Genomic DNA, 72,089 nt, shown 5'->3' with positions numbered 1-72,089 from the left:
CCCCAAAACATTTCATATTTGAAGTGTCATTTCTCTGTGAGCTCCCAGAGAACCTAAATGTTTGGAGAATAAAGCTTGTACCTTCCTCTTGATCATCTGGGCCATGTCATCCCCCACTAGGTCTTTCCTTCATCACCTGCATTTAAAGCTCCTTAAAAGCAGGAATATTTCCAATTTTTATATCTCCAGGACAGTAGCAGACACATAAGCCATCAATGTGGGTTCGTTGACTTATTGTCCAAAATCAAGTTTCATGTCTGCCAAGACTACATTTGATTAGAATCCAGTCTGCTGTTTTGACAGCCTTCCCCCAGTACCTAACATCACGATCTTCTTTTAAATGCCAACAGAGAGAAATCCATCCTGGTCTTTGCCTTTGCAAATTCCATCGTGTAGAAATCTACTGATGACTTACCAGGTGCCAGGCACTTTACTAAAAATTGTATATGTGCGCTCTCATGTCAACCTTCCCCATTTTTGAAAATGGGAACAAGAGGCTAAGAGCTGTTTCTTAACTTACCTAAGATCATGCCAACAGTATTTAGAGTGAACTTTATCACCCAAATGGAATTTGATGAGATGCCGTGTGGGCAATAGAGAGAAAAGACACACACCCTGTGTATGTCCCAGAGTATCAGGAAAGAATCATGAAAACATTGGCTTTGAACTAGGGCTCAGTGTCCCCAGAAAATGCCCAATGTCCCTTGTCTTACAGGTTTTACACATGCTCTTTCCTCTTCCTGGTGTATTCCTCTGTTCAAGCCTACTTTATCCTTCTAAACTCTAAATCCTTGACTAATTCTTAATAGTGAATCCCTCCCCTGCCAAAAGAGCCTCTGTCTTTTTTTAATGTCTGCATATGTCCCATTGAATTTTAATCGATTTTAATGTCTTCCCATCCTCCAATCCAGACTGTGACCTCCTTGAGAAAGGGGGCATGATCCTTCTACTCTATGCCTTAAAATCTAGCATAATCTTTCACATAAAATAGATGCTCAATAAGTGACACATTTGATAAGATAAATACTATTTATTGAGGGCTTAGCAGAGACCAAGCAAAATGATAAATGTTTTGCATGTATCATTTAATTTAATTTTCACTGCTTCCCTACTTTACAGATAAAGAACTAATGTTCAAAAAATAGTTTTTCCTAAATAAATACCAAGAAGCAAATATTTTATCAGGGCTATCCAATATTTTGGCTGGGCCACACTGGAAGTTGTCTTAGGCCACACATAAAATACACACTAATGACAGCTGATAAAGTAAAAAAAAAAAAAAAATCACAAACATTTCATGAGGTTTTTAAAAAGTTTAAAAATTTGCATTGGTCTGCAAGTTACTTGTTTTACGTGGAAGGAAGGGGCCAAGAGAAAAAAATAAAATTAGTATAACATTCTAAAATATGTTTCTATGCCAAAAACAAGACTATGCTCAAAGACCTTTCCACCTACCCCTCTACCCACACTCAGGATAGATCTTCTCTGCTATCTTACCCTTTCCCCTCCCATCAGGGCCTATATTTCCAGCTTTCGGTTTGCTGTCTCTTTCCAGCATCCCAGGGGTCTTTTTGACATCTTTATCCCCCAGAGAATTGCTACCCTCAGTTAGGGTGCTAATAATAGGATAAATACTCCAGCTCTTTTGCTCTCCATACTCTAACCCCTGTAGGACCAGACTATCACATCCTGCCTCAGACCTGGTAAGTTTGTCTGTTTGGTCTTCTCAGTGTGCCCTTTATATGGCTGAACAAAGATATGACTGCCACTAAGATAATGTTTTTACTGAAGTGATCTCTACTTCATATTAAAAGGACTTACAAACGGATCACACTTTTGACCACTGTTTTGTGGCCATGTAATTTAATTGCCTCTTCAGACAACTGTCTCCCCTAGTAATCACCACAGCAGCCTATGAAGTAGGAATCAAGCTCTCCAGATCACACAGATAGGGAAACAGTTTGAGAGAGTTTAGGTGACTTGACTGAGATCACGCAGCTGGTGAGCTGTAAAGCTGGGATTTGAATATGGCTGCCCTTGGGCATCCATACATGAGTGCTAAATTCTAGGTTGGTCACTTCCAGATGCTCATGAGCACCTCCACGATAAAGAACTTGCTCCTTTCCTCAAGAGACGGCCTTATTCCTGGCGTTTGAACTTCTATTCTTATGTATTTTAGGTAAGGCCTTTCTTTATACCAAGTGCTAAAATAATTCAGAACAAGGCATAAAGGAGCATTATTATTCTGTAGAGCTATCTGGAGGAGGCAGGGAGTCTCTCCTTGCCTGATCTCAGTAGGCAGGTGAGTCAGAGGAAAATAACACTAGAGTATAGGCAGAAAAGGTTCACAGGCAGAGAGTAGAAAGCTTTGAGTCTCTAGCCATTCACTGTGGAGAGGGCTCTGCAGCCATGCCACGCCACCCACTCCCCGCCTAGACATCACTGAACCAGACTAAAGTGGCAAAGGCTCCTTTGAACACAGTGATGATAACCCATCTTCTGCCTTGCATACGTTCCCAGTGCTGTAAAATCTCATCCTGAGTTTTTCATGAGGTCTAACTCAAATATTAGGAGAGTCAAGAAGTGAGGACCCCAGGGCTCTCGCCTCAACCTTGACCACTTTCCTAAAATCCAGGAATATGATGTTCAACATATGCTCTTCAAGCTTCACTTTCCCCCTCTGTGCAAAGGGAGTGAGACAAGGGGGACTTGTGGTCGTTATGCTGTGTAGTTCCAGATCAAGAGTGGAGCAAAAGTTTTTTGAATAACAGTTCAAGGGCTGAGAAAACCTGATTCAATTATTAAAAGGCTGAGATGGAAGAAGAAAAGGAGGGAGGGAAAGAAAGTAGAGCTGTCTCATTCATGACTGGATTATTTGGCTCTCAGTTTTCTCCACAAAGGGTACTGAAGCACAGACACTCCAAAAACAATGTCTTACATAAATGTATGTCCCTGTGTCTTCTGAGTACAGCCTTGCTCATGCATTTTGCACAATAACATATATAAACACAATCACATGCCCAGCCAAACACTGTGTTCTCACTCATCAAATGGAACAGTTTTACATGCATCATTTCACAAGGTCCTTCACACTCTGAATTCTCTATCCCAGACCTTTCAGCTACCATGAAGGCCAAAATCTCTTCTAGGGTTGCTTGGGCCCAGGCTGGATGGTGGAAATTCAGGGAGATATTATAGAACAGAAAAACAGGAAATGTGTGAAGGGATGATGAGACAGAAAAGAACAAGGTGACTTGCTCAATATGAGAGTGACAGCCACAGTTAACACTGAGATGGAAAGGAGGCATCCTGGACCACAGTTCCTTCCAGCAAATCACATTAGAAGACCTTACCCTTTTTCTTCCTGCTCCTGCCTCTTCCCCCAAAGCAGTTTCCTAAGATCTCTGGATATGGGTAGCTGATGCCAGGGAAGGCAAGGAGCATTGCATTCTAAAATTAGGAATACAGATGAGCATCACTACAGAGTACAACTGGTTCCATTATCTCTGTTTAAATTAACAATTCAAACATAGTCACACACAATTATATTAAAAGCTCTTTTCAGTAGAGATATTTTTCTCCCTACTCTCTCCTCTCTTCTGTGTCTATTTCTGGCTCTTGTTTCTACCAGCATCCGTATAGGACACCTGAGGCAGGTGCAGGATCTTTGTGCTTGGCCAGAAGCCAGGTAATCTTACACCTGTATCAGGCTACCAGACACTCAGCCTCTCACCTCTGTTTTACTGTTCCTGGTCAGACTAGGTTCTGAGCCTCATCAATGGGTTATTTTAGGCTCAGTGGCTTGAAAAACCAGTCCAAGATCTCTCCTCCTTCCTATCAATTCCCTTCAGACCTGATCTTTCCATCTTGAAAAGTAACCACATTGGAGTCTTCCATCCAATCTGCCTGAACTCTTATCATTAACATTACTTTTATATTGTCACACAGGCAGATGCATCAGAAGAAAAAAATATTAGAGTTCAGGCAAAAGAGGACTCACAGGTAGAGAAGAAAGCTGTAAACGTCTCTAGCCATAGCCTGTCACCATAGAGAAGGTTCTACAGCCATGCCACTTGCCCACAGCCTGCAGCCTGGACATCATTGAATCAGACAGAAGTGTGAAGGGCTCCTTTTCAACCTAGGAGATAGTAACCCACCTCCTGCCTTGCATAATTTCCCAGTGCCCTACTATCTTCCCATCCTGGATGCTTTTCATGAAGTCTAATGCAAATATTTCCTGCTATTGTTCAGCCATAGCATAAGGATGAATCCTAGCTGCTTCATCTCTCAGGGATTCCTAGGGCTCAGAGCAAAGCAGTGAGGTCTTCTCTACCCACCTTAGCCATGAAACTCACAAACCACAGCCATCAGAACCCAACCTCCTTTCTGCTTATGGGAATTCCAGGTCTGGAGGCATCCCACTTTTGGATTGCTTTTCCCTTCTGCTCCATGTATGCCCTGGCAGTGCTGGGCAACATGGTGGTGCTGCTAGTGGTACGTTCAGAGCCTATATTGCACCAGCCCATGTACCTGTTCCTATGCATGCTGTCTACCATTGACCTCGTCCTCTGCACCTCCACTGTACCCAAGCTTCTTGCACTTTTTTGGGCAAAGGATGCTGAGATCACCTTTGGAGCCTGTGCAGCCCAGATGTTCTTTATCCATGGCTTCTCAGCTGTAGAATCTGGTATCCTACTAGCAATGGCCTTTGACCGCTACTTAGCCATCTGCCGGCCTCTGCACTATGGGTCATTGCTCTCCCTAGAGTCTGTAGGCAAGCTGGGGGCTGCAGCCGTGCTTCGTGGCTTGGGACTTATGACCCCACTCACCTGCTTACTGGCAAGACTGAGCTACTGCAGTCGAGTGGTGGCCCACTCCTACTGTGAGCACATGGCTGTGGTGAAGCTGGCTTGTGGGGGAACACAGCCAAACAACATCTATGGCATCATAGCTGCCACACTGGTGGTGGGCACTGACTCCATCTGTATTGCTGTCTCCTATGCACTCATCCTCCGGGCTGTGTTAGGCCTCTCCTCCAAGGAGGCAAGAGCTAAGAGCTTTGGCACTTGCGGCTCCCAGCTGGGTGTCATCCTTGTCTTCTACACGCCAGGACTCTTCTCCTTCTACACACAGCGGTTTGGCCAGCACGTGCCCCAACACATCCACATCCTCCTGGCTGACCTCTACCTGGTTGTGCCACCCATGCTCAACCCCATCATCTACGGCATGAAGACCAAGCAGATACAGGATGGGGCCCTCCGGCTGCTGAAGTGGGGCCCTGCTCAGTCATAATCTTCAACCCCAACCTGAAACCTTATCTTCTCCCCTCAACCTTTGGGCAATGTTTGAGACTGGTGGCTCCCAACATGATAGGGACACAGAAACCTACAGTCAATGGTACCTGTATTTTGACAAGGAGCAACAGCAAAGTCAGATGGTGGAAGATCTGTCAGGTGCTTCTTTCTTACAAAGTAGATATGGTTACAAAACTCAGGGAACCCCTGTCTAGTGGGAAATGTGGCTACCAAACTGATGATGGCTTCCCAGGGAATCTAATTCTGCTATGTGACATTGTTCCTATCTTCCAGAAGATCTTGTAAAATGGGAAATATATACCTACTGGTCTGACAAGGAGAAATAACCCTCATCCACAGGCAGGTGTTTGTTCTCTGATAGGAATGCCTACATACCTTCCTCGGCAGGCTCTACATCTGACTGGGGAGAAATGCACACACACACCCATGCATAGAATCAGGCAGAGAGGCAGAGACAGGGCACTTAGCAATTAGCCATAGGGATGATAACAAAAGGAGAATCCTGGGCAAACTGTCCAGTGTTCACAAGAAATAAGTAACAAGGTATAATGTCAATCTAGGAAGGTTCTCTGAAAGAGTTTTTATCTTTTCACTGAGCATGCACTTTGGGCCAAATATATTGCTAAAATCTAGGGCAAATTAGGTCAAGGGGCCTACTCTCATGATGACTGCTCACTGGTAGAGGGAAAACACACAAGGAAACAGCGGCCAAACTGAATCATGCTATTTCAGTTGTCCCTCAGTATATGGAGGATTGGTTCCAGGAACCCCATATAAACCAAAATCCATGCAAATTCCAAGTGGGCCCTAAGAACAGAAATATGCAAAAGGTTGGCTCTCCTTATGTGCAGTTGTTATATCCTGCAATTCCTGTATTTTTTATCTGTTTGGTTAAAAACAATCTGCATATAAGTGGACCTGCATATTTCAAACCCATGTCGTTCAAAGGTCAAACTGTAAAGAACAGAGGCCATGGGTGTAAGAACACCAACTTCCTCAGAAGAAATGAGCCCCCAGGCCACACTCCATCTCTGAATGCAGGTAAGACCAAGCCTGGGTGTAAGGTGCAGGAGCAAAGCCTAAGGCAAGATGCCATCTTAAGTCTTTCCTTCTAAGCCCTGGGAGTGGCCTTGTGCAGCTTCCCTCAAGCATCAAATGTCCAGGGAAGGAACCAGGTCCCTAATTTGGGGAGAAAATAGGGAACTCTCTCCAATTTGACCTCCTGAGGCAGGTTTATAAAAATGAAAATGATAAAATGATGGCAGCCACTAGAGAGCTATTTGTCTCCTGGGTAAAGTATTTTAATAAGCTTGGAAAGAGCTTAAACAGGAGAAGGCCTCTAATGGGTTCACGATGCCCTGGGTCCCCAGAACTGCAGCCAGTAGCACAGTGAATTAGTTTAACACTCTGCAGTGCACCAACAGGATACACATTTACTGTAGTCTCATAACCATCTGGTGAAATAATTATCCCCAATTTACAAAGCCAGAGGCAGAAGATTAGGAAGACAGTTGCTTGCCCCAAAAAGCAAGTAAATTTCTAATTCTAAATTTCATGACTTTTATTCTTTATCAGGCAAGTTACTATAAATCTAGACCCTAGGACAAAGAATCTAGTAAGTCTGATCCAAGGGAGAGAGGATAATTTTTCTTCTAACATCAATGAATTTCTGGAACATGTAATATGCCAAACACTATTGTAGGTGTTGGACATATAATGGTGATTCAGGAAGATACATTTTTGATGGCAACTTGAATACGGGACCCAGCAAAACTCTCCCATGTACTCTCAGTGACTCATATTACTTAACCTGAAACCATCCAAATAATTCTTCCTTCACCCCAGGTTTCAGCACACATGAGTTTGGTAGTCTTAATTTGCCCACAGACATCCCAGGTTGTCAGAAAATCATAGGCTACAGATTAGCCAGTAAATTCTATTCTCCAGGATCCTTAAACTGTAGGGGAAATCAAGAAAACTTGCTACATCCCATTTGGGACTATATTAGCTATGGCTGGATTATTTTTCCCAAAGCTCTTTTTTTAAATGAGGTATATCTTACATAAAATACATCTTCAACAAATACATGCACATCAGTATAAACACCATCTCAGTCAAGATGCAAACTATCAACTGGGCATGGTGGCTCATGCCTACCGTGAGAGACTCAGGCAGACAGATTGCTCGAGCCCCCCAGTTCGAGATCAGCCTGGACAATATAGCAAGCCCTGATCTACAAAAAGTACAAAAATTAGCCTGTAGTCCCAGCTACTCAGGAGGCTGAGAAGTGGGAGGATCTCTTGTGCCTGGCTGGATTGAGGCTGCAGTGAACTGTGATTGTACCACTACTCTGTAGCCTGGGTGACAGTGAGATCTTATCTCAAAAAAAAGAAAACAAAATTCACAATCACAAAATGTTCCCTTGTGCTCCTTCCCAGCAATATCCTCACTACTCCATGAAGATAACCATTGTTCTACTGTTTAATTTTTGATCACCTTGGATTAAATTTCATTTACTGTTCTATAAATGTACATAAATTATACAATATGTATGCTTTGACTTCTTTGACTCAACCTAATGTTTTTGAGATTCGTGTTGTGTGCATCAATTGTTAATTTCTTATTGCTAAGTAATTTTTCATTGTATGAACATATCAAAGTTTATTTTTGGACACCCGAGTTTCTCATATTTTACTATTATGAATAAAACTGCTATGAATATTTATTTCTTAACCTACCAGTGAAATGGCTGGGTCAGAGACTAAGTATATGTTTAATAGAACCTGCTTTTCCAGAGGAATTACACTATTTTTTAATCTCACCAGTGATGTATAACAGTTCCCAGTTGTTCCACATCCTGGTCAGTCCTTGATATTGTCATTCTTTTTTTCATTTTAGCCAGTCTATTAGCTAAAAGTAAATTAGTAACTTTAATTTGCACTTCTCTAGTGATATTGAGCAACTTCTCATGTACTTTCTATTCATGCATATGCCTTCTGTAGAATGTTAAAGTCTTTTGCCCCCTTTTAATATTTTTTTTATTTTGTCATTGATTTATACTAGTTGTTTATATATTCTGGATACAAGTCATTTGCCAAATAGATATACATAGTGAAAATATTATCCAACTTTGTGACTTGCCTTTTGATTTTTTTTTTGATACATGGTCTCACTCTGTTACCCAGGTGGGAGTACAGTGGTGTGACCTCAGCTCACTTACAACCTCAACCTCCCAGGCTTCAAGTAATCCTCCCACCTCAGCTTCCCAAGTAGCTGGGACTACAGGTACGAGCTACAACACCCAGCTAGTTTTTCTTTTCTTTGTGGAGATGGGGTTTCACCATGTTGCCCAGGCTGGTCTCAAAATCCTGGGATCAAGTGCTCCAACCACCTCAGCCTCCCAAGTACTGGGATTGCAGGCGTGAGCCACACCACCTGACCTTCATTTTTTTACTAGTATCTTTCAATTACAAGAAATGTTTAGTTATGATGAAGTCCAAATAATAACTAGTGCTTTGTTTATAGATTTTGCTTTTAATTTTAGGCCTATGATCCAACATGAATAAAAACTCCATATGTTATAATCTAGAGTTCTTTATTTTTCACATGAATATTCCATTGTTTCAGCATTATTAGATTTTCTTTTCCAAATTGACTTGCCTTGGCAACTGGATCAAGAAAGTGAACAAGAAAGTGTCAGTACTATACTTTCTTAATAATAGTATTATAGTAAGTCTCAAAATGAAGTAGTCTAAGTCTTCTAACACTATATACTTCCACAGTCGTTCTTATTATTTTAAACGTACATATTAAAATCATATATTTTAAAATCAATTTTTTCATTTCTACAAAAATCATTGCTAGAGTTTTGATTGTATTCAATTTTTTAATTGTATTGTACTGGCTAGGACCTCCAACACATTGTTGAATAAAACTAGTAAACCAGACATCTTTGCCTCGTTTCTGATCTTTTTCTTCTGTTAACACCTTCACTGAGATGATTCAAATACTGTACAATTCACTCATTTATAGTGAATGGTTGCAGTCTAGTTTCTAGTATATCCATAGACACATGCCACCATCACCATAGTCAATTTTGGAACATTTTCCTCACCGCGAAACCAAACCTCATACTGTATAGTTATCACCCTCATATTCTCCTGCCCCTGCCAGCCCAAAGCAACCACCAGTTGGCTTTCTCTTGCCTCTCTAGATTTCCCTATTCCAGACTTTCATATGAATGAAAACATATGGGACTTTGGGACTGACTTCTTGTACTTAGCATAATGCTTTGTAGATTCATCCATGTTGTAGCACGTATCAGTATGTCATTTCATTTTCTGGCTGAATAATATTCCATTGTATGAATATATGCCACATTGTGTTGATCCATTAGTCAGTTGACGGCTATTTAGGTTGTTTCTCCGTTTTGGCTGTTACAGATACTGTGACTATAACAGTGTACAACTGTCTGTGTCAGCACATGTTTTCATTTCTCTTGGGAATATACCTAGAAGTAGAGTTTACTGGTCATGTGATAACTGTTTAACCATTTGAGGAACTGCCAAAGTTTTTCTAGAGCAGCTGCATCATTATATATTTCTCCTACCAGCAATGTATGAGAGTTTCAATACGTTCACATCCTAACTAATGCCACCTATGGTCTCTCCTTCTTATATTAACAGCTTTATTGAGGTATAATTGATATGCAAAAAACTGTACCTATTTTGTGTAGAGTTTGAGTTTGGACATATGCATACATCCATGGGCTTGCTTCTGACTTTAGAAGAGTGGTATTATCTTTCATCATGAAACATGTTGACTACACACTTCTCACAGATGCTATGTTGAAAAGTACACATCTATTGAAATTTGATGCAAGTTTTCATCAAGAATGGTGTTGAATGTGGTAAATTATTTTTCTTCACATACTTAGGTAATCATCTGATTTTTCTGCTTTATACTGCTGATGCAGTATACTATATTCCATTTTAATTTTATTATTTTTTGAGATGTAGTCTCACTCTGCTGCCCAGGCTGGAATGCAGTGGTGTGATCTCGGCTCACTGCAACTTTCACCTCGTGGGTTCAAGCAATTCTCCTGCCTCAGCTTCCTAAGTAGCTGGAACTACAGGCTTGCACCACCACACCTGGCTAATTTTTGAATTTTTAGTAGAGATAGGGTTTTGCCATGTTGCTCAGGATGGTCTCAAACTCCTGACCTCAGATGAACTGCTCCCCTTGGTCTCCCAAAGTGCTAAGACATACTTGCTTATTTTTAAACATTAAACTACCTTGCATTCCTGGAATAAACTCCACTTGGTCATGATGTATTATATTTATATATTGCTGGATTCAGTTTACTAATATTTTCATGAGGATAGTTATGTTTATCTTCATGATAGATATTGCTCGTTTAATTTTTTTGTAATTCCATATCAGGTTTTTATATCAGGGTTTTGCTTATCTCACAAAACACTGGAAACTAATCCCTTATACTCTATTTTCTGATAATATTCATGTAACATTTATTTTTTGAATATTCGATAGAACTCTGCAGGAAAGAAACCTGGATATGAAGGTTTTATTTCACGTTCAATTTTTAATGAATATAGATTTATTAAGATTTGTATTTTCAAAATTTTTCTATTTCCTCCAAAATTTCCTCTAATTACAACTGTCAATGTTAGTATGAATGTTTGTAAAATCCCCCATTATCCTTTCTTTCATATAGGACTTATGTCTTTGTATTCTTGGTTATTTGTGTGTACTTTGTCCTGTCCTGTAATGCTACTTAGGAAGGTGTATCCATTTTGTTAATTTTTAGAACCAAATTATGGCTTTTTAAATTTTGTGTCTATTTTTCTTTGCTTTCTGCTGTTACCTTTTCTAAATTTCCTCTCATCTAAACATTTAATTTGTTCTTTTATTTCTACCTTTTTAAGGTGGGAAGTTAACACACTAGTCTAGAAGCAATGAAGAGTGATAAAGTAGATCTTATAACAGGAAACTTCTTGCAATGCACCTGCTTCAGTGAAGTCATTTCATGATTCTCAGGCAGAAAAAAACTATTCTCTCTTGTCACTGGGAAGATAGTGCTTCTACAAGCCTAGAAATTTTAGAGAAAATATAAAGTGTTTTAGGCTCATATTCCCAAATGTCTCATTTCCAGCTCTTAAACTCCCTTACTTTATTACGGAATTTGTTTCAACATAGATGACCTATAGAGACTGCACATAAAGTTTTCCTTATATTTCTGAGGCCTGCATCTTCTAACCCTTCTGGGGCTGATGCCAGGCTCCCTGGCTCCCATGCCTCAGAGCCCATCTGCATAGGCTGTCCTTGGCTATGCCCCCAGCCTGGCTCCGCCCCCAGCCTGGCTCCATCCCTGGGGACCCCTCCTGCTCAGACTGCCTTCAGGAAATTAGACTCTTTTGAAGCTACTGTGGAGGACTAGCTTTTGCATCATGTTTTAAGTTAAGGGAGTTGAGTGGCATGATCATTTTCATTTTGCAATGCTCCAAATGCCATCAAAATCAGCCAACCCACACCAGAATCCATCAGATTACCATATTTCCAGTCTGATCAAGCATTCCACCTCTCCTTCCACCTTTACCTCATCCCAATTAACAATAGGAAATCTTTAGTAAATGTTTATCACTGTGTGACAGATGTTTTCACTACCCTATTTACCATCAGCAGTGTGATCCCTATTGCTTTCAGACTGGCAGACAATCAAATGACAAATCCTACCTGAGAGTGTGCTTTCAAGAACCATTCCTCATATTGATCTTTTTAGCTTGGATTCTCTAGAAAACAGCCTGAGGCAAAACCACATGTGCAAGCATTATACTGGAGAGTGTAATATCTTTCCAGGAGTGAGGAAAAAAGGGAGTGAGGCAGGGAAGGAGAGCATTACTGAGCTGCCACCAACTTAGTCTCAAGCTGACTGTGCAGTGCCCCAGATGTCTTCCAAAGGGTTCAGTGGAGCTGCTACACCTCAACACAGATCATATGGGGGGAAAAGAAAGGCAACTTATCCAATGATTCCTTACCTCCCATTAGTTAAAGTCCACACCTATGGTGAATTAATTCCCTTGCACTTCCAAGTTACAAATGCATCAGTGGCCAAGCAAAGCCATATTTCATTCCTCAGAAGCAACAGGGAACCTGTTAAAGCTGAAGGGTGTTGTTATAAACTGAAAGTTTCACACAAAACTTACGTGTGAAAGCCCCTACTCACAGTGTGACTGTATTTGAAGATAGGGCCTTTATCAAAGTAATTAGGGTCAGATGAGGTCATGATAGTAGGGACCTTATGATGGGATTAGTGTTCTTATAAGAAGAGACACCAGAGAGCTTGCTGGTGCTTTTTCCCCACCGCATGAGGATATAGTGAGAAGGTGACCATCTGCAAGCCAGAAAGAAAACCCTTGCTAGAATCCAATCATTCTGGCAAATCACAAACTCAGACCTCCAGCCTCCAGAACTATGAAAAAACAAATTTCTACTGTTTAAGTCACAAAGTCTGTGGTATTTTGTTACAGCAGCCTGAGCTGACTAATACAGACATGCAATAATACCAGCAAAGGCATGAGGTACAGTGTATTCACCCATTCTCATAATAGTATAAAGATACTACCAATGACTGGGTTATTTATAAAGGAAAGAGGTTTAATTGACCCACAGTTCTGCATGGCTGAGGAGGCCTCAGGAAACTTATGGCAAAGGGAAAGCAGACAACTTCTTCACAAGTCAGCAGGAGAGAGAGGGCACGAGCACAGCAGGGAAATGCCAAACTCTTTTAAAACCATTAGATCTCATGAGAACCCCCTCACTATCATGAGAAAAGCATGGTGAAAACTGTCCCTGTGATTCAGTTACCTTCCACCAGGTCCCTCTCTCAATACCAGGGGGTTATAATTCAGATTACAATTCGAGATGAGATGTGGGTGAGGACACAGACAAACCATATCATACAGCAATGTTAAGGTGTGTCAGGAACCATATGAGACACTGGGAGCAGCCACTGCAACTGGCCTTGCAGTCTGGGGCAAATAAAGAAGCAACAACGGGAGCAGCTTGGCTCTGCAATCTCAACAGCAGCGCAAGCAACACCTAGCGGCCTCTGGCTGCCCAGGTAGCCATCAAGGCAACTGAGTTTGGTGCCGTGAAGAAACAGCTGAAGAGTTTGAGAATGAAAAACAGTGAGATAACAAGGGAAAGCAAGAGAGTACAAAATCTTAGAGGGGTAATGGTGGTGGGAGTGATCAACAGTGTCAAATGCTACAGTTACAGCAATGGATTGGGTACTGATGTGGTCTGACTCTGTCCCTATCCAAATCTCATCTTGAATTGTAATCTGAATTGTAATCTCCCTGTGTTGGGGGAGGGACTTTGTGGGAGGTGATTAAATCATGGGGGTGGTTCTCATGCTGTTCTCATGACAGCGTGTTCTCATGAGATCTGGTTTTATAAGAGGCTTTTTCCCCCTTCGCTTGACACTTTTCTCTCCTGCCATCATGTGAAGAAGGACATGTTTGCTTCCCCTTCCACCGTGATTGTAAGTTTCCTGAGGCCTCCTAAGCCATGTGGAAATGTGAGTCAATTAAACTTCTTCATAAATCACCCAGTCCCAGGTATTTGTTTATAGCAGCATGAGAAAAGACTAACACAGGTATTAACAAATGAAACTGGCAATGTTTAGTTCATCAGAACATTGACAAAAGCCACTTCAGTGGAGTTATGGGACCAAACACCTGATTGGTATGATCAAGAGATGATCAAGGAAAGAATCGATATATAGAAAATTATTTCTTTCCAAGTTCTGAGTAAAATTCTTTTGAGCTTTGTTGTAGGTAAATTAAATAGCATAAGACCTATTTGATAGTACAATAGGGTGACTACAGTCAATAATAACTGTACATTTTAAAATAAAGTGTAACTGGATTGTTTGCAACCCAATGCATAAATGCCTGAGGAGATGGATACCCCATTCTTCATGATGCGCTTATTTCACATTGCATACCTGTATCAAAACATTTTATTTCTCATAAATGATAAACTATATACCCACAAAAATAGATTTAAATTTTTGACTGAGTTCTGTCCTATCTCCCTCAAAAATATTTTTTATACTGACCCATGGTAGGAGATAGAAGGACTTCAGAAGAACTTTTCTCAAAAGGGCATTTTTTCTTATAATTCTTCTAATCCACAAAGCATCCCAATATAAATAATTGTACATTCCTCATAATTTTGCATCACTCTGAATTGACAGCAATTGTACATTGAATCAGTCACTGTAGGCTTTCCTTTTTTTTTTTTCTCTGTAGAGGTCAAAATATCTCTTTGATTTACAGAGGACTATTAGGAAATTATTTTCCCCATGGCCAATCCATGACCAATGTAGACCATCCTCAGGAAGACTTGGCTTCGAAGAACTTGGGACATGTATCCTGATTTTCATAAGCTTTCTCCTCTTCCTCCCCTTGTCTAGGACTATCCCCTCTCCAATCCATTGATTACTAGTAGCCAGGCCTAGCATAAGTGTATGCAAAAATTTTTTCCTTGATCTAAAAATATACAAGGTGAGTCAGTCACTCATTCCCAGTCACCAAGGACCCCACTCAGCTCTAGAGTGTCACAGACTCAGAGTATACTGTCCAGTTAACCCAGGACAAGCCTTGGCAGCTGGAATTATATACATGGAACTTTTAAGCCCAGATTTGGATCTCGCCTTTGGAACCTAAAGTCCTTGAGCAGTTCAGTTATGAATAAACCCAGGGCTTCTATACAGCAGTGTAACCATGAACAAAATGTTTGCATTTGCAACTAACCAACCCACCAATTGACTTTTTCCTTCCAAAATCAAAGTTACTTTATATAAATTATATAATTAGATGTCACAATTACATTAATAAGTGCTCTCATCTGTTGAGCTCAATAAAAAATTATACAATCGCATTGACCATTTGTGAGGAATTCCGTCTTTATTCATTCATTTAACACAAATTGCTTACCATTCTCAGGGCCATATTAAGCACTAGAGTTAGACAACTCAGGAAAAACAAACACCATCATGATGCTTGCAGTGAATAGGGAAGATGGGCACTAATCAAATAACCACACAAACATACATAAAATGGGTTCTCTGCTAGATTCAGTGCTTTATATACATTTGTACTTAAATCCTCACAATCTCTCTATGAGGTAAGTATCCCCATTTTATAATGATGAGAAAACAGATTCAGAGAAAGTGACTAACTTAAAATCACACAGCTGGTATGGGCCCAAGCTGAGATTTTTCAACCCGGGTTTTCTGCATGGGTGGGTAGCAGTCTGATATGCATAAGAATTAAAAGCAGGAGCTTTAGATTTTTATACACTGACTTTAAAAAAAAATGATGCCAAAATCTGAACTCCACTGCATATCACACCCTTATAATCTCTTAACTGGGCAAACTAGTAGCAAAGCTTTTTAGAGACCATCTCAGAACTCCCTTTGTGTCAATCTCAGATACGCCAGTACTGTAGTAATTTGGCCTGTGAAGCAAAAGAAGGCATTATGGAACATGCCAAGAAGCCTGCACACTGAAGGTGAAGTTGTATAGGCATAGACCCCCATATCCCTTCCAGCTCTTGAGGTCACTGCAGTCATGAAATAGCAAGAAATATGGTGATAGAGATTAAGGGTAGGTGGGAGCAGTTTCCAAGTTCAGAACTACTGTGGATAAAAGCCCAAGATCCCTACAATCCTAGATCAGATGTCTGATATCCAAGTTTTATTCTGGTAACCCTCTGAATGGGAATTTTCCAGCCTCTGGGCTGTGTATACAATGTGTTTTCTTTTGTTTTAACTGCAAAAAATGCCTCTGGTCCTGAATACCATCATGTCAGTGTAAGGTTTCTGATAGAGGTTGGAGGGAACCTCAGTGAGATGGATATGCTGGCTCCCTGACCAGAACCCTCTTGTTACTGGGGTTATACGTGAAGCAGACAGAAGGGCCTGAAGAACACTTTCCTATTCAGCCTATGATATGTGGCCCTGATAAGGAAATTTGCTGTGTATATATACAAGCTATCTTTTCAAATGACCTCCCTTTCTAAAGTGGCTGGTCAAACTGGATTTACTGAAACTTCTGGTTGGCTATTACTAGATGAAATGATAACTTTAAACTTGTAATTTGCTATCCTTGATTCTTGAGCTCTATAAGCAGGATCTGTGACTTCAGATCTATCTATCTGCATTGGCAGTTGCCTCCTAGTTACTGATAGGCACAGGATCCTGAGTTCCTTGGAACTCACACTATGATGGCCAATGTAAATACAATCTAGCAGGAAAAACAATTCCAACTAGAGCTGCTTGTAAAGAATTCACAGCTCCCACCCTGCCTTTTTGCCTCCAAATTCCTCATTCTGTCTTGTTTCAATTCATGAAAATGACACATAAAAATGACCACAGTCATTAAATTGCCACTTGTCTGGATAGCCATAGAAATAGACATGTATCTTCTAACAGCTCTATCACCACTGCTTCTTTTAAATTTGAGTGGTTTCCTACTAGGAATATCCCTATTTCAATTCTTCAGGAAATATACAAATATTTTAGATCTGAACAGGCCAAAGGCCATGATAGTGCTGAAGTGAAACATCCTTCAGTTTCTGGGTAAACTTCCTTCTAGAAGTTTGAAAGTAGCTTTGGAAAAAGCACCACAATAAACTTAGCTCCTCTCTGAGCTGCATCCTTAGAGACAGTCTTCTGACCATGTGTTATAGAGAATTACACTTTGTCCCGAATGCTTCTGACATTATCTTTATCTCATTACACTTCAGTTTATCAACTGCTTGTTACCCCACAGGCCTCAAACATTCAGATGGCTCAGTCTCCTCCCTTCCTGAGGATCCACTGTCAAGAAAATTTTGCTCCTGCATCTACCCTACCCATTTATTCAACAATATGTATTGAGCACTTACTGTATGATAGATACTTCTTGGAGCTGGGAATACATCAGTGAACAAAATAACCCTGAATCCCTGACCTCACGGAGCTGACATTCTAGCAGATCAGCAGCTGTGAAAGTGGATGACTATTCCACCCTTACCATTGGTTACCTTAGAAACCAGCACTATCCAGAAGTTATAGTGAGCAATTTCCCTAGACTTGGCAATGCCAAACTGTCTCTACTGCACAATCAGAAATAAAGTGAACCAAGAGGAAAATACCACTCCCTAAGCTGCAAATCACCACAAATAAATTTGGCATGTATACTGTTGTCATATGTGTTTCCCTACCACCCACCTCCCTTTTCGGATTCTTGTTATATGAGCCAGTTAATATTAAATTTGAGAAAAGAGGGCTGGTATTAAGGTGAATATAGTTTACTGCAGCTCATCCTTAGGCTTAGAAGTCAAACAAGAAAGAAAAATCCAGGGGAGGGGAGAGGTACCTGTACACATAGATGCACACATTCTCTAAGTTTAGTTAAGCCCTTTGGATAAGGAGATATCATAGCATGGAAGAGTTTGACATAGTTCAGCTCTAATCAGAGAAATGAGAAGATTATCAAGGTGATACTTTAATAAGCTTTATGACACTTTTAGTCTCCAAAAACTGTAACAGAGCTGAATCACCCAAAAACCTTGAAAATTAACTCTCTAGAGTGACTCCTCCCCCACCCCAAGTCCCAGGGTCATGTGTCAGGATCCTTCTGCTGTTCTAGAAAGCATCAATCCTCTTCTGGAGGTGCTTTAGGAGGCTATGACAGATCTGCCTAGACTTGATGGAATACACAATAGGGTTCATGAAAGGTGGGACCAGGAAGTGTAGGTTGGCCATGAGCACTGCCAGAGAAGTGTAGCTGTGTTTCTCTACTCGGTGCAACACAGAAAGCCCCAGTTTGGGCAAATAAAAGATGAGAACAATGCAGAGGTGTGACACACGTGTGTTGAGGGCCTTGAGCTGTTCTCCAGGTGATGCAATGCCCAGCACTGTTCGTAGGATCAGGGCATATGAGAGCATGATGAGGGAGGAGTCAAGGCAGAGTGAGAAGAGGATGGAAACCAGGCCAACCAGGCTGTTGATTTGGGTGTCTGAGCAGGCCAAACTCACAAGGTCACAGTGTAGGCAGTAGCAGTGAGAGAGTACGCTGATCTGGGGAAAGAGCAGGTGCTGCAGTAGGATAGGTCCTGGGAGGTTGAGCAGAATAGCCCTTACCAGAATCACAGTTCCCACTTTGGCTGTGGCTGAGCGGGTAAGGATTGTGGCATAATGCAGAGGGTCCCGGATGGCAATAAAGCGATCAAAGGCCATGGCCAGCAGTACTCCAGATTCCACATAGGTGAAGGCATGGATGAAGAACATCTGTGCTGCACAGAGATCAAAGGGCAGCTCACGAGCTTCCAACCAGAAGAGACGCACCATGGTGGGTAAGGTGGAGGCACAAAGGCCCAGATCAGAGGCTGCCAGCATGGACAGGAAGATGTACATGGGTTCGTGTAAGGCTGTATCTGTGCAGATCAGGAAGAGGATGATACTGTTACCCAAGATGGAAACCACACAGATGAGGTTGATGGGGATGGAAACCCAGTGATGAGAGGCTTCCAGGCCTGGAAAACCAGTGAGGAGGAAAGTAGACTGACCAGAAGTGCTGGTGTTGCAGGAGAACATGGTGATTCCAGGTGGCAGTTGTCCACACTAGGAGTAAGAAGAAGCATTGTTCATTTGATCATTACTTATAAAGTCCCTAATAAGTGTGGGCTGAGAAAGAAGAGCTGCCCCATAATCCTTTCTTAGGTTATGAAAGAAACTCCATTCATTTTAGGAGCTCTATTCCCTTCCATTTCCTGACCTTTTTGGCTTGAATAAAATGATGTAGCACTTTATTCAAAAAGAGAAAGTTTCTGAGTTGATCTCTGCTTACTGATGATGGCTATTTCATTAGCCACTGTTTTCCCTTTGGCCTAAACAACCTCTTTTTTTCACTTGTTAAACCTAAAAGTCTCCCTCTCCAGAGTGTCTTCTTAGACTAAAAACTGAAGGAGAATAATTTTATGTAGAAATTTAAAGTTGTATTAGAAACAAGTTTCAATTCCATTTCTATTTATTTTTAGAGGTGAAGTCTCCCCCTCCAGGGTGTCTTCTCAGACTAAAAACTGGAGAAATAATTTAAGTAGAAACTAAATACACATATTCTCTCAGGTAGAAACTTAAAATTATATTAGAAACAAGTTTAAATTCCATTGCTAATTATTTTTAGAGGTGGATTTTCCAGTCTGACAGATCTGTTATAAACCATAAAGGACACACTCAAACAAATAAGATATTTCAAAACCATTCCCTAAGGAGGCTGGTTGCATATTCCTCTGGTGCTATCATGGAACTAACGTTTTCTATATTTCTTTTTTAGAAATGCCTTTGGGGCCCAAAACAGGTTATTTAAATGTGCTTAATGGTGACAAATTTCTGTCCTATGAAGATAAATTGGCTTAAGGAAGTATTCAAGAGTTCTTGGTATTAAGAACTGATAGACAAGATAGTAGCTTACCAGATACATTCAATTTTTTTAATCTCCTTCCTCACCAACCCTACCTTCATTTCATAGGCTGCTTAAAGCTTATATATTTCATTCTGTCCCTACCTTCAAAATAGTCCTGTGGCCATGAACTCAATCGGAAGGAACTTTCCTCTTAAATAGCTCTTCTTCAGCCCTCTTACTATGAAAGTTATTACAATAGGGCCAAGTACTCTGAAGTACTCCCAAGTTGGGGGCAGAAGATGGAGGCTGACATGTCTTGAGGGGCATCCCCTGAAGAGTCAGGAAGAGCAGCATGAACTTAATCCCAAGATTAATCATATTGTTCCGTGGAGGTCAAAGTACAGTGTGTAAACTAATCTGTTCTCGTAACCTCACATAGCACTTTTAGGCTACACTTTCTTTCCAATTTCTCTCCTTACAACAGGACTGCATCTCCATTTGTCTTCTCAGCATCTCACATTGTGATTCTGCAAGATATTAAATCTGTAGTCCAAACCAAACTCTAATTCCTCCACATCTCCCCAAAACTCACGGTTCAGCACCTGTTGGCTAGTGCCTCCTTTCCTTTCCTGTTATCTGTGAAATACCAAAAAACTAAGACAACTTTGTATGTCCTTTTACTTTGTAACATATTCTCCAAAACAACTCTCTTTAAACTATTCCCTCCTTTTAGATCCCAATGAAACTAAGCTGGCTGAATCATCACCATTTTCCTGGATATTATAACAGCTTAGCTCTCCCACTTTCTTCTTTCTGCATTCACATGTTCTCACTCATAAGTGGGTGTTGAACAATGAGAACACACAGACACAGGGAGAGGAACATCACACACTGGGGCCTGGGGGGTGGGGGGCCAGGGGAGGAATAGCAGGGGGTGGGGGGATTGGGGAGGGACAGCATTAGGAGAAATACCTAATGTAGATGACAGGGTGATGGATGCAGCAAACCACTACCATGGCGCATATATACCTATGTAACAAACCTGCACAATCTGCACATGTACCCAAGAACTTAAAGTATAATTTTTAAGTCCAATTTTTCATACTTGTCATTTCATAAATATTTTGCTGCCAATTTGGCATTGCACTATAGATTTAATATCTTGCAGAATATTCTAAATTCTAAATTGGCAGCAAAATATTTATAAAATGACAAGTATGAACATTTAAACTAGTATATGTATACAGAAAACAAAATGGTGATCAAATTTGTATTAGGAAGATGTCTTCTATCATAACTGTGTTTCATGATCACCAGTTGTTTCCTGATACCTGCAGGATCAGGTCTAAGCGACAGCTTTATACTAAATCCAGATGAGGAAAGTCTTGACCATTCTGCATGTCTAGTCTTTTCAATCACCTCTTCCCTAAGTATTAGAAACTCTACTCTTAAGACAACTTTCTACTCACCAAATTCACCATATTTGATCGTTTTTCAAATATTTTTATTTAAATATAGCATACACATAGAAAAGCCTGCATACCATAAATGTAAATCTTGATTAATTTCCACGAAGTGAATATACTCATGTGATAAACACCCAGATGAATAAGCAGGATATTGTCATTCCCCCCCTAAAAAAAAAGCCTATGAATTCTTTTACTCTATCCCCTCATTGATAATCATTATCTAACTCCACTGATTAATTTAGCCTATTTTTGAACTTTCTATAATTAGAATCATATAGTATGTACCCATTTGTGTCATTCACTAAAGTTTGTGAGATTCATCCATATTGTTTCATACAGCTATAATGTATCCATTTTCATTGTGTATAATTTTTTCCTTGGGTGAATATACCCTATATGAACACGTTTGCAGTTAAGTATTACCTAGGAATGAAATTGACTTACCATAAACTATGCATATATTGAGTTTTCACATATTCTTCCAAACAGATTTCAAAAGTGATTTACCAATTTATACCCACAGCAACACTGTAGGAGAGTTCAATTATTCCACATCCTCATCAATATTTTGTGTGGTTGGCCTTTTTAATTATAGCTATCTATGGGTGTGTAATGGTATTGTCTTGTGGTTTTCATGTACATTTCCTCAATTTCTAATAAGGTAAGCACATTTCCATATGCTTACGATTTAAATATCTTCTTTTAGGAAGTTTTCAGTCTTTTACTCATTTTTCTATTGGGTTGCCTACATTTTTCATGTTGTTTGTATGTGTTCTCTATTCTGAATAATCACTGTGAATGTTATGTGTTTAAGTGGCTCAGCAATTTTCTAATTGCCATTTTTATGAAAGTTATATAACCTTGACAGGTTTGTTTCCCAAGTCCGTTTTCAATAGCTTTGTGCACGAACCAGCTTAATCTTGTAGTCAGATGTCTCACATGATGCCTAGCACTCAGTGTATTCATCACAATATTAGTTCACTTCACTTTTACATTCAGTGAAAGTCTGACTTCTTCAGCGCACTTGTTTATAATGAAAAGATAAGCCCTTGGATAATATCAAAATTCCATCATTCCCTCTTTTGTACCTGTCCTTCGGACATGTCTTTTGAGTAAACTGTGGGGATACAGCTGGCTAAGAAACATTCCTAGAGGGAGTCATTTTACCTGTCTGCATCCTTCAGTGTCCCCAGGCTGGGTTCAGTGCATGTCTCCATTAAATACATCAGAGCAACTATCAAGGTCACGGCCATACTCTGTGCAACTGCAAGGGGGCACCACACACACATCAATATATGTGAATGCACCTTCAGGAGTTGTGGTTCTCAGCCTATGCTGTCACAGTGGGTATCCCTAACCATGAGTCAGAAACCGCACTGCTGACTCACCACACTGGTGGGAGAACAGATAACAGACACTGGCAATGGTTGAAGAGAGCCTGGAGATTGGTGGGAGACTATTCAATTCTTGGGGGATAAACCTGCATCTTGGAACAGAAAATGTTTGTCCTCCTTGCCACTGTAAACCTAGTACCTAGCAAACTACCCAGCAAGGTGTCATATAAGTTTGTACCAACCTTCTGTCCACAGCCGGCCAACGTGAAAATTACATGTCCACAATCTCAGCTGACAGAGTCAGAGCCACCTTCTCAGGAACTGGCAACTTGTGGTTTCTAAAGATCCATACATCACTGTGGTAGAGTTAAAGACACCCTGAACTACCCCCTCTTTCTTTCCTTTTTGTTGTGCTGCTTTCTTTCCGATACTTCTTCAGGGCTCTAAGTTTACTAAGCAATATTGATAGTAAGAATTAGGAGGCTGGGCACCATGGATCACACCTGTAATCTCTGCACTTTGGGAGGCCGAGGCAGGCAAATCACCTGAGGTCAGGAGTTCAAGACCAGACTGGCCAACATAGTGAAACTCCTCCTCTACTAAAAATACAAAAAATTAGCTGTGTGTGGTGGCAGGCACCTCTAATCCCAGCTACTTGGGAGGCTAAGGCAGGAAACTCACTTGAACCCGGGAGGCAGAAGTTGCGGTGAGCTGAGATTGCATCACTGCACTCCAGCCTAGGCAACAGTGAGGCTCTGTCTCAAAAAAAAAATCAGGATATAGCATCTCTGTCCTATAAACACATAGTTTACACATATTACCTTACTTAATTATCTAGCCCTGTGTGATATTTTTCCATTTTCTCATAAGGAAATTGTGTCAGGGAGGCAAGTACTTTGCCAAGGTTGTAAAGCTAGGTGGTAGAGCCAGAATAGAAATCCAAGCAACCTAAAGAAACAGTCTATTTGCTTAATTGCTTCATACAGGAAAAAAAGCAATTCTGACTCTTGGCACTTTGTGGTTGTCAGATCCTTTGCCCACAGAATAATTTAAAGGCCAAATTTTTGTCCCCTCCCTCTAACCCCATTTCCCTTTAAAACAGATGCAGAGGCTTGAGATCAGAACAAGTTCATCCTCTAAGAGATGTTATTTTCAGATAAATCCAACCAGGCCTACTTGTTTCCCATCACTCCCAGTTTTCCTAACCTTTTTACACAGACTGTGGCCCATCCTCTAGTTGCAGTGGCAAAATTATCTTCCACATCCCAACTGCATGCAAGATCCAAGAACACAGCACCCTCTCTATGAGGGAAGCTGCATCCTCCTCCTCCTCCTCCTCTTGTTCCAATGCCGCATGGGTGACAGAGGAGTTCACCAGAAAGCTATGTTTTTGTCACATGAAACAGAACAATAATTCTGACCTTGCAGAGTGGTTACAAATGTTGGGAAGGCTATAAACTATTTAGCACACATAGAAATTTACCAAAAATGTAATGATAACAGATACCATCCTAGGATTTCAGCTAGTATCCCTTCTCTCAAAACCTGAGGGTGGCATCATCTGCTTTCTATACAAGAAGACACAGAGTCTGATAGGTGAGTAAAGTTATAAATGACCACATTAAGAGTAAGCAGAAGGGGCTAGGTATAGAGGCTCATGCCTGTAATCTCAGCATTTTGGGAGGCCAAGGTGAGGGGATCACTTGAGGCCAGGCATTCAAGAATAGCCTGGCCAACACAGCAAAACCCCATTGCTACTAAAAATACAAAAAATTAGCTGGGCGTGGTAGTACACACCTGTAACCCCAGCTACTCGGTAGGCTAAAGCACAAGAATCGCTTGAACCTGCAAAGCGGAGATTGCAGTGAGCCAAGATCATACCGCTGCACTCCAGCCCGGGCAACAGAGTGAGACTGTCTCCAAATGAAGAAAAAAAAAAAAAGCAGAAAGGACTGGCTTCAAGCAAATGTCCCTTGACTTTAAAACTCATACATCTGTCTGTTCCTCTGCATTCTCATTCATAAAATATTCATAACAATCTCAAGACACAAATATTTTTTAAAAATAAAGTGAGAATATGTGTAAAGCACCCAAAATAGTGCCTGACAGACAATAAACATTAAAATATAATGATAATGGCTACTATTCATTGAGCAATAAACTACCTTATGTGGTGGGTACAATTGTCATTCCTATTTCGCATACGGAAAAACTGAGGCACCAAGACATTGGATAACTTGCCTAAGATCACAAAGACAAAGTAAAAAAAAAAACAACAGAGTACAAATTCAGGCAGTCCAGTTTCAGAGCCCACGTTAAGCACTGTGTTTTCTGCTTCTTTCTGTTAGTTATGATAATGATCAACATTGTTAATGCTGAAAATATCCATCCTTAAGCAAGATGAAATAGGAAAATGAATTTTCAAGATCTCCTCCTATACCACCCCTGCCGCCTCCCTGACCGCATATATGCATCCGTTCTTGAGATGAAAGAGTATGATGTATTCCTGGGCAAGAAGGCTGAATAGAAACAGCTCCAGTCTGCAGCTCCCAGCAATACCAATGCACAGGCAGGTGATTTCTGCATTTTCAACTGAGATACCTGGTTCATCTCACTGGGACAGGTTAGACAGTGAATGCAGCCCACAGAGGGCAAGCAGCAGCAGTGTGGGGTGTCGCCTCACCCAGGAAGTGCAAGGGGTCAAGGAACACACTCCCTAGCCAAGGGACACCACGAGGGACCCTGCCACGACAGACTGTGCTATCCGGCCCAGATACTATGCTTTTCCCACAATCTTCGCAACCCGCAGACCAGGAGATACCCTCAGGTGCCTATACAACAAGATCCCTGGGTTTCAAGCACAAAACTGGGCAGCCATTTGGGCAGGCACTGAGCCAGCTGCAAGAGTTTTTTTGTTTGTTTGTTTTTTCATACCCCAGTGACATATCTTACAAAAATAAGCAATGGGGAAAGGATTCCCTATTTAATAAATGGTGCTGAAAAAGCAAACTGGACCCCTTCCTTACACCTTACACAAAAATTAACTCAAGATGGATTAAAGATTTAAACCTAAGACCTAAAACCATAAAAACCCTAGAAGAAAACCTAGGCAATACCATTCAGGACATAGGCATGGGCAAAGACTTCATGACTAAAACACCAAAACAGCAACAAAAGTCAAAATTGACAAATGGGATCTAATTAAACTAAACAGCTTCTGCACAGCAAAAGAAACTATCATTAGAGTGAACAGGCAACCTACAGAATGGGAGAAAATTTTTGCAATCTATCCATCTGACAAAGGGCTAACATCCAGAATCTACAAGGAACTTAATCAAATTTACAAGAAATAAATAACCCCGTCAAAAAGTAAGCAAAAGATATGAACAGACACTTCTCAAAAGAAAACATTTATGTGGCCAATAAACATATGAAAAAAATGCTCACCGTCACTGGTCATTTGAGAAATGCAAATCAAAACCACATTGAGATACCACCTCACACCAGTTAGAATGGCCATGATTAAAAAATCAGGAGACAACAGATGCTGGAGAGGATGTAAAGAAATAGGAATGCTTTTACACTGTTGGTGGGAGTGTAAATTAGTTCAGCCATTGTGGAAGACAGTGTGGCGATTCCTCACAGTTCTAGAACTAGAAATACCATTGACCCAGCAATCCCATTACTGGGTATCTATCCAAAGGATTATAAATCATTCTACTATAAAGACACATGCACACTTAAGTTTATTGCAACACTATTTACAATAGCAAAGACTTGGAACCAATGAAATTGCCCATCAATGATAGTCTGGATAAAGTAAATTTGGCACATGTATACCATGGAATACTATGCAGCCATAAAAAAGAATGAGTTCATGTCCTTTGCAGGGACATGGATGAAGCTGGAAGCCATCAATTTCAGGAAACACAGGAACAGAAAACCTGTTCTCACTCATAAGTGGGAGTTGAACTATGAGAACACATGGACACAGGGAGGGGAACATCATGTACTGGGGCCTGTCAGGAGGTGTGGTGCAAGGGCAAGGAGAGCATTGGGACAAATACCTAATGCACACGGGGCTTAAAACCTAGATGCCCGGTTGATAGGCACATGTATAGCTATATAACAAACCTGCACGTTGTGCACATGTATCCCAGAAATTAAAGTATAATTTTAAAAGGATGATGTATTTACATGCTCTCCTTCTATACCACCCCTGCCTCCTCCCTGACCACTTACATGCACCTGTCCTTGAGGGTCTACATAGAAAAGTCCTAAGACTGTAAGGGGACCATGTGCTTATTGACCGTCTCTGTGTTGCATACTGTGTGAGTTTAATTAAAGGCTCACAGTTTAGGAAGAAAAACTTTCTCCTCAAAGCTGTAATCTCCTGAGAGAGCAATATAAAAATGTGGTAAACTATCTGTGGAAAGAAAAAAATGAGGATAGAGAGATGGAGACAGAGAGATGATAGATGGTAATGAACAGACTGATAGATCAATAGATAGATTGATAGCTGGATAGGTAGAGGTATGGTAGATAATTAGTTGGATTTTAAGTAAGTGGATGATAGGTAGGTAGACAGACAAACCAGACCCCTCTGAGGAGATGGAATAAAATTAAACTACAGTCTCTGCCCCTGTACCATCTTATCCAGGTTCCAGAAGAACATGAATAGTTCAAAGGCTATTTCTTTCTCTAATCAGGTGAAATCTACCCCCAAGAGCCAAGATATGATTCACTATAAGAAGATGAACCAGATTGGAGATGGTCGGGAGCCCTCATCCACCAAGAAGGTTTTTATGGCAACCAGCACTCAAAGGAATGTGAAGTGTTTAAGCCTCAGGCTTTCCCAGCTGAGTCCTGGGGCCAAGAGGAAAGTCACAGAAAAACGGGCCCTGGCACTGCATCCCTAGCCTAGCTAAGACTGTCAGAAGCTGGGAGCCCAGATTTTCCCCAAGCCTGTGATGCTGTTGTGTGTTCACCAAAATTAGGTCGAATCCTGCTATGCTCAGAAACGAGCTTAGCATAAACCTGTCCAGGCCAAGTACCTGTAATCAGGAAGTCACAGACTCTCCACAGGGTCCCCAGCTCCCTCCAAAACAACTCAGACCCCCTCCACCCATGTTGCTTCAAACAGAAAACTTTCATTATGTTATAGGGATGAACAGAGGATGTGTGGGGAGGGTTCCTCTTCTCCGCAGCTCCTTCTTCCCACACTATTTACAAACAGAGATACTAAGGGACTGCTGCTGAGTTTTAACACAAGACTTGGATCCTGAAAGCTATCAAAGAAATTGCAGTGAGATCTGACAAAGAAATAAAATTGGATTTTCTCCAAAGGTTTTAGTTTATGTATAGATTTAAGATACATATAGGGAAAAAAATCATGACTAGTAAATAAATCTGATCCTATTTTTTAAATTCTGTCCTTTAATCTTTTTAAATATTTTTAAACAGTAAATGTTGTATCCAAGTGAGTCACAGAAGCAGCACCATGCTCTGAGTTCAAATTATGAGTCCTTTATTGCCGGTGACTGAGAGATGGCTAATGTTCAAAATTCTCTCAGCCCCGAGAAAGGGGCTTGATTATCTTTTATACCTTGCTTTTAGGTAGGGAAGGAGGCACCTAGCTGAAGCAGAATTTTACAGAAGCAGAGCAAGCAAGTTATCAGGAAGCTGGTAACCAGGAGGCAAGAGGTTCCCATAGTTGCTGGGTACTAAGAATATTTCCATACAATCATCAAGACGGGTAGCAGGGGGTACTTTTCATACAATCAATCACCAAGAGAGGTATTCACAATAGCAAGTGTGCTTGCCAAGCAGGAGGTACAGGTACTGAACACAGTGTGACCCAAACCTCAACGGTTCAAAGCTCTGAGTACTGCATGACTCAGTAACACACCTGTGGGGGCTGTTGCCAGGAGGGAAAAGCTAGGCTGGAGCTTGCTGCTAAGATGGAGTCAGTTAGGCTAACACAAGTTAGGTTATTACAGTAAATCCTTTTCAAATCTGACCATAGGAATTATTAACTCACTTTGATAGTTGGCAACCAAAATCCTTGATTAAATTAAACTGGTGAAGCCAGGGTCTATAATGGATCAGGACTATCTCTAGTATTGAAAGATATTAAATTTTAAGGGAAAAAAAGGAAGGAGGGAAGGAAAGAGGGATAAATAGATGATAGAGAAATAGACTCAGCCTGGTACAGAGGCCATTGTGTGTAAATCACTGGCTCCTGTGAATATTTTGTAACCTGGCCTTCTGTGATCTTCCCTCCAGAATACAGATAAATCTGCTCATCTGTTAGCTGCTGAGATATTTGCAAATATGATCTCTCTTTAACTTCCTTGAACATTTTTAATAACATGAATAATGTATATTCTATTAAAAGTATGCATTTTATATTGGTATTTCAAAGGTTGGGACCGGTTGGCACATTATATATATTTTATTCTAGGTAGACACCACAGGGTTGGAAGTGTGTGCTCTAGACCCAAACTGTCTGGATTTAACTCCTGGCTTTACTACTTATTAGTTGTAAGACTGTGGGTAAATTTCTTAACTCCTCTGTGTTCTGTGTTCTTGTCCTGGGGGAAATAAGAGAACTTCTGTCACTGAGTGGTGGTGAGGTTAAATGAGTTCATGAAGAAATCCTAAAACCTGACTGTGACCAGCTGTTACATAGCTGACAGACTACTGACTTGAGTTAGCCTAGGATGAGATGAGCGGTGGCTCCCCTCTGTCCCTCCTCAAATTAGTCGGAATATGCCATGCTGTCTAAGGGGAGGTTTAATCAAGCAGCTAGACCCCAGGTTGAGACAGAGTCCATACTGTAGGCCTGTTTTTGTCCCACAAGCAGAAGTCCCACCGTAGGATTGCAGGACACCTATAAAATTCAGCCTATGCTAGGAGCAGCCACTGCAGATGAACCTGGAAAACTATCGATACATTGTTTTGCTCAGATTTGACCAGTTTGTTGAGGATTGAAGAGGAACAGGGTTGCCTTTAATCATGAGATAACCATGTTCCTGGATAATCAAGGAATAGTCCAGCCCAGAAAAGGTAATGTTGTGGTAAGAGCTCATCACAAATACCCACCCAAACTCATTATTTTATAAGAAGGAGGACAGTAAAGGTCTTAAGGTAACTCACTTCTCAGGTTATAGAAAGACCTGAAGTTGCCCACCCTAAACTGATTCCATTCAAGCCGGTGGCCCAAAGCCTCAGAACTCAGGCTCCCCAGCCCAGACCCCAGGTTTGACACTCTAACCCCTGCACTCACCACACCTCCAGAGCTTGTGTCTCCTCTCCTCTGTCCCTCTGTTGGTCAAAATCATTTCTTGCTGTGTCAGTAAAAGCCAACACTTTATAATCCTCTTGGCAGAGGTAGGGAAATAACAGGTCTGTTGGGATCCAAGTGCAAATCCAAGACATTTCCACAGTTAAACTTCCTGAACCCCCTGAGTTCTGAGCCAGGTAGCTCAGGGACATGGAAGGAAGCATCAGGCAGTGTATCCTAATGATTTGCACTTGAAGGTTTTTCTTAGGGGGCACCAGAAGGATACTAAGATGTCCCATACTGAGCACCTGCTCTTTCCAAAGAGCCAGGCTATGAATTGATTGTCTGGTGGCAAATGGAGGCAGGTTGGGGGAAAGGGTGGTTAGAGACAGACACATTCTATCCTTCCGGGACAACAGAGGCCATGAGGAATTCCTGCTTCAAGAAAGAATGAACAAAGGCTCTTTTCAAATTCTGGTATCAAAGAGATACCAGGCAGTGTAGCCAAAGAGATGTGCGTGAGTGCTTTAGACATGGGAGCATGATAGTGAAGAGAAAAGAGGTTCTCTATCTAACTTTTTGCCTGTACCTAGAGAATGTAGATGACTGAAAATCTGTTGATGTATAGATGAAGCAATATCCCTTTCTCCAGTGAAACCTTTGGAGATCATTTATCAAGCACAATGTAGTGAAAAGACCATGGTCTATTTCAGAATCTGTCACTTGTCAACTGTGAGCAAATTATCTCCTTGAGCCTTTTACGCTTTATTTGTAAACTGGGGATGATGGTTCTTTCATGAGATCATTGTTAGTATTATATTAGAATATATGAAGGTGAAAAAAAAAAGCTTGCAAGCTCCACGCATCCTTCCTTTCCAATAGGAAACTGAGAACTGGTTTCAATAACCTGTCTGGATTCCTCTATGACCAGCATATCACACTAACCCTCCCCCACTATTCATAGTCAGAGTTTGTTTTATTTTGTTACTCTGAAATAATTTTAGATTTACAAAAAGTTACAAATATAGTTTACAGAGTTGCTGAATACCCTTCACCCATTTTCCTTAATGTTAACATCTTACATAACATAGTACATGAGTCAAAACCAAAGGACTATATTGGTACATTGTTATTAACTAAAGTCCACACTTTATTTGGATTTCATCTGTTTTTACAATGTCTTTCTTCTGTTCCAGAATTCAATCCAGGGTAGCAAATTGCATTAGTCATTATTTCTCCTAGTCTCCTCTGATCTGAGATGGATGTTTCTCAGTCTTTCCTTAGTTTCCATGACCTTGAGAGTCTTGAAGAATACTGGCTAGGTATTTTGCAGAAGGTCAGAACTTTTAACTGACCAGCTTCAACCATTACCTCCTCCTGCATTTCTAGGATGGTGAGGACAGTTTAGAGTTGAAGGGCTTTGCTACAGATGTCCTGACTTCTCTTTGTTTCACTGCAAGTCCCAGTGTGTCCTGAAGACTGAGAAAGAGAAAATTTCAAAATTCAGTCTGCTTGAGTCCCTTAGTTCTTGAGATCATTCAAGTGGTTCTTCCAACCTGGAGACCAATCTCTGGCCTTTATGGGCTGCAACTCAATACAGGTATTCCCATATCTATCACACATCCTATGTTCATGCATTGAATTTAAGTCAGAAATTTCACAGGTTCTTAACAAGTTAAAGAAGCTTTCACAAGTTCTTTAACAAGTTTCAACCTCTAAAGTTAAGATCTTTTTTTTCTTTTTATTGTACTTTAGGTTCTGGGATACATGTGCAGATCATGCAGGATTGTTGCATAGGTACATACATGGCAAGGTGGTTTGCTGCCTTTATCCCCCATCACCTATATCTGGTATTTCTTCCCATATTATCCCTCCCTACCCTCCCATCCCCCACTGTCCCTCTCCTAGCCCCCTGCCAACTGACAAAGTGTGTGATGCTCCCCTCCCTGTGTCCATGTGTTCTCATTGTTCAACAGCCACCTATGAGTGAGAACATGTAGTGTTTGGTTTTCTGTCCTTGTGTCAGTTTGCTGAGAATGATGGTTTCCAGATTCATCCATGTCCCTATGAAGGACACGCACTCATTTTTTATGGCCGCATAGAATTCCATGGTGTATATGTACCATATTTTCTTTATCCAGTCTATCGTTAATGGACATTTGGGTTGGTTCCAAGTCTTTGCTATTGTAAACATTGCCGGAGTGACCATATGTGTGCATGTGTCTTTATAATAGAACAATTTATAATTCTTTGGGTATATACACAATAATGGGATTGCTGGGTTGAATGGTATTTCCATTTTTAGACCCTTGAGGAATCTCCACACTGTCTTCCACAATGGTTACACTAATTTACACTCCCATCAACAATGTAAAAGTGTTCCTATTTTCCCACATCCTCTCTAGTATCTGTTATCTCCAGATTTTTTAATGATCACCATTCTAACTGGCAGGAGATGGCATCTCAATGTGGTTCTGATTTGCATTTCTCTAACGACCAGTGATGGTGAGCATTTTTTCATATGTTTGTTGGCCTTATAGATGTCTTCTTTTGTAAAGTGTCTGTTCATATCCTTCGCCCACTTTTGAATGGGTTTGTTTGTTTGTTTTCTTGTAAATCTGTTTTAGTTCTTTGTAGATTCTGGATATTAGCCCTTTGTCAGATGGTAGATTGCAAAAAATTTTTCCTGTTCTGTGGGTTGTTGGTTCACTCTAATGATTGTTTCTTTTGCTGTACAGAAGCTCTAGAGTTTAATTAGATGTCATTTGTCTATTTTGGCTTTTGTTGCCGAATAAGAGGGAGCTCAAGAATGCATCTCCCAATGAGATGCAGAAGCCAAGTGGTCTCCACAATTCCAAATGAGGTACCAGGTTCATTTTGTGGGTCTGGTTGGACAGTGGGTATAAACCACATAGGGCAAGTTGAGGCAAGGCAGGTCACTGCCCCACCCAGGAGGTGTGTGCAACTGACCTGAGGACCAGGGGATCTCTGGGACTTCAGTTTGGATGCAGCACTCCACCCAAGCCCTCTACAACCCCCAGAACAGGAGATCTTTGCCAGGCTGAAAAGCCTCAACGAGCTGCCTGAACAGGGCAGAACAGCAACTTCAGCCCACGCCAGGGCTGTCAGCACAGATCTAGGTTGATGCACTGGCTGATGCCGATAAAGCCAGAAAGTCAGCAGGAGGGAGCTACCCACCTCCTAGAAAGAAGGATCTGAACACAGGGAAACAGGTCATACAGGTCTCCTACACACAAAGCCTGGCAGGCTAAAAACTTTCACTTCAGAGTTTCGCACCCAGAACATCAGTCAGAGAGCGACCAGGAACTATCAAGCTCAGCGAGGGAAGGGCAGCCGCCATGCAGAAGCCGGCCTAATTTTCCTGAGTAATAAGATACTTTTTTTTAAAGAATTTGTATGTGAGTTTTGTTGAAATCCTAACTTCTCTCTGATGAAATATTTTCTTTAGCTTCTCTATAGCCTGTTTCTAGGGTCCTTAATTTGCCTTAAAACTAATAAATGTGGCCACAGCCATATTGTGTCTCACGTCTGGAATGGGAGAGAAAATGATAAATGGAAATACGTGAAATACAAGATCAATTCTATCTGCTCGCATGGAGACGACTGCCATTCACCAACTTAAGCCATCCCTTCGTCCTCCATCTCCATCCAGCATGGAGAGGGCAGCCTAGATGTGAAAGGCTCAGCTACAGATGTTCTGGGACTCCTCTTTGTTTCACTGCAGTCCCAGTGGGTTTACTTCATTCTGAAGTCTACATTTGCCAATAGTCTTTTCAGTGGTTTACAAAATTGAGGTTTCTTTATGTACTGTGCTGTACTTAGAGATTAACCAGGTACCAATTCTGTTCTCAAGTAGCTTATGGCACTAAAACATAGTAAATCGTGTGTAAAAACTGAACTGCTACATTACATTCTAGCAGATAAGAGAGAAATAAGTCTTCATATAAGAGAAGATGGTATTGCAGACTTTGAGGATGTGCTTGTCTTAAATATAGAGACATAAGTCTTGCCAGCATTGTAGTTAACTGGATATAAAATCAAACAGAACTTAAACTCCTTATTAGCCAAGTGGCCCCAGAACAAGTACCTAGCCTCTAAAAGTATCAGTTTCCACTCTATAAAATTGACATACTAAAACTATCTGGAGAAGTTTAAGTCAGATATTATATGTAAAATAGTGGGCCTTATTTTTTACTGTTTCAGCAAATTTTTATTATAGTTCTGGGATACATATGCAGAAAGTGCAGGTTTGTTACATAGGTATAGATATGCCATCGTGGTTTGCTGCACCCATCAACCAATCATCTACATTATTTCTCCTAATGTTAGCCTTCTCCAATCCACCAACCACCTGCTATCCCTCCCCTAACCCCCAACCCTCAACCGGCCCTGGTGTGTGTTATTCCATTCCCTCTGTCCATGTGTTCTCATAGTTCAACTCCAATTTATGAGTGAGAACATATGGTATTTGGTTTTCTGTTGTTGTGTTTTGTTTGCTGAGGATTATAGTTTCCAGCTTCATCCATATCCCTGCAAAGGACATGAACTCATCCTTTTTGTGGCTGCATAGTATTCCATGGTATATATGTGCCACATTTTCTTTATCCAATCTAACACTGATGGGCATTTGGGTTGGTTCCAAGTCTTTGCTATTGTGAACAGTGCTGTAATAAACATATGTGTGCATGTATCTTTATAGAAGAATGATTTATAATCCTTTGGATATATGCAGAGTAATGAGATTGCTGGGTCAAATGGTATTTCTGGTTCTAGATCCTTGAGGAATCTCCAAAGTCTTCCACAATGGTTGAACTGATTTATACTCCCACCAACAGTATAAAAGCATTCCTATTCTTCTACATCCTCCCCAGCATCTGTTGTTTCCTGACATTTTTGTGATAGCCATTCTAACTGGCATAAGATGGTATCTCACTGTGGTTTTTATTTGCATTTCTCCAATGACCAGTGATGATGAGCTTTCTTTCATATGTTTGTTGTCCACATAAACGTCTTGAGACATGTCTGTTGATATCCTTCACCCACCTTTTGATGGGGTTTTTTTCTTGTAAATTTAAGTTCCTTATAGATTCTGGATATTAGCCCTTTGCCAGATGAATAGATTGCAAAATTTTTCTCCCATTCTGTATGTTGCCTGTTCACTCTAATGATAGTTTCTTTTGCTGTGCAGAAGCTGTTTAGTTTAATTAGAACCCATTTGTCAATTTTGCCTTTTGTTGCCATTGCTTTTGGCGTTTTAGTCATGAAGTCTTTGCCCATGTCTATGTCCTAAATGCTACTGCCTAGGTTTTCTTCTAGAGGTTTTACGGTGTTAGGTCTTATGTTTAAATCTTTAATCCATCTTGAGTTAATTTTTGTATAAGGTGTAAGGAAGGGATCCAGTTTCAGCTTTCTGCATATGGCTAGCCAGTTTTCCCAACACCATTTATTAAATAGGGAATCCTTTCTCCATTGCTTGTTTTTATCAAGTTTGTCAAAAATCAGATGGTTGTAAATGTATGGCATTATTTCTGAGGCCTCTGTTTTGTTCCATTGGCCTATATATCTGTTTTGGTACCAGTACCATGCTGTTTTGGTTACTGTAGCCTTGCAGTATAGTTTGAAGTCAGGTAGCATGATGCCTCCAGCTTTGTTCTTTTTGCTTAGGATTGTTTTGACTACACAGGCTCTTTTTTGGTTTCATATGAAATTTAAAGTAGTTTTTTCTAATTCTGTGAAGAAAGTAATGGTAGCTTGATGGAGATAGCAATGTATCTATAAATTTCATTGGGAAGTATGCTTTGTCTTTTTTTAACTTTGTTTAAAGTCCATTTTATCAGAGACTAGAATTGCAACCCCCACTTTATTTTGCTTTCTATTTGCTTGGTAAATCTTCCTTCATCCCTTTATTTTGAGCCTATGTGTGTCTTTGTACCTGAGATGGATCTCCTGAATACAGCACACCAGTAGGTCTTGACTCTTAATGCAATTTGCCAACCCCCCAGTGATTGTATTGAGCTGGATTTGGAAGGTAGTTAGATCATGAGGGCTCTTACAAAAGAGATTTGAGGGAGCCCTTTGTTCTTCTGCCATTTGAGGACATAGTGAGAAGATACCATCTTGAAAAAGAGGGCAGACACTAAATCTGCTGGAAACTTGATGTTGGACTTCAAGGCCCCAAGACCTGTGAGGAATAAATGTCTGCTGTTTGTAAAGTACTCAGTCTAAGGTATTTTGTTACAGCAACAGGAAGGAACTAAGATACTGCCCTATGAGATTGGAGGTGGGAGAATAGTTGTTCCATAAATTTTGGTACATGCTTAAAATCAGCAATCAATACACGGTAGCATTTTTTTCAAATCGGTGCAAACACACTCTAGAGAATCAAGATGGGAAGTAGATGTGGCCCTGTTGCTGTCAAACTAAGAACTTGTTTACAGAACATTTTCTTTCTATTGTTCAACATAGGGCTCAACCAGTTTGGAATTCCTAGTAAAGAAGGGAGTAGCCCATCCACCAGGGAAAGTAACCCTGGTTCTAATAAGCTGAGATCTGTAAACATCACTTAGCTATTTGGAGCTTCTTTTTTTTTTTTTCTTCAGCTTTTAAGTTCAGGGGTACATGTGCAGGACGTGCAGGTTTGTTACATAGATAAATGTATGCCGTGGTGGTTTGCTGCACAGATCATCCCATCACCTAAGCATTAAGCCCAGCATCTATTAGCTATTCTTCCTGATGCTCCCCCTCAACCCCACCCTGACAGGCCCCAGTGTGTGGTTCCCCACCATGTGTCCATGTATTCTCATCATTCAGGCTCCTACACATAAGTGAGAACATGCAGTGTTTGATTTTGTTTATTTGGGGCTTCTTGAGCCACTAAATAGGCAGAGGACAGCATTCCTATACTGGTTGAAGTGATATTTTCCCATTACCAAGGAGAATTTGGTTGCTGGTACATAACGGGGAACACAAGGACTGTGTTAAAGCCCAAGGAATATACTGGACGGAGTCCTCATTCTCACTGTCCAATAACAATGGCCAATGTATTAGGAACATTAAGGACACTGATCCTTCAGGAATAAAGATCAGGGTCATCTCACCAGGAAAAGAACAGTGAAGAACTAAGGTACCATCAGTGAGTGAAGGGAATCTGAAATGAGTGGCAGCTTTGGTCATAATCACCAAGGTGGCAACTGTAGCAGCTATGAATATGTTAATCTCTATATTATTGACTATTATCAAAACAACCCTGTGGTGTATGTATTTATACCTCTATTTAATAGATGAGTACACTGAAGCTTAGAAAGGTGGGCACCTAGTAACTAGCAGAGTCATCACTGAATCCACTTCTGCCTTGTTATAAGACCCTTGTTCTTCTCCACCCCTCCCAACAATGGCTTCCTCAGTGCCTGCAAGAAACACAGAGGGTCTGGATGGATGTGAAGCTGTCACTTCTGAGTGTCTGCAAATTCAGATACTGGTCTCTTTTTCATTTATTGTGGTTGTGATGGTGGTTGTTGTCATTGTTTTACTCTGTTTCCATTCTGCTTTCTGGGACTCTTCATGTTCCTGGAATCAAAGCTGAGTACAGCAACACAATATTGACCTTAGATGTCACTTAATAGCCTTTCAATTAGCAAAAATTCTCTTAATAAGAAAACTGGAAATATCAAAGCATGAAGTGTTTTTCAGTTTTCTAAATCCATAATCAATATCAAGGAAAATTCAACTGATGTTTTTACCTTGCATTGTAAGAGATGAAAATAAATTAAAAGACAGGATGTCTGAGTTGAGAATTCTAGCTTCTCCAACCTTCCTTCTCTTCTCTGCAGTTTACGGCTACATCCCTACCAGCTGCCCTGCAGTGTCTGCTTAAACTGACAGGGCAGCCTGTTTTCTCTAGGCAGAGGACAGTATTCCTATACTGGCTGAAGTCATATATTCCTATTACCAAGGAGAATTGAATTATATTCCTATTACCAAAGAGAATTAAAATGAGGGTCTTCCCTGGACCTTTAACTCTCATGCACCTATGTCTACCTGTCATCTCAAGCCAGTCACTTCATGTAGCTTCAGTATCTTCCCCTGTAATACAAATATAATAACCTCAAAGTCACTCAATGGTTGTGTGGCTTAAACAAAACATGACCTGACATAGCAGTATTATTGACAATAGACAAAAGATGGAAGCAACCTACATGTCCACAGATAAATGCATAAACAAAATGTAGTATGCATTTCCCTCTTTTTTAAAAAGGAAGGAACCATAGTATAACATGAATGGATTTTGAGAACTTTATTTAACTGTAATAAGCCATTCATAAGTGAACAAATACACTACACTTCTATTTATAAGGCACCTAGAATAGTCAAATAAAGAAAGAAAATACAATGGTGGGTACCAGGGACTGAGGAAGAGGACAAAATGAGGAGTTGTTATTTAATAAGTATGGAGTTGTGTTTAGGATGATAAAAAAAAAAAATGTTCTGAAGGGTTGGGTATGGTGGCTCACACCTGTAATCCCAGCACTTTGGGAGGCTGAGGTGGGTGGATCACAAGGTCAGGAGTTCAATACCAGCCTGGCTAACATTGTGAAACCCCATCTCCACTAAAAATGCACAAATTAGCCAGGCTTAGTGGTGGGCATCTGTAATCCCAGCTATTTGAGAGGCTGAGGCAGGAGAATTGTTTGAACCCATGAGGCAGAGGTTCCAGTGAGTTGATATCATGCTACTGCACTCCAGCCTGGGCAACAGAGCAAGATTCTGTCTCAGAAAAAAAAAAAAAAGTTCTGAAGATGGATGCTGGTGCTGGTGGTAGCAACACAATATGAGTGTGCTTAATGCTGTTGGACTGTACACCTTAAAATGGTTAAGGTGGCCCAAAGATAAAAGTATGGTTCAGCATACACATCAAACAAAGTGATACATCATATCAACAGAATGAAGAACAAAAACCATATGTTCATTTCAATTGATGCTGAAAAGCTTTTGATAAAATTCAACATCCCTTCATGTAATAATAAAAAAAAAAAACTTGAAAAACTGACTATAGAAGAAACGTGCCTTAACATAATAAAAGCCATATATGACAGACCCACAGATTATGTTATATTGAATGAGGAGAAACTGAAAGCCTTTCCTCTAAGATCTTAAACAAGACAAGGATGTCCATTTTTACCACTGTTATTCAACATAGTACTGGAAGTCCTAGCTAGAGCCATCAAATGAGAAAGGAAACGGCTTCCACCCTGGACAGAAAGTAGTCAAATTATCCTTGTTTGCAGATAATATGATCTTATATTTGAGAAAACCTAAAGAAAATCATTTCTAATAGTTTCTTGAGGAAACATTCAGAAAAGTTGTAGAATACAAAATCAACGTACAAAAATCAGTAGCATTTCTATATGCCAAGAGCAAACGATTTGAAAAGGAAATCAAGAAAGTAATCTCATTTACAATAGCTAAAAGTAAAATTAAATACCTAGGAATAAACTTAACCCAAAAAGTAAAAGCTATAAAACATTAATGAAAGATGTTGAAGAGGACTCAAAAAGTATTTAAAAATCCACGTTCATGAATCGGAAGAATCAATATTGTTAAACTGTCCATAATGCCAAAAGTAATCTACAGATTCAATGCAATCCCTATCAAAATATCAATGACATTCCTTACAGAAATGGAAAAAAAAATCCTAAAATCTATATGGAATCAAAAAGACCCAGAATAACCAAAGCTATCCCAAGCAAAAAGAATAAAACTGGAGAATCACATTATCTGACTTCAAATTATACCATAGAGCTATAGTAACCAAAACATGGTAATGCCATAAAAACAGACCTTTAGACTAATAAAATAGAGAACCCAGAAACAAATCCACATATCTACAGTGAAATCACTTGCAACAAAGGTGCCAATATACAATGAGAAAAGGACAGTCTCTTCAATAAATGCTGCTGAGAAAACTGATATCCACATGCAGAATAAAACTGCATCCCTGTCTCTCACCATATACAAAAATCAAAATGGATTAAAGACAAATCTAAGACCTCAAATGATGAAACTACTACAATAAAGTACTAGGGAAACTTTCCAGGACATTGGACTGGGCAAAGATTTCTTTCAAATACCCCCCAAGCACAGGCAACCAAAGCAAAACTGGACAAATGTGATCACATCAAGTTAAAAAGCTTCTGCACAGCAAAGGAAACAATGAAATGGAGACACAACCCACAGAATTGGAGTAAATATTTGTAAACTATCCATCTAACAAGGGATTAATAACCAGAATACATAAGGAGCTCAAACAACTCTTTAGGGAGTTTATAGGATTTCTTTATAGGAAATCTTCTTTCCAATTTCTTTATAGGAAAATAATAATTCAAATCAAAAATGGATAAAAGATCTGAATAGACATTTCTTAGAAGATGACATACAAGTGCAAATGGGTATATGAAAATGGGCTCAATACCACTGATCATCAGAAAAACGCAAATCAAAACTACAATGAGATATTAGCTTACCTCAGTTAAAATGTCTTTTATCCAAAAGAAAGGCAATAACATGCTGGCAAGAATATGTAGAAAAGGAAACCCTCATACACTGTGGATGGGAATGGAAATTAGTACAATCACTATGGAGAACAGTTTGAAGGTTCCTCAAAAAGCTAAAAATACAGCTACCATATGAACTAGCAATCCTACTGGATACTTCTAGGTACATACCCAGAAAAAATACTATTAAGTATATACCCAAGAGAAAGGAAATCAGTATATCAAAGAGATACCTGCACTCTCATGTGTATTACAACACTACTCACAATAGCCAAGATTTGGAAGCAATCTAAGTGTCCATCAATAGACAAATGGGTAAAGAAAGTGTGGTACACAAACACAATGGAGTACTGTACTAATTAGCCATAAAAAGGAGAACCTTTCATTTGCTACAACATGGATGGAAAATAGGGTCATTACGTTTAGTAAAATAAACCAAACACAGGCAAACAACCAGTTGTATATTCTCATTTATTTGTGGAAGCTAAAAATTAGAACAATTGAACTCATGAAGATAGCAGAAGGATGGTTACCAAAAGCTGGGAAGGGTAGCCGGAAGGGTGTGTGGTGGATGATTAATGGGTTCAAAATGACACAGAATAAATAAGATCTAGTATTTTATAGCATAACAGGGTGACTACAGACAATGATAATTTATCATACATTTTAAAATAACTTAAAAAATATATGATTAGATTGTTTATAACACAAAGAAGTGATAAATGCTTGAGGTGATGGATACCTCCACTTACCCTGATGTGATTATTATGGATTGTATGCTATACCTGTATCAAAATATCTCATGTAGCCCATAAATATATACACCTACTACAGACACAGAAAATTGAAAATTTTTTTAAAAAATTACTTTGGTAAATTTTATATTCTGTGTATTTAACGATTAAAAATTAAAATAATATAACCTGAGAATGTCCCTAGCTAGGTGACAAGAACAGAGTTGGTTGTCAAATGTCAATTCCCTTTTCACCACTCACTGGTGGGATACTTACCTTGGGGTCATGCAAAATAAATCACTCACCTGCAGATGTTAAAAAAAAAAAGTCTCCTCAGTCACATGAAATGAATTAGCTTCCGGAAGTAAGAAGCAGATGATGGCACGTGAGGGAGCACCAGCCACTCTTCTCTGCATCCAACCCTCCTTAAAAGCAGCTTCCAGACATGGACACAGCATCTAGGTGTGGGGTGATAACCAGTGTCAAAGAAAGCAGCCCAGACTCCCCCATCTTGTAGATATTTTACTAAATCAGATAATGAAGACATGGGAGGGGGCGCACACCCAGGACCACGGGCTACTGGGCTTTCACTACTTCCCAGTCTCAGAGAAGCCTGCCCCAGCCCAACTCGGACTTCTCTCCTCCCACATCTCTTCCTTCTCAGCCGCATTTCTCCACATACCCTTTCAAGGCTCTGCTCCTCCCACTGCTCCTCCCACTGCTCCTCCCACTGTTCCTCCCTCCCCTTTCCTTTCAGACTTAACTCTGAGCGGAAACTGAAAGTGAAATAAGGAGCTGGCTACCGGCGTTGAATCCCCTGTAAAGGTGAGTGAACCTCACTAGATCAAGGAACCCCTGCCCTCCTAGGAGACCTCTCTCCCCTGCCCCAGGGTTGCAGAGCCCCTTCCAACTAGTCTCCATCCTTGAGCCGGTCCCATTTGCCCCTTCTCCCACCAGGGATCCCTCAATCCAAGCCCCTCTGTGCTTCCGACGCTGGCCTCCTAACCTGGAACGACGCTGGGGTGTAGACGCGACTGCTTCGGAGTTACCTAAAAGGGGTAGGGTCCGGCTGCCCAGTAATTGGGAGAAGGCTGGGGTGTGGACATGAGTGTGGAGATACCCAGAAGCCGGAGGGGTCTGGCTGCCCCCCACTTGGGAGGAGGCTGGGGTGTGGAGATGACTGTGGAGTTACCCAGAAGGGGAAGGGGCCCAGCTGTCCCGATGCTGGCAGCTGAGCTGGGATGAGAGCTGGGTGCAGCTTAGAGAGCCAGCAGCACTATAGCTTAGCCAGGAGCGTAGGGGAGCCCAGTGTGAGGGAGAGCTGCAATTCTGGAGACTCCCAGGTCCAAAAGTCCTCTAGAGGTAAGAGGGGCAGGCTGCTTGGGATGTTCAACCAGAAATGTATAGGCCTTCAAAATTACTCTTTGTCATGGAAGACGTGATGTCAGGAACCAAACTAAGTTTGGAGCAGCTGAAAGAAAAGCCCAGGGAGTGCTGCCCACAGTTTCTGTTGCTCTGTGTGAATATATACATATATACATGCTCATGTACATACATATACACCTTCATACATATACATACACACACACACACACACACACACACACACACACCTGACTTTTGCCAATATTAGAATGATTAATGAAGATGTATTCAAAGCATGTAGTATCTCTGGCACATAGAAGTTACACGGTAAAAAGTAACTATTTTATGACTAGTTTCTCAGCAACATGGAGGCCTGCTGGTACCAGAGAGATGAATGGGCACTGAGGGTTTAAGCAGGAATGGACATGATAAGAGAACTGTCAGCTTTATGAGGTTCTTGCCAATTTTCACTCCCTCTTTTAGGAACTCAGTTTCTCCTTCTGTCTCAGTGGATCAATGGGCCAAACAATGGAGGAGTTCTTGTTATTCAGAAGAATAAACTTATTCAACAAACTATTTGTCCATGCAAAAGTAATTACTGTTTTTGCCATTAACTATTTCGCCATTAATTTTATGCCTTTTTTTTTTTTTTTTTTTTTTTTTTTTTGAGATGGGAGTCTCCCTCTGTTGCCTGGGCTGGAGTGCAATGGTGGCACCAACTCAGCTCACTGCAACCTCTGCCTCCCAGGTTCAAGCAATTCTCCTGCCTCAGCCTCCGGAGTAGCTGGGATTACAGGCGCCCACAACCACTCCCAGCTATTTTTTGTACTTTTAGTAGAGACAGAGTTTCACCATGTTGGTCAGGCTGGTCTCGAACTCCTGACCTCAGGTAATCCACCCACCTTGACCTCCCAAAGTGCTGGGATTACAGGTGTGAGCCACCATTTTTATTTTTTTATTTTCCTTTGCATCATTTTGTTTTTCTTCTTTTTTTAGTTTTCATTTTTCTGGGCACATAGTAGGTATATTTATGGGCTACATGGAATATTTTGATACAGGTATACAATGTGTAATAATCACATCAGGGTAAATGGGACATCTAGCACCTCAAGCATTGATCATCCATGATAAACTATGTAATTATACTCTTTCAAATGTACAATTATTGACTATAGTCACCTGTTATGCTATCAAATACTAGATCTAATTCACTCCATTTTTGTACCCATTAACCATCCCACTTTCCCCCCAACATACCCTCCCTACTACTATTCCCAGCCTCTGGTAACCATCTTTCTATTATCTAACTCCACGAGTTCAATTGTTTTGATTTTTAGCGCCTACAAATGAGAACATACAATGTTTGTCTTTCTGTGTCTGGCTTATTCCACTTAACATAATGACCTCCAGTTCCATTCATGTTGTTGTGAATGACAGGATCTCATATTTTATGGCTGAATTGTACTCCATTTTGTATATGTACCACATTTTATTTATCCATGTATCTGTTGATGGACACTTAGGTTGCCGCCAAATCTTGGCTATTGTGAAACATGCTGCAATAAACATGAGTGTGCAGATATCACCTTGATACACTGATTTCCTTTCTTTGGGGTATATACCTAGCAGTGGAATTGCTGGATCATATGGTAACTCTATTTTCCATTTTTTTGAAGAACCTCCAAACTGTTCTCTGTAGTGACTATACTAATTAACATTTCCACCAACAGTGTACGAGGGTTCCCTTTTCTCCACACCTTCACCAGCATTTGTTATAGCCTGTTGTTGGATAAAAGACATTTTAACTGAGGTGAGATATCTCATTGTAGTTTTGATTTGCATTTTACTGATAATCAGTGATGTTGAGCAACTGTTCATATGCCTGTTTGTCATTTGTATGTCTTTTGAGAAATATCTATTCAGATCTTTTGTCCATTTTTGAACTAGATTACTTTTTTCCGATAGAGTTTGAGCTCCTTACATGTTCTGATTATTAATCCCTTGTCAGATAGATAGTTTGCAAATATTTACTCCCATTCTGTGGGTTGTCTCTTCACTGTGGATTGTTTTCTCTGCTGTGCAGCAGCTTTTCAATTTTATGTGATCCTATTTATCCAATTTTGCTTTGGTTGCCTATGCTCGTGGGATATTCAAATGAAATATTTGCCCAGTCCAATGTCCTGCAGAGTTTCTCAAATGTTTTCTTGTAGTCCTTTCATAATTTGAGGTCTTAGATTTAAGTCTTTAATCCATTTTGATTTTTATATACAGTGAGATAGGGGTATAGTTTCATTCTTCTGCATGTGGATATCTAGTTTTCCCAGCAGCATTTATTGAAGAGACTGTCCTATCCTCACTCTGTTCTTGGCACCTTTGCTGAAAGTGAGCTCACTGTGGATGTCTGGATGTGTTTCTGGGTTTTTTACTCTGTTTTATTGGTCTATTTGTCTGTTTTTATGCCAGTACCATGCTGTTTGTGTTACTTTGGCTCTACAGTATAATTTGAAGTCAGGTAATGTGATTCCGCCAGTTTTGTTCTTTTTGCTCAGGATAGCTTTGGCTATTCTGGGTCTTTTGTGATTCCATGTAAATTTTAAGATTGTTTTTACCTATTTTGTTAAGAATGCCATTGGTATTTTGATAGGGGTTATGTTGACTTTTTGTTTTTATTACACAGACTTTCTCATGTTCTCTTTTCCCTTTCTTCTCTCCCAGGCAGCCCCCACAAAGGTCTCCACACTGCTGCTTAACAGGAAGAGCACAGCTATGGCTTCAGCAGCACGCTTGACAATGATGTGGGAGGAGGTCACGTGCCCTATCTGCCTAGACCCCTTCGTGGAGCCTGTGAGCATCGAATGTGGCCACAGCTTCTGCCAGGAATGCATCTCTGAGGTTGGGAGAAATGGGGGTGGTGTCTGTCCTGTGTGCCGGCAGCGCTTTCTGCTCAAGAATCTCCGCCCCAACCGACAGCTAGCCAACATGGTGGACAACCTTAGAGAAATCAGCCAGGATACCAAAGAGGGCACACAGTGGGAACAGTGTGCAGTGCATGGAGAGAGACTTCACCTGTTCTGTGAGAAAGATGGGAAGGCCCTTTGCTGGGTGTGTGCCCAATCACGGAAACACCGTGACCACTCCATGGTCCCTCTTGAGGAGGCTGCACAGGAGTACCAGGTAAGGCCTTAGTAACACAAACAGGAGGAAAGAAGATGGGCCCTGATGAGTGCTTTGTTTTCAGAGTGGGTAATGGGAAGGGAACACCTCTGTATTGGAGGAGTTAGAGAAAGGAGGGATTTACCTCTCTCCATATCTAATGTAGGAGGAGAATTAAAAGCTAAACCCAACCTTCTCATTCCCCAGGAGTGGGAGACATGCATGAGAAAATGCTCAAAGATTACCCCCACCCTATTACTTGGTCTGTATAGAGACTAATATGCTGTCTTTCTATGCAGGAGAAGCTCCAGGTGGCATTAGGAGAATTGAGAAGAAAGCAGGAGTTGGCTGAGAAGTTAGAAGTGAACATTGCAATGAGGAGAGCAGACTGGAAGGCAAGAATGACATATTGATGGGGGTCTTAGGCTGGAAGGCTGGGCAGGGTCCAGGACCCTTGACTCACAGCCTTAACCATAGCTGTGCCTTTCTAAGGAGTGATAAAGTTGGTCCGTCTCACTCTTCAGAAACCATCTGCCTCTAGGTTTCCAGATAGAGGGGAATAAAAATGATGCAGGTACAAAGCAGAGCTCCCCATCAGGCCTGAGGATCAAGAATCCTGGAAGAAGGTGCTGAGAGGATCTAGCTATACCCTAAAGTTTTGAGCTCCTCTGAGTCCAGTCTCAGAGGGGTGATGGCATCAGCACCTGGGTGTCTGAGACAAATATCCTAGGAGAGAAACCCAAATCCTAGCTAAGCATTTCAGGAAGTGACAAGGGCTATGAGGAATAAACTTAAGAAAACCATCAAGGCCTGAAGTAGGAATACCCATCAGACCAGGTGGTTACTTGACCATGTCCAGATCTCTGGTCCAAAATATAATGAAGAATCAATGTTTTGTTCTGCACTGATGATTTCCTAGGAGAGGTGGGGCATGTCAGGGATGAGAGGAAAGGGGAAGGAGCCCATCCCCAGTAGATCCCAGAAGAGGAACATTTGGGATTGAGGTAGGGTGTGAGTCGGGTTGTGGTGACAAAACAGATCCTCATGTGTCATCGAGTGACCTTCCACTTACTAAATGGAAAGGAAAGACAAAGAATGTCCCCAACCCCCCCTTTCCCAGGACTTAGAGGTTGTGGCATGAGCCTGACTTTGTGAGGTTGTAGGAGGTGGGAACAGGTGTTTTTTTTTCTCAGTAACTCACCGAGACATGAAGACATAGTGGCACATTTGAGTGGTGACTGGGTTTGGAGGAGAGGTTGAAAAAAGTCCTTGATGCCATATATTCATGTAGCTGTGGTTGTGGGCCAGCTACAGTGTGCCCTCACCAAGTCCATTCCCCTCACTGTACCAGAAAACCTCACCCACCTACCTCCTAAGCAAAACCGTGTGTGTGTATATGTATGTGTTCCACCAGAGTGGAGTCTCTAGGGGATAGGAATAGGTACGAATACCTCCATTCCCAAAGCTTGGGAGATGTTCATAAAAACCACCTCTCTTTCCCTTGACATTAAAGAGAAAGGTGGAAACACAGAAATCTAGGATTCATGCAGTGTTTGTGCAGCAAAAAAAATTCCTGGTTGAAGAAGAGCAGAGGCAGCTGCAGGAGCTGGAGAAGGATGAGAGGGAACAGCTGAGAATCCTGGGGGAGAAAGAGGCTGAGCTGACCCAGCAGAGCCAGGCCCTGCAGGAGCTCATCTCAGAGCTGGAGCGAAGGTGCCACGGCTCAGCACTGGAACTGCTGCAGGTGAGACTGGGAGGGGTTCCCTCCTTCTTTTTATTATACTTTAAGTTCTGGGATACATGTGCAGAATGTGCAGGCTTGTTACATAGGTATACATATGCTATGGTGGTTGGCTGCATCCATCACCCCGTCATCTTCATTAGGTATTTCTCCTAATGCTATCAGGGAGGGATTCCCTTCTAAGATTGAGGGAATAACTGAAAAAGGCCAGAGCTATCTGGAACTGCCATTTGAACAAATGGACACCTGGTCCCTGGAATGTTCTTAAATAAAGTGGAATTCAAACCCATGAATGGTTTGGGTTCAAGACACAAATGGTGCAGATTTAGAAGGAAATATTCCATTCAGCAGTTAACAGAAATGGCCGTACCTGGTACCTGCTTTCCCTACACACTCAGTGTGAGACCTTGAGAATTCCTTTATTATTATGAGTCCTCAGTTTCTCATATGTTAAATAAGCATAATAATAGTACATGTCTCAAAGGATTTTTTATGAGCATTAAATGATCAGATCCACTAAGCCTCTTCAATGAGTGTCTGCCCATGAGTAAGTTTTAATAAATGTAGTATAACTAAAAACACCAAACTGAAAATTAAGAGAGTAGCCAAGCCCTAGCCCTGCAACCAGTTCTCTCTGTAACTCTTGGTTAAGGGGTTTTCCGATCCTAGACATAATTTCTCTGTGAAACAAGAGAGAGGAAGTGGACTGAATAACAAGGGTTCCCGAACATTTAGTCATAAATGCATCTTTATACTTTCTGCTATTTCTGTGACCTACCTAAACAAATTTAACATGTTATTTTTCTTTAAATCATCTCTTTTCTCTGAGCAAATTTAGTTTAAAAGAAAATTTGTCTAATTTATAGAAATCATAATATTAACTGCAAATTCTTAAATAGCTCATATTAGCTGCCAGGCATTCAAGTAGGTGCTATTTTCTACATTTCACAGGTGTGAAAGCTAAGGTGCAGAGAGATTAAGAGATTTTTTAATTGGGGCATTTAGCCCATCAACATTTAAGGTTAATATTGTTACGTGTGAATTTGATCCTGTCATCATGATGCTAGCTGGTTGTTTTTCCCATTAGTTGATGCAGTTTCTTCATAGCATCAGTGGTCTTTACAATTTGGTATGTTTTTACAGTGGCTGGTACCGGTTGTTGTTTCTTTCCATGTTTAGTTCTTCCTTCAGGAGCCCTTGTGAGGCAGGCCTGGTGGCTGACAAAATCTCTAAGCATTTGCTTGTCCGGAAAGGATTTTATTTCTCTTTTGCTTAAGAAGCTTAGCTTGGCTGAATATGAAATTCTGGGTTGAAAATTCTTTCCTTTAAGAATGTTGAATATTGGCCTCACTCTCTTCTGGCTTGTGGGGTTTCTGCAGAGAGATCTGCTATTAGTCTGATGGACTTCCCTTTGTGGGTAACCTGACCTTTCTCTCTGGCTGCCCTTAACATTTTTTCCTTTATTTCAGCCTTGGTGAATCTGATGACTATGTATCTTGGTGTTGCTCTTCTCAAGGAGTATCTTTGTGGTGTTCTCTGTATTTCTTGAATCTGAATGTTGGCCTGCCTTGTTAGGTTGGGGAAGTTCTCCTGAATAATATCCTGAAGAGTGTTTTCCAACTTGGTTCCATTCTCCCCATCACTTTCAGGTACACCAATCAAACGTAAATGTGGTCATTTCACATAGTCCCATATTTCTTGGAGGCTTTATTTCTTTTCACTCTTTTTTCTCTAATCTTCTCACTTTATTTCACTGAGTTGATGTCAGTCTCTGATATCTTTTCTTCTACTTGATTAATTCAGCTACTGATATTTGTATATGCTTCACAAAGTTCTCGTGCTGTGTTTTTCAGCTCCATCAGGTAGGTCATTTATGTTCTTCTCTAAACTGGTTATTATAGTTAGCAATTCCTTTAACCTTTATCCAAGGTTCTTAGCTTCCTTGCATTGGGTTAGAACATGCTCCTTTAGCTCAGAGGAGTTTATTACCCTCCTTCTGAAGCCTGCTTCTGCCAATTCTTCAAACTTATTCTCCATTCAGTTTTGTTCCCTTCCTGGTGAGGAGTTGTGATCCTTTAGAGGAGAAGAGGCATTCTGTTTTTTGGAATTTTCAGCCTTTTTGCCTTGGTTTCTCCCCATCTTCCTGAATATATCTACCTTTGATCTTTGAAGTCAGTGACCTTTGAATGGGTTCTCTGAGTGGATGTCCTTGTTGTTGATGTTAATACTATTCGTTTCTGTTTGTTAGTTCTCCTTCTAACAGTCAGGTCCCTCTGCTGAAGGTAGGTTGGAGTTTGCTGGAGGTCCACTCCAGACCCTGTTCACCTGGGTATCACCAGCAGAGGCTGCAGAACAGCAAAGATTGCTGCCTGTTCCTTCCTCTGATAGAAGGGTACCCCACTGGATGCCAGCCAGAGCTCTCCTGTATGAAGTATCTGTCAGCCCCCACTGGGAGCTGTCTCCCAGTCAGGATACACGAGGTTAGGAACCCACTTGAGGAGGCAGTCGGTCCCTTTTCAGAGCTTGAATGCTGTGCTGGGAGTCCACTGCTCTCTTCAGAGCTGTCAGAAAAGGATGTTTAAGTCTGCTGAAGCTGTATCCACAACAGCCCCTCCCCCCAGGGTGCTCTGTCCCAGGGAGATGGAGGTTTTATGTGTAAGTCCCTGACTAGGGCTGCTGCCTTTTTTTTCCTGAGATGCCCTACCCAGAGAGGAGAGGCAGTCTGGCCACAGCAGCCTTGCTGAGGTACAGTGGGTTTTGCCCAATTCAAACTTCCCGGCAGCTTTGTTTACACTGTGAGGTAAAACTGCCCACTCAAGCCTCAGTAATGGCAGATGCCCCTCCCCTCACCAATCTCAATCATTCCAGGTCAAGCTCAGGCTGCTGTGCTAGCAGCAAGAATTTCAAGCCAGTGGATTTTAGCTTGCTGGGCTCTGTGGGGGTTGGTCCCACCAAGCCAGACCATGGCTTCCTGGCTTCATTCCCCTTTTTAGGGAGTGGATGGTTCTGTCTCACTGGCATTCCAGGTGCCACTGGGATATGGGGAAAAAGCTCCTGTGGCTAGCTCAGTGTCTGCCCAAATGGTCGCCCAGTTTTGTGCCTGAAACCCAGAGACCTGGTGGCATAGGCACCAGAGGGTATCTCCTGATCTGTGGCTTGTGAAGACCATGGGAAAAGCACAGTACCTGGGCTGGAGTGCATGGTACAGTCCCTAAGGGCTTCCCTTGGCTAGGATAGGGAGTTCCCCAACTTCTTGCACTTCCTGGGTGAGGCGATACCCCACTCTGCTTTGTCTTGCCCTCCGTTGGCTGCACCCACTGTCCAACCAGTCTCAATGAGATGAACTGGGTACCTCAGTTGGAAATGCAGAAATCACCCACCTTCTGCATTGATCTCACTGGGAGCTGCAGACCGGAGCTGTTCCTATTCAGCCATCTTGCCAGCAATGTCTGCTCTAACATTCTGCAGTCCTTTTCCCACACCTGTTCACTGTCAGTCAGAGTGGTCATGAGCCATTTCTTTCTGGTTTGTGCAAAAAACTTAACCATATTGGGTTGACTTGGCAGGCTCTCTTCTGTCCTTTCTAACACACTTTTGACAGAGTCTAGGAGCCTGCTAGCTCCTATGTAATGGTTCCCAAACCCTACAACAAAAATATTCTCAGTGATTTGATTTCACATACAGGAACGGACAACATTAAGTACAGGAGGGAGCTTTAACTAACCAACATTTCCTTCCCAAGAAATGCTGGCCCACAGTGGAATAGAACAGTTTTTAGACACCTGAACTTGGCCTTTCTCTGCCTGTGATTGTCTCTAGGCTTAAGCCAAGCTGGGCTCTTTGCCCTCTCTGCCCTCCTTTCTTTACCCCCTGGAAAAAAATTTATATTTTTTTTATATTTTGTATAAAGATAAAAATCTGATCTTTGAGTCAGAGTCCTTTAGCTGATAATCCTTCCCTAGCTGTAGGTCACATTCATGTTGGGCTTCTGGTTACCTCACAAGTATCCACATATCCATTCTGCTTCAATCTACTCAGAATCATCTTTGGGGCCTTGGCTGAGAGGAAGGAGAGGAAAAGTGCCCCAGGGACCACAGGTGAATCACATCACCCACAGGGCTAACATCTCAGTGGTGAAACAGCAATCCAGAACTTACTCTCTGTCTCTTCTCTCCTCAGGAGGTGATGACTGTCCTGGAAAGGTAAGGAAGGGCCTTACCTTTTCTTTGTTAGAAGAGGGGCCAGCAGAAAGCATATATGCCTATGACAAAGGTTACTGAATTAGAAATACATGCACTGACGTTTTCTCCATCTGGTTCCCTATTCTCAAAACTTCATCCTCTATAAAATATTTTCTGGTCTCAGAAAGCTAATAAATGGACATCTTAGATGGTGATTGCTCATAGTAGTTGGATCATAACATCTTCACACAATAAAGTCCTGCCAAACAGGGAAATTCTGGGAAGTTCTGGGTCTTCCCAGAATTCAGGCTACTGGGACATGGCCTGCTGGGACTTTCTCTCAGCAGAATCTAACCAGTTACCTGCCAGAAAGAGTCATAAGTAAGATCCACAGTGTGGGAAAGATTCCTTGAGGTTCCTTGCAGAAATGATTCAGCCTGTCTCATATGGCTTGCCAATAAAATGAAATTGAATGCATTTGCCTGGTGACCTCAGGCTTGCAGAAGAGAGATGGACTGTCCAAATGCTGCAGAGCCTTCTATAACCAGGAACTCCTGGGTAGTAACTAAATCCTGCATTGTTTACCTCTCACACCTACCCCTGGAGACTTGAACACCAGAAGTGTTTGTAAATTTGAGTTGAATTAAATTATCAGAATATTCCACAATGGAAGTTATTGTGTTAGGGTTTGGGATAAGAGTAGGAGACAGGAGTCTTAAACTCTCTTTCCCCCAGGAGTGAGTCCTGGAACCTGAAGGACCTGGATATTGTCTCTCCAGAACTCAGGAGTGTGTGCCGTGTGCCAGGGCTGAAGAAGATGCTGAGGACATATGCAGGTGAGGCAGGCTCTAGGAGTTTTGTAGGGGATAATGGGGGTACAGAATAGATCCCCAGGGTCAGGGAGCCTGGATGGCAACTTGGAGGAGAGAGGGCAGGTCAGAGCAGGGGGAGCAGAGCCAGAGGTAGGGAAGATGGTTGCTTCAAAGATCAGGGCCAAGGCCAGAGCTGGTTGCTGGTCGTTTTCTCACACAAGGAGGTTTACCTCTCATGCTTGCCCTAGAGTTTACACAAAATCCTCCCACCCCAGGCACAGAGTTACTCACTCTTTCCGTGCAAGGCCTGACTGTGGTCCTCTCTCTGCAGTCCACATCACTCTGGATCCAGACACAGCCAATCCATGGCTCATACTTTCAGAAGATCGGAGACAAGTGAAGCTTGGAGAGACCCAGCAGAACATACCTGGAAATGAAGAGAGATTTGATAGTTATCCTATGGTCCTGGGTGCCCAGCAGTTCCACTCCGGAAAACATTACTGGGAGGTAGATGTGACAGGAAAGGAGGCCTGGGACCTGGGTGTCTGCAGAGACTCTGTGCGCAGGAAGGGGCAGTTTTTGCTCAGTTCCAATAGTGGCTTCTGGACAGTTTGGTTGTGGAACAAACAAAAATATGAGGCTGGCACCGACCCCCAGACTCCCCTCCACCTTAAGGTACCTCCATGCCAAGTTGGGATTTTCCTGGACTATGAGGCTGGCATGGTCTCTTTCTACAACATCACTGACCATGGCTCCCTCATCTACACCTTCTCTGAATGTGCCTTTACAGGACCTCTGCGGCCCTTCTTCAGTCCTGGTTTCAATGACAGAGGAAGAAACAAAGCTCCTCTAACCCTCTGTCCACTGAATATAGGATCTCAAGGATCCACTGACTATTGATGGCTTTCTCTGGACACTGCCACTCTCCCCAGTGGCACTGCTTCTCAGCCACAAACCCTGCCTCCTTTTCCCATGAACTCTAAACCACCTTCTGTCCATGTTCTCAGTAAATGACAAGTGACAATATCAAGGTTCCTAGAATTCTCTGTCCCTGCAAGGTCAAGGCCGGGCTGCCCCCTGCTTTCCATGTTCTTCTAGACAACTAGCCAACTCCTGTGCAGAGGCATTAGGATCCCAGCAAGCAAGATTTAGCAGGGAAGTCACTTCAAAATCAACATTCCTGCCCTGGTTGGCTTTGTGATTCTCTGCAGTGAAGAAGCCTCCTTATATTTGGCCCAAACTCATTTTGATCAACCAAAAACATGTTTCTGCCTTCTTTATGAGACTTAAGTTTTGTTTTCTCCTCTCCATCTCTACACTGGTCAGATCTCTATCATATATTGTATGGTTTGCAAGAGGGCTTCCTAAAAATAAAATAAACTGTGCCTCAGTCTATCCCATTTAGTCCTTGTTTCTTAATCCTGAAATACTTGATAACTGAATATGGTTAATAATGATGTGTTTTTAACATTGCATGTGTTCTTCCTGCCTGGACTGTCCCCTCTTCTCTATTTGAAATGTTTGATCTTGGACTGAAGACCCAGGTCAAGAGTCTTCTGTAATTCCCCGTCACAGCCATTGTGGTGATAGAAGGCCATTTTGGCTCTGATCACTGCCCAAGGGGATATTATGAAATACAAAGTTCTCCTGGGGCTGGGGTAGCTCTGTGGACCTTGGCAACTCTGACTCTTACAGACCTGAAGCACCTTCTGTCCATGTTCTCAGTGACCAGTGACAACATCAGAGTTCCTGGAGATCTGTCCCTACAAGGTCGACTGGGCTGCACCCTGCTTTCAATGTTCTTCTAGATAACTGGGCTAACTCCTGTGCCCCTTGGAATATCCAATTTTAATGTCATTGCTTTCTGAAATGCACCTTTCTTGGGCAAATTTTTCTGACTCCTCCAGAAGAGTAAATGTTGCATCCTCTAAAAGATAAAGAGAAAGGGGTTATGTGGGCGTGGGTGTGACCACGTCCTCAATCATGAGGAAGGGATTTAGAGCCTGGAGAAATGTGTATCTGTGTCAGCATGTGCTCAAATTCAGCAGGTGAAGCCATGAGTATTAGGAAGAAAGGGATCAGCTTGTCTTGCAGAAGCTTCCACTGCAGAGAATGAGGTATCCTGACAGTCAAGGTGAGGAGAGAATTTGTGTGGAGGTAAGAAAACACCACGGCAAAGAGTAATAGTGAAGCATGGCTTCATCTCCTTCCTGTCTCTGTGACCAGGCTACCTCCTTTCAAACTCCTGCCCCACACCTCCTACTTGAATGGTTTGGTTGCGGAAAGAAGAGTATGAAAAGAAAGCCAAACAAAGAAGCTGTCTAAGTCCCTGTACACAGCCACTTAACAAGCCCTCTCCAGCATGTGCAGCTCAGGCTGTGCCCCAGGGCTGGGGCATTGGGATGGGAGGACAGAGAGAAGAGGAGCAGGGACTGTAGTGGGATTAAACATGGCATCTCTAGGAAAGGAAGGGCCCAGACATCTGACAGCTTCTGCAGACAGATCCAGGAGCATGAGGGTGGTCTCTGGTTTCAAAGGATGGGACACCGACTCCTTCTAGAGTGTCCCTGTAAGTGGGTTGTGACAACTTCCTTCTCCTACCTTCTTTCAAACCCAGAACGTCTCTCATTGTTGCCACTTCCTCCCTCAGCTCTCTCTGATAGAAAAAGCCATTCTCCCTGTTCCTACCTCTTTCCTTCCAGATTTAGACTTCTCATCCCTGTATGAAGCCATGCTTCACTACCTTATCCAGCTCACCCTAACCCCTCTTCCTTTGGACTACTCCCTAACACACACACAGACATGTGCATGCACACATGCACACATCCCTGGCTCTCAACCCACCTTGTTCCTGGCCTCACCTTTGACCCAGATCTCAGAGGGCTACCAGTAGATCCTGTCAAGTTCCCCCACGGGGGTAAAGATCAGAGCATAGCAGCCTGTGGAGCTGGTCTCCCTAAGTCTCTTGCAGGAATCGTCCAAGCCTAATGAGGGACTGCAGGTGGGAAGGTTAAGGTGTGGAAGGAGATAGAAGGAGTTAGTGTCTGCACAGGGGACTGCAGGTCTCTCCGACATGTGACTCTAATTGCTACTTTGTTGGTGAAACTTCCTCCTGGTTTTTAGTTCCTAAAACGTAGGAATTGGGACTGAAATTCTCCCAGTCATGCACATCCTGATTATAATGAAGTTAATTTAAAAAGCATTTCAGTGATTTCCACCAACATGGCCAAATACGAACAGCTGCAATGCAGTTCCTAGCAAGAGCATCATAGAAAATGAGTGATCTCTGCATTTCCAATATCGTGAAAATGGCCTTACTGGCCAAAGTTCGGCCAGTATGGAGATAGATTAAATGCTATCCTCATCAAGCTACCAATGACTTTCTTCATAGAACTGGAAAAAAACACCTTAAACTTTATATGGAATCAAAAAAGAGCTCACATAGCCAAGACAGTCCTAAGCAAAAAAAAAAAAAAAAAAAAGTTGGAGGCATCATGCTACCTGACTTCAAACTATATTACAAGGCTACTGTAATCAAAACAGCATGATACTGGTACCAAAACAGAGACATAGACAAATGGAACAGAACAGAGGCCTCAGAAAGAAGGCTACACAACTACAACCATCTGATCTTTGACAAACTAAACTCCAGAGCTTCTGTACAGCAAAAGAAACTATCATCAGAGTGAACCAGCAACCAACAGAATGGGGAAAAGTTTTGCAATCTACCCATCTGACAAAGTGCTAATATCCAGAATCTATGGAGAACTTAGACAAATTACAAGAAAAGACCCCATCAGAAAGTGGGCAAAGGATATGAACAGACACTTCTCAAAAGATGACATTTATGCTGCCAACAAACATATAAAAACAAGCTCATCATCACTGGTCATTACAGAAATGCAAATCAAAACCACATTGAGATACCACCTCATGCCAGTTAGAATGGCAATTATTAAAAAATCAGGTGACAACAGATGCTGGAGAAGAAGTGGAGAAATGGGAATGCTTTTACACTGTTGGTGGGAGTGTAAATTAGTTCAACCATTGTGGAAGACAGTGTGGTGATTCCTCAAGGATCTAGAAATGAAATACCATTTGACCCAACAATCCGATTACTGGTTATATACCCAAAGGATTATAAATCATTCTATTATAAAGACACATGCACACATATGTTTATTGCAGCACTGTTCACAATAGCAAAGACTTGGAACCAACCCATATGCCCATCAATGATAGACTGGATAAAGAAAATATGGCACATATACACCATAGAATTCTATGCAGCCATAAAAAAGGATGAGTTAGGTTTTTGGACCCAAGATGGCCAAATAGACGCAACACCCAGTGAGAGAGACGCAGAAATCCAGAGATCTCCTAGCTCCAACCGAGGTATCAGGTGCATTTCAATGGGTCTGGTCCAATGGTGAATAAAGCCCACTCAGGGCAGACTGAGGCAGGGAGGGGTGCTGCTTCACCCAGAAAGTGCATCTGACCAACGAGTTGGAGGCTCCCCATCTGGCACTCTGGTCCAGATACAGCACTTCCCCCAAAGCCTCAGCAATACACAGAACAGGGGATCTTTGTCAGTCAGGCACCGGGAATTACAAGTGTGTGGTTGAATAATAATCCAGGACGGTGTCCCGGATTGGCGCACAGACCTAAACAGATGCATAAGCCCAAAAGGCAGTTGAGAGAGCCTGCAGATTGAGCTATCATGCCCTCCCCCTGCCTGGAGAGAGAGGGAGCTATAAGCGGGAGCAGCTGGGCGGGCCCCTACCCCTACCCCACAACTGGGGAGAGAGAAGCCAAAAGGGCAAGAGAGTTGGGTGTGGATGAGCAGGTCCCTCCCCTCCCCCATAAACCCCAGAGGGCTGAAGCTCTGATTCTAGTGGGTTGTGCAGCCAGTGCCACAGTCTGAGCTGAACACTGAATGATCCAGCCCAGCAGAGGAAGGGCACAACCCCCCATTAGAGGGGTGGGACTGGGCTAAAAGTTTTAACAAAAAACACAGGAAGCCAACATAGCAACAGGGCAGCATTCTTGACAACCCAGCAGCACCTACAGGTCAGCAGAAGAGGCTGGCCTAATCTCCCAGTATAAACAAAAAAGACACCAGAAGTTTCCCTAGTTACCTGAAGGAGTCCTAGAAACCCAGTAGCGCCTCCACAGGCAGACAAGCAACCTCATTAAGAAGCTCCCTGACACCACAGCCAGGTAATTCGACAAAGATAGGGGAAAACCAGCACAAAAATAGCTGAAGCTATCAAAGACCAGAACACCTCTTCTCCTTTAAGGGGTCACAATTCCTCAACAATACAGGATCACAAGTTGATGGAGAAGGAGTGTGACAAATTGACAGAAACAGGCTTCAGAAGGTGGAAAATAACAAACTTTTCTGAGCTAAAGGAACACGTTCTAACTCAATGCAAAGAAACAAAAAACCTTGAGAAAAGGTTAGACAAAATGCTAACTAGAATAACTAGCTTAGAGAACATAAATGACTTGATGGAGTTGAAAAACACAGCACAAGAACTACATGAAGCTGAATCAATCAAGCAGAAGAAAGGCTATCAGAGATTGAAGATCAACTGAATAAAATAAAAAGAGTAGGCTAGACAAGAGAAAAAAGGGTAAAAAGAAATAAACAAAGCCTCCAAGAAATATGGGATTATGTGAAAAGATCTAATCTACGCTTCATTTGTGTACCTGAATATGATGGGGAGAATGAATGCGAGCTGGAAAACACGCTCCAGGATATTATCCAGGAGAACTTCCCACGCCTAGCAAGGCAGTCCAAATTTCAAATTCAAGAAATACAGAGAACTCCACAAAGATATTCCTCAAGAAGAGCAACCCCAAGGTACATAATTGTCAGATTCACCAGGGTTGAAATGAAGGAAAAAATGCTAAGGGCAGCCAGAGAGAAAGGTCGGGTCACCCACAGAGGTAAACCAATCAGACTCACGACAGATCTCTCGGCAGAAACCCTATAAGCCAGAAGAGAGTGGGGGCCAATATTCAACATCCTTAAAGAAAAGAACTTTCAACCCAGAATCTCATATCCAGCCAAACTAAGCTTTATAAGTGAAAGAGAAATAAAATCCTTTATGGACAAGCAATTACTGAGAGATTTTGTCACCACCAGACCTGCCCTACAAGAGCTCCTGAAAGAAACACTAAGCACAGAAAGGAACAAGTACCAGTCACTGCAAAAGCAAACCAGTTGGCAAAGACCAAACATGCAATGACAATGAGTCAACTAATGGGGAAAAAAAAAAAAAAAAAAAAAAAAAACAACCAGTAACAAAATGGCAGGATCAAATTCACACATAACAATAATAACATTGAATGTAAATGGCCTAAATGCCCCAATCAAAAGACACAGACTGGCAAATTGGATAAAAAGTCAAAACCAATCAGTGTGCTGTATTCAAGAAACCCATCTCACATACAAAGACACATATAGACTCAAAAAAAGGGATGGAAGAAGATTTTCCAAGCAAATGGAGAACAAAAAAAGCAGAGGTTGCAATCCTAGTCTGATAAAATGGACTCCAAAGCAACAAAGATAAAAAGAGACAAAGAAGGACACTACATAATGGTAAAAGGATCAATCCAACAAGAAGAGCTAACTATCCCCTATAAATATGCCCCCAACACAGGAGCACCCAGATACATAAAGCAAGTTCTTAATGGCCTACAAAGAGACTTAGACTCCGACACAATAATAGTGGGAGACTTCAACACTCCACTGCCAATATTACACAGATCAACAAGTCAGAAAATTAACAAGGATATCCAGGACTTGAATGCAGAGCTGAACCAAGTGAACCTAATAGATATATGCAGAATGCTCCACCCCAAATCCACAGAATATACATTTTTCTCAGCACCACTTTGCACTTACTCTAAAATTGACCACATCATTGGAAGCAAATCACTCCTCAGCAAATGCAAAAGAACAGAAATCATAACAAACAGTCTATCAGACCACAGCGCAATCAGACTACAACTCAGAATTAACAAACACACTCAAACTCATACAACTACTTGGAAACTGAACAAGTTGCTTCTGAGTGTTGACTGGATAAACAATGAAATGAAGGCAGAAATAAAGATGTTCTTCAAAACCAATCAGAATGAAGGCACAACTTACCAGAATCTCTGGGACACCTTTAAAGCAGTGTCAAGAGGGAAATTTATAGCAATAAATGGCCACATGAGAAACAAGAAAAGATCTAAAATTGAAGCCCTACCATCAAAATTGGAAGAACTAGAGGAGGAAAATAAAAAAAAAAAAAAAAACTCGAAAGCTAGCAGAATATAAGAAATAACTAAGATCAGAGCAGAACTGAAGGAGAGAGAGATACAAAAACCTTTCAAAAAATCAATAAATGCAGGAGCTATTTTTTAAAAACATCAACAAAGTGGACAGATCACTAGCCAGACTAATAAAAAAGAAAAGGGAGAAAAATCAAATAGATGCAATAAAAAAAGATAAAGGGGATATCACCTCTGATCCACAGAAATACAAGCTACCATCAGAGATTACTACAAACAGCTCTATTCACATAAACCAGTAAACCAGGAAGAAATGGATAAATTCCTAGACACTTGTACTCTACCAAAACTAAACCAGGAGGAAGTGGAAACCCTGAATAGACCAATAACAAGGGCTGAAGTAGAGGCAGCAATCAAAAGCCTACCAACCAAAAGAAGTCCAGGTCCAGATGGGTTCACAGCCGAATTCTACCAGACATACAAAGAGGAGCTGGTTCCACTCCTTTGAAACTGTATCAAACAATACAAAAGGAGGGAATCCTCCCTAACTCATTTCATGAGACCAACATCATCCTCATACCAAAACCAGGCAGAGACTCAACTGAAAAAGAAAACTTTAGGCCAACATCCATGATGAACATCGACGCAAAAGTATCTTCAGTAAAATATTGGCAAACAGATTGCAACAGCACATCAAGAAGCTTATCCACCGGGCGCGGGGGCTCAAGCCTGTAATCCCAGCACTTTGGGAGGCTGAGGCGGGTGGATCATGAGGTCAAGAGATCAAGACCATCCTGGTCAACATGGTGAAACCCCGTCTCTACTAAAAATACAAAAATTAGCTGGGCATAGTGGTGCACGCCTGTAGTCCCAGCTACTCGGGAGGCTGAGGCAGGAGAATTGCTTGAACCCAGGAGACGGAGGTTGTGGTGAGCCGAGATCGCGCCATTGCATTCAAGCCTGGATAACAAAAGTGAAACTCTGTCTCAAAAAACAAAAAGAAGAAGAAGCTTATCCATCACTACCAAGTAGGCTTCATCCCAGGGATGCAAGGCTGGTTCAACATACACAAATCCTCAAATGTAATCCATCACATAAACGGAACCAAAGACAAAAACCACATGATTATCTCAATAGATGCAGAGAAGGCCTTAGATAAAATTCAACAACCTTCATGCCAAAAACTCTCAAAAAACTAGGTATTGATGGAACGTATCATAAAATGATAAAAGCTATATATATATGACAAACCTACGGCCAATATCATACTGAACGGGCAAAAGCTGGATGAATTCCCTTTGAAATCAGGCACTAGACAAGGATGCTCTCTCTCAACATTCCTATTCAATATAGTATTGGAAGTTCTAGCCAGAGCGCTCAGGCAAGAAAAAGAAATAAAGGTTATTCAATTAGGAAAGGAGGAAGTCAAACTGTCTCTATTTGCAGATGACATGATTGAATATCTGAAAGACCCGATCATCTCAGCCCAAAATCTTCTCAAACTGACAAGCAACTTCAGCAAAGTCTCAAGATACAAAATCAATGTGCAGAAATCATAAGCATTCCTATATACCAAGAACAGACAAACATAGAGCCAAATCAAGAGTGAACTTCCATTCACAATTGCTACAAAGAGAATAAAATACCTAGGAATACAACTAACAAAGGATGTAAAGGACCTCTTCAAGGAGAACTACAAACCACTGCTTAGTGAAATAAGAGAGGAAACAAACAGATGGAAAAACATTCCATGCTCATGGTTAGGAAGAATTAATATCATGAAAATGGCCATACTGCCCAAAGTAATCTACAGATTCAACACTATCCCCATCAAGCTACCAATGACCTTCTTCACAGAACTGGAAAAAACCACTTTAAACTTGATATGGAATCACAAGTGAGCCCACATAGCCAAGACAGTCCTAAGCAAAAAGAACAAGGCTGGAGGTATCACACTGCTGGACTTCAAACTATACTACAAATCTGCAGTAATCAAAACAGCATGGTACTGGTACCAAAACAGAGCCATAGACCAATGGAGCAGAACAGAGGCCCCAGAAGAAACACCACACATCTACAACAATCTGATCTTTGACAAACCCAGCAAAAACAAGGAATGAGGAAAGGACTCCATGTTTAATAAATGGTATTGGAAAAACTGGCTAGCAATGTGCAGAAAGCAGAAATTGGACCCCTACCTGTCAACTTACACTAAAATTAACTCCAGATGGATTAAAGACTTAAACGTAAGACCTAACACCATAAAAACACTAGAAGAAAACCTAAGCAAAACCATCCAGGACATAGGCATAGACAAGGACTTCATGACTAAAACACCAAAAGCAATGGCAATAAAAGCCAAGATAGACAAATGGGATCTAACTAAAATTCAGAGCTTCTGTACAGCAAAAGAAACCATCATTAGAGCGAATTGGCAACTAACAGAAGGGGGAAAAAATTTTGCCATCTACCCATCTGACAAAGGGCTAATGTCCAGAATCTACACAGAACTAAAACAAATATACAAGAAAAAAACAACCCCATTCAAAAGTAGATGAAGGATATGAATAGACACTTTTCAAAAGAAGACATATATGAGGCCAACAAACATATGAAAAAAAATGGTCACCATCATTGGTCATTAGAGAAATGCAAATCAAAACCACATTGAGATATCATGTCACGCCAGTTAGAATGGTGATCATTTAAAAAATCTGGAGATGGAGGAAGATCCAAGATGACCATTTAGGAACAGCTTGGAGTTGCAGCTCCCAGTGAAAGCGCAGAGGGTGAGTGGACGCCACATTTTTATTGCCCACCGACCAGGAGATTCCCAGGCGGAGGAGCCCCACGGGTCGCCAGCGCGGCTGTTTTGGCCGGCGCAGTTCTTTTGGTCAGCGCAGCTGCTTTGCCCTGCGTGGCTGCTTTGTCGGCACCCCAGCCAGCAGTTCTCCATACAAAATACACTGCTCTGGGTGCCCTATTGGCTGGTAATTGGAGCCCTGGGGAGTCACCCATTCATCTGATTAAAGAGGGGACAGAACAGGGAGCCAGGCCAGGAGATTCCTGGACCAAAAAAGCTCCATGAATCTCAGCACTGCTGTTTAAGCCAGCACAGTGAGTCACAGCAGGGGAAATCACACAGATTCTGGCACCTTTTCAACGGGTGACTGTAACACCTGGGATAGAGTCGACTGTTCAACTAAAAAGGAAAAAAAAAGGCTCTGAGGCAGGGAGCCAGGTAATCAGGCTTGGCTGGTCCCACCCCACAAAAGAACAGCAATCAGAAACTCTCTGGATTGAGAGTTTCACAGCAAGCGCAGCTGAACCCAGGACGATCCAGCTCTGTGGGGAAGGGGTGTCTGTGATTACCGAGGTACTCCACCACTATGGAGGTAGTCCGCCATTGCTAAGGCAGCCTGCCATTGCCAAGGCAACCCGCCATTGCTGAGGCTGACTGCCATTGCCAAGGCAACCCGCCATTGCCAAGGCAACCTGCCATTACAGAGAGAGTCCGACAATACAGAGGTGGGCCACCATTACCGAGGCAGTTCTAACTACACCCATATAAACAGGACTGCAGGGAAGTTCACACCGCAGCTGGGTGGAGCCCACAGCAGCTCAGCAAAGCCTCTGCAGGCAGACAGTGAATAGGCTGCCTCCTTGCTGGGCAGGGCAGCCCTGAAAAAAAAAAAGGCAGCAGCACAATAGAAACTCATAAAGCCCTAACTCCCTGGGACAGAGCACCTGGGAACAAAAAGCGGTTTATGAGTTCTGCTGCAGCAGACCTAAACATACCTGCCCAGCAGCTCTGAATGAATAACTGACCTAACAGCTCAGCACTTGAGCTCCTATAAAGGACAGACTGTCTCCTCAAGCAGCTCCCTGACCCCTGTATATCCAAAGAGTCACCTCATAAAGGAGAGCTCAGGCTGACATTTGGCAGGTAAGCTTCTGGGACAAAGATAGCAGAAGAAGAAACTGGTAGCAACCCTTACTGTTCTGCAGCTGCTGCAGGTGATCCCCAGGAAAGCAGAGCCTGGAGTAGACCTCAGTAGTCCTACAGCAGAGGAGCCAGACTGTTAGAAGGAAAACTAAAAAAGAGAAATAACTTCATCATCAACAAACAGAACATCCACTCAGAGACCCAATCTGAAAGTCAGCAACTACAAAGACGACAGGTAGATAAATCCAAGATGGGAAGAAACCAGTTCAAAAAGGATGAAAACACCCAAAACCAGAACACCTCTCCTCCTACGAGGGATCACAACTCCTCACCAGCAAGGGAACAAGGTTGGATGGAGAATGAGTGTGATGAAATGACAGAATCAGACTTCAGAAGGTGGGTAGTAAGAAACTTCTCTGAGCTAAAAGAACATGTTCTAACCCAATGCAAAGAAACTAAGAACATTGAAAAAATATTTGATGAAACGCTAACGAGAATGGACAACTTAGAAAGGAATATAAGTGAATTGATGGAGCTGAAAAACACAACACGAGAACTTCGTGAAGCATGCACAAGTTTCAATAGCCGAACTGGCCAAGCAGAACAAAGGATATCAGAGGTAGAAGAAAAAAATCTGGAGACAACAGATGCTGGAGAGGATGTGGAGAAACAGGAACACTCTTACAGTTGGTGGGAGTGTAAATTAGTTCAACCATTGTGGAAGACAGTGTGGCGATTTCTCAAGGATCTGGAAATAGAAATTCCATTCGACCTAGCAATCCCATTACTGGGTATATACCCAAAGAACTATAAATCATTCTACTATAAAGACACATGCACACGTATGTTCACTGCAGCCCTGTGTACAATAGCAAAGACCTGGAACCAACCCAAATGCCCATCAATGATAGACTGGACAAAGAAAATGTGGTACATATACACCATGGAATACTACGCAGCCATAAAAAACGATGAATTTGTGTCCTTGTAGGGACTTGGATGAATCTGGAAACCATCATTCTCAGCAAACTGACACAAGAACAGAAAGCCAAACACCATATATTCTCACTCATAGGTGAGTGTTGAACAACAAGAACACATGGACTCAGGGAGATGAGCATCACACACTGGGGGCAGTTGTAGGGGGTAGGGGAGAGACAGTGGGGGCTGGGTATGAAGGGGAGGGTGGGGAGGGATAACATGGGGAGAAATGCCAGATAGAATATGCACCTAAAGTAAAATAAATAATTTTTTTTAAAAAGGATGAGTTTATGTCCTTTGCAGGCACATGGATTAAAGCTGGAAACCATCATTCTCAGCAAACTGACACAAGAACAGAAAACCAAACACCACATGTTCTCACTCATAAATGGGTGTTGAACAATGAGAACACACAACACAGGGAGGGGAACATCACACACCAAGGCTTGTCGGGGTGTTGGGGGCCAGGAAAGATATAGCATTAGGGGAAATACCTAATGTACATTATGAGGTGATGGATGCAGCAAATCACCATGGCACATGTATACCCATATAACAAACCTGCACATTCTGCACATGTACCCCAGAAATTGAAGTATAATAAAAAAATAAAAATAATTACTGAAATTTTCCAAATTAGGTAAAAATCATAATTTACAGCTTCAAAAAGCTAAGCAAACATCAAGGAGAATAAAAACAAAGAAAGCTATGCCTTGGAACATCACAATCAAACTGAATGACTCACATGTTTTCTGCTAACCATTAAGCATGTATGTTTACATATCTTAGGCAACAGAGTTAAGCATCATTATTCATGACTGGAAGTTAAAACTTAATCAAAACCAGGGAGATGAATATAACTTCAACATTATACTTTTCATGAAGAACATACCTTTATAAATTATCAATATATATTAATCATCAGACGTTATATGCCTGTTAAAAAATTGGTTTAACATTTGTTTAAATAGGCTGTTGTAAGGCTAGATTAGGTGGGAAAGGCTTTTGTATCAGAGCATCTTGAGAAAAACAAAAGAGAAAAGGAGCAGGGAGAAGGGAGGAAGGTGGGAAATGGTTTTAGAGAATCAGCCAACTTAGGAAGAAGGCAAGGCTGATGGAAATAGCTCTTTCCCTGGAGACTGTGGCATAAGTGCTTCCCTCGAGGGTTCTTCTGAAGGAAGATAAAGAGCCCAACTCCTGTCCCCCACAGGCTGAATTTTATTACAGATCTCGTTTCTGTTCCTGAAGTCTCAGTCTGAGGCCAGTGAGTGAATTAGACTTTTATGGTTGGTTCCAGAAATAAGGTAAGAATTAGGTGGTGTTATATCATACAGGCTAGAGGTAAAAGAACTCTTTGAGACTTGAAATATGTGATATATATATACATACATATATATATATATATATATATATATATATATATATATATATATATATATACACACACACACACACACATATAGGCACAAAATAGACAAACAGACAGACAGATAGATATGCACAAGTCTTCGCTTATGTCAGAAGTGAAAGATGAGGACCTGGGAAGGGAGGGTGAGAGAATGTGAGCTAGATGGAGTTTACTGAAGAGCAGTAAAGAAAAGCAATCCAGTAACTAGTAGGCACCCTAATAGACTAGAGATGAGAAAACATGAAATATATTGATGTAGGCTGTAAACACCTCTTGGCATATGAAAGGAGCCCTAAAAATGGCAGGGAACTGTAGTCATCTGCCCTAGGCCACACATTGGAAGAAGCTTTTTGGAGGCAGCCAGGGAATCTTAGCAGGTGTGAAAAGTAACTAAGAGCCAATTATTTTCCCCAGAAAGAAAGAAGAGGATGTACTAAGAGTGTGAATTAGAATGGAAGAAAAAATATTATTCATCTCAAGATATATCTTAGCCAACAATTAAATATTTTAAGATACTCCTTCAATATCCTCAGAAACCTCATGAAGAGGGTGTTTTATCATTTGTCTCCATTTCTTCTTTCCAATGAAAATGGAATTAAATGTGGTTCTCTTCTCAGAAGGTACTCTCTGAAGCTATTCCACCTGGAACATTTAGTAAATCTATTTACTCACAAACCAGCCACTCTCTGAAACCATAAACCCATTGAGGACTCAGGCACATAGCATGATGTAGGGAAAAAAAATAGTTAATGCTCAAAATAGGCCTGCTGAAGGAATACACTAATGAGTGAGGAAGAGTATGCTAGGAAGTAAATGATGAAGTTACATGTTCATTTCTACCAACAGAAGAATTTACCAATTATCAAGAACTGCAACCTGTCCTCATGCCTCAGAAATAACTCTTTTTCTAGTTTCAGACATTTCTAAGCCTACTTCCCTGGCCTGTGAGCACAAGGAGTGCCTCATCTCAGATCATAAAGTACAGTTACCTCTTAAAGGTACCTTGACCGTCTTCATAAGGGAGCAAATTGTATGTGGTGAAGTCAGAGGTTTCCAATCTAATTTATTTCAATTGTTACTCTATGAAAAGTGACAGGTTATTCATATTATCTAAGACTCACTTTCCTTAAGTGTGAAATAGGGATAATATCCAGTTCTAAGAGTGGATATCTACTCCCTGCATTAAGAATATATAAAGTGCACTGTGCATACTACAGCCCCTGGCACAAAGTGATGCTTAATAAACATTAGCTTAATTATCCTGTGACTGTAATACATTAAGATTTTTTCCATTCAAAGAACCCCACTGGCCTCTTTAGGCCTCAGTGTCTTCAGTCAACCAATGCTCCAATAAACATCAACAGGTCATCTTTCTAAACTAATGGCTGCCCCTGTGGGAAGGATGGGGACTAAGGGTGAAGTTGTAATCAAGGCCCTTCACATTCAGGAAAAACCTGCCTTTGTTCTCCTCAGTACTCCTTATGCACCAGCCACCCTACCTGAAAATATTTCAGAAACATTGATCTGTATATCCACCTTTTCTTATGCTACTTCCTTTCTCTTTTCATTAACTTTATGATAAACTTCTCAATTTCAAGTTTAAGTATCACATTATTCAGCTTTCCCACACAGAAATAATAATTTCCTGTTTGTTCATAATCCCCATTTGCAATTAAGGTGCATACAATGTCTTATTCTGATTACTTGGACATATTGTCTGGCTGTCATTCATTAGAGTACAGACTACCTCCTTTCATACTTGCATGTTTGTTATTTACATGTTCAAAGAAGATGGAGATTATGGAATATGCCAAAAGCTCCTGGTGACATCGCAAAGAACATTGGAGATTTTATCTTCTACCTCTGTAAATAGGAGGTGAAGTTCTGAAAGTTCTCCCCAGCTATGCCTACTGTAAACTACAGTGGCACCAGCCACACAGTCTTCAGCTTGCTGGGCATCCCTGGCCTAGAGGACCAGCACATGTGGATTTCTGTGCCCTTCTTCATTGCCTATGTCACTGCCCTTCTTGGAAACAGCCTACTTATCTTCATTATCCTCACAAAGCGCAGCCTCCATGAACCCATGTACCTCTTTCTCTGCATGCTGGCTGGAGCAGACATTGTCCTCTCCACATCCACCATTCCTTGGGCCTTAGCTATCTTCTGGTTCCATGCTGGGGACATCTCCCTGGATTGTTGCATCACTCAGCTCTTCTTTGTCCATTCCACCTTCATCTCTGAGTCAGGGATCTTGCTGGTAATGGTATTTGACCGCTACATTGCCATATGCTACCCACTGAGGTATATCACCATTCTTACAAATGCTCTGATTAAGAAAATTGGTGTGACTGTCTTCCTGAGAAGTTATGGTACAATTTTCCCTATCATATTTCTTTTAAAAAGATTGACTTTCTGCCAGAATATTATTATTCCACGCACCTTTTGTGAACACATTGGCCTAGCCAAAAATGCTTGTAATGACATTCAAATAAACATTTGGTATAGGTTTTCCATCCTAATGTCAACAGTGGTCTTAGATGTTGTGCTAATTTTTATTTCCTATATGCTGATTCTCCATACTCTCTTTCACATGCCTTCTCCAGATGCTCGCCAAAAAGCTCTTAACACATGTGGCTCCCATGTCTGCATCATCATCCTCTTTTATGGGCCTGGCATCTTCACAATCCTCACCCAGAGGTTTGTACACCACATTCCACCTCATATCCACATCTTGGTGGCTAATGTCTGCATTCTGGCTCCACCTATGCTGAATCCTATTATTTATGGGATCAAGACCAAGCAAATTCAGGAAGAGGTAGTTCATTTTTTGTTTATAAAATAGAAATAACTTTAGTTTAAGAATTGAGTTTTCAGAATCTCTAACTATCTGGTAAATGGGTATGGAAGTGGTAGATGGGAGGGGTCAGCTGACACAGTAGGAAACAACTCAGTGAGTACCACGCCTGGCGCAAGGTCAACTGGGAAGATACAGGGCTTACTCTTCCACTTTTTAAACAACCTAGAAGCAATGCCACGTTTGACTGAACAAAGTACCTCCTGAACAGAGCCTGGAAGAGAATGGATTGGTTTTTCAGAAGTCATGTATCCTTAATGACAACATTATCATAATCTTTGGAAATAGAGGAAGTGAGAACAGTGCTCTGGCCTTGGAATTTGTTCAGCTATCTTGTACTGAGTTTCTCAAGCTCTGAGATATGTTGTATTCCTTTACGATCACATACAAACCTCCCTTCTTTTTTGTCCTTCATTCTAGCTAAGTGACATTCTTAGAATCAGTGACTCCTAGGTTTTCCATTTATTTCTATTATGTTATAGTTTATCTCCTATGAACATGAATGTCCATGATTAAGGATTGCAAATAAAATATGTGATCCATATTTTGCAGAACAACCCTTGAGGAACCTAAGCCTGATCATTCTTGTGTTGGGAAATGATATGTGGTTTCTGAAGGGGTGGTATGTGCTGAGGAAATGCTGAGGAAAGGAAACTCCTTCATTCTCAATGTCAAGCTGTGTTCTTCAATGATCTCATCCTCAGGAGGACATTCAAGATGTTTATTCACATGATTTCTGAGTGCTTTTACAACCATACTTCCCAATACCTTCTATGCAACCTGAGCGTTATATATACCTGGCCATTAATTCATCAGTTTTCTCATGTTATGCCAACTCTTTAGGTACTCTACATTCTCTTGAAATAACCTCCATCAACTTGTGGAAAACTCTTATTCCTCCTTTCATGTCTAATCTTCATGTCATCTCCTCTGTGACATTTACTCTAATCACAATTTGTTTCTCAGTGTATTATAGTTGATATTTCCTTTATGAGAAAAATAGCATATTGCTCATATTTTTAATACTTATTTTTATTAAAAATCTATGTTCCTTCTAGAAAGCATTAGAAATTGTGAAAAAACTTAAAATGGAGCTCATAAAACTATAATCTTAGAGGTCTCAAGCAATTTTACTGTTAAAATTTCTTATATATAGCTATACATCTTTGTTTATAAATTTACATATCTATATATCTGTATCTATATCTGTATCTGAATTTGTATTTATCTTGACCTATATCAATTCCTGTATCTATTTGCAAAATATTACAATAAATATGTAGAATGGCGACTATACTATATTTGTAGTCCATAACCTAATTTTTCCCTTTTATAAAACTTTTTTAAATTTTATTTTTAATTGAAAAACAAAATTATATTTATCAGGTACAACATGTTTTAAAATATGTATACATTGTGGAATGGGTAAATTGAACTAATTAACATACACTATCTCATTTGCTGTGGTGAGAAAACTTTGAATCTGCTCTCTTACCAATTTTCAAGAATGAGATACATCTCTTTTAACTATAGTCACCCTGGGATGTATCTCACTTGATCATGGTGAACAATCTTGTCAATATACTGTTGAAATCAGTTTGCTAGTATTTTACTGAGGATTCCTACACCTATGTTCTTCAGGGATATTGGCCTGCAGTATTTTTCTTTTGTTTTTGTGACCTTGTCTGGTTTTGGTGTCTGGGTATAGCTGACTTTGTAGAATTAGTTTGCAAGAATTCCCTCATCTTTAATTTTTTGGAATATTTTGTGAAGAACTGGTAGTAAATCTTCTGTAAATATTTGACAAATTAATCTGTGAGGTACTGTGCTTTTTTTCATGGGAGACCTTTTATTACTGATTCAATCTCCTTGCACATTATTGGTCTGTTCAGGTATCTATTTATTCATAATGCAATTTTGGTAGGTTCTATGTTTCCAGGAATTTATCTATTTCTTCTCTATTTTCCAATTATTTGGTGTGTAATTGTTCGTAGTAGTTTTATGATCCCCTATGATTTCTGCAATATCAGTTGTAATTTCTCCTTCTTCATCTATTTATTTGAGTCTTCTTTTTTCTTATCAGGTTGTCAATTTTGTTTATCTTTTCAACAAATCAACTCTTCTTTTTACGTAACTCTTCTCTTATCTTTTTGTTTGTTTGTTTTTATTGCATTTTAGGTTTTGGGGTACATGTGATGGACATGCAAGATTGTTGCATAGGTACACACATGGCAGTGTGCTTTGCTGCCTTCCTTCCCCTCACCTGTATCTGTCATTTCTTCCCATGCTATCTCTTCCCACCTCCCCAACCCCCCGCCCCTCCCCCATGTCCCCCCAACGGACCCCAGGGTGTAGTGCTCCCCTCCCTGTGTCCATGTGTTCTCATTGTTCAACACCCGCCTATGAGCGAGAATATACGGTGTTTGATTTTCTGCTCTTGTGTCAGTTTGCTGAGAATGATGGTTTCCAGGTTCATCCATGTCCCTACAAAGGACATGAACTCATCGTTTTTGATGGCTGCGTAATATTCCATGGTGTATATGTACCACATTTTCCCTATCCAGTCTATCATCGTTGGGCATTTGGGTTGGTTCCAGGTCTTTGCTATTGTAAACAGTGCTGCAATGAACATTCGTGTGCACATGTCCTTGTAGTAGAATGATTTATAATCCTTTGGATATATACCCAGTAATGGGATTGCTGGGTCAAATGGGATTTCTATTTTTAGGTCCTTGAGGAATCGCCACACTGTCTTCCACAATGGTTGAATTAATTTACATTCCCACCAACAGTGTAAAAGTGTTCCTATTTCTCCACATCCTCTCCAGCATCTGTCATCTCCAGATTTTTTAATGATCGCCATTCTAACTGGTGTGAGATGGTATCTCAATGTGGTTTTGATTTGCATTTCTCTGATGACCAGTGATGATGAGCATTTTTTTCATATGTTTGTTGGCCTCCTGTATGTCTTCTTTTGTAAAGTATCTGTTCATATCCTTCACCCATTTTTGAATGGGCTTGTTTGTTTTTTTCTTGTAGATCTGCTTTAGTTCTTTGTAAATTCTGGATATCAGCCCCTTGTCAGATGGGTAGACTGCAAAAATTTTTTCCCATTCTGTTGGTTGCTGATTCACTCTACTGACTGTTTCTTTTGCCGTGCAGAAGCTGTGGAGTTT

The 72,089-nt window shown here is 41.2% G+C and overlaps 4 protein-coding genes across 8 annotated transcripts; 3 read left to right on the top strand and 1 right to left on the bottom strand.

Moving 5' to 3' along the window:
* The first annotated feature begins 4,344 nt into the window (after window positions 1-4,344).
* LOC101045745 (olfactory receptor 52P1-like) lies at window positions 4,345-5,292 on the top strand. The gene has a single exon (XM_003923393.3). The coding sequence runs from the start codon at window positions 4,345-4,347 to the stop codon at window positions 5,290-5,292; it is 948 nt and encodes a 315-aa protein (XP_003923442.1).
* An 11,669-nt stretch (window positions 5,293-16,961) lies between these two features.
* LOC101027405 (olfactory receptor 51G2-like) lies at window positions 16,962-18,994 on the bottom strand. The gene has a single exon (XM_003923841.3). It carries the CDS (start codon window positions 18,982-18,984, stop codon window positions 18,034-18,036), a length of 951 nt encoding a protein of 316 aa, XP_003923890.1. The 5' UTR covers window positions 18,985-18,994; the 3' UTR covers window positions 16,962-18,033.
* A 22,948-nt stretch (window positions 18,995-41,942) lies between these two features.
* Window positions 41,943-53,832, top strand: TRIM21 (tripartite motif containing 21). Of its 5 annotated transcripts, none has more exons than XM_074401012.1 (9): window positions 41,943-42,010; window positions 42,143-42,243; window positions 44,281-44,360; window positions 45,266-45,724; window positions 46,003-46,091; window positions 47,210-47,447; window positions 51,624-51,646; window positions 52,361-52,461; window positions 52,769-53,832. In XM_074401012.1, the coding sequence occupies exons 4-9, from the start codon at window positions 45,317-45,319 to the stop codon at window positions 53,335-53,337; spliced, it is 1,428 nt and encodes a 475-aa protein (XP_074257113.1). In that variant the 5' UTR covers window positions 41,943-42,010; window positions 42,143-42,243; window positions 44,281-44,360; window positions 45,266-45,316; the 3' UTR covers window positions 53,338-53,832. The 5 variants fall into 5 exon arrangements, with proteins under 5 accessions (XP_074257113.1, XP_074257114.1, XP_074257116.1 ...); XM_074401013.1 differs by having other exon boundaries at window positions 44,074-44,360; XM_074401015.1 differs by lacking the exon at window positions 44,281-44,360.
* Window positions 53,833-67,874: 14,042 nt separating this feature from the next.
* LOC101046583 (olfactory receptor 52B4) lies at window positions 67,875-68,993 on the top strand. The gene has a single exon (XM_003923395.3). It carries the CDS (start codon window positions 67,963-67,965, stop codon window positions 68,899-68,901), a length of 939 nt encoding a protein of 312 aa, XP_003923444.1. The 5' UTR covers window positions 67,875-67,962; the 3' UTR covers window positions 68,902-68,993.
* Window positions 68,994-72,089: the final 3,096 nt, after the last annotated feature.

The sequence above is a fragment of the Saimiri boliviensis genome, chromosome 6 (genome assembly GCF_048565385.1).
Source record: "Saimiri boliviensis isolate mSaiBol1 chromosome 6, mSaiBol1.pri, whole genome shotgun sequence".
Lineage (NCBI taxonomy): Eukaryota > Metazoa > Chordata > Mammalia > Primates > Cebidae > Saimiri > Saimiri boliviensis.
Note: the sequence above shows the minus strand (reverse complement) of the source record. Positions and strands in the feature narration are given on the sequence as shown.

Bases quoted from the DNA above. Each gene is read 5' to 3' on its own strand.
- LOC101045745 (XM_003923393.3), top strand. From the start codon at position 4,345: ATGAAACTCACAAACCACAGCCATCAGAACCCAACCTCCTTTCTGCTT.
- LOC101027405 (XM_003923841.3), bottom strand. From the start codon at position 18,984: ATGTTCTCCTGCAACACCAGCACTTCTGGTCAGTCTACTTTCCTCCTC.
- TRIM21 (XM_074401016.1), top strand. From the start codon at position 45,317: ATGGCTTCAGCAGCACGCTTGACAATGATGTGGGAGGAGGTCACGTGC. The intron at 45,725-46,002 runs GTAAGGCCTTAG...CTTTCTATGCAG, and splicing joins AGGCTGCACAGGAGTACCAG to GAGAAGCTCCAGGTGGCATT. The intron at 52,462-52,768 runs GTGAGGCAGGCT...CTCTCTCTGCAG, and splicing joins GATGCTGAGGACATATGCAG to TCCACATCACTCTGGATCCA.
- LOC101046583 (XM_003923395.3), top strand. From the start codon at position 67,963: ATGCCTACTGTAAACTACAGTGGCACCAGCCACACAGTCTTCAGCTTG.